Source organism: Myotis nattereri (assembly GCF_964212035.1).
Source record: "Myotis nattereri genome assembly, chromosome: 5".
Classification (NCBI taxonomy): Eukaryota; Metazoa; Chordata; class Mammalia; order Chiroptera; family Vespertilionidae; genus Myotis; species Myotis nattereri.
In genome coordinates, this window is record NC_138080.1 from 5,093,713 (window position 1) to 5,165,801 (window position 72,089).

The 72,089-nt window shown below is 41.7% G+C and overlaps 1 protein-coding gene and 1 pseudogene across 2 annotated transcripts; one reads left to right on the plus strand and one right to left on the minus strand.

The window, feature by feature from the left end:
• Window positions 1-4,009: 4,009 nt before the first annotated feature.
• CNOT6 (CCR4-NOT transcription complex subunit 6) lies at window positions 4,010-42,092 on the minus strand (the record flags this gene model as incomplete). Its single annotated transcript, XM_081091926.1, has 11 exons — window positions 4,010-6,725; window positions 10,599-10,801; window positions 18,325-18,564; window positions 19,672-19,826; window positions 20,404-20,558; window positions 21,134-21,291; window positions 22,512-22,580; window positions 22,662-22,766; window positions 33,176-33,261; window positions 34,817-35,003; window positions 41,981-42,092. The coding sequence occupies 11 exons, from the start codon at window positions 42,090-42,092 to the stop codon at window positions 6,513-6,515; spliced, it is 1,683 nt and encodes a 560-aa protein (XP_080948052.1). The 3' UTR covers window positions 4,010-6,512.
• A 23,461-nt stretch (window positions 42,093-65,553) lies between these two features.
• On the plus strand, window positions 65,554-66,602 carry LOC308520463 (mitochondrial glutathione transporter SLC25A39-like; annotated as a pseudogene). Its single transcript has one exon. The product of its transcript is annotated as a mitochondrial glutathione transporter SLC25A39-like (transcript).
• The last annotated feature ends 5,487 nt before the right edge of the window (window positions 66,603-72,089 follow it).

The following is a 72,089-nucleotide window of genomic DNA, read 5'->3' on the forward strand; positions in this document are numbered from 1 at the left end:
CTTTGTTAAAGTACCCTCTAATGCAGTCTTTTTACACTGAAACCATTATCAAGAATATGAGAGTCTAGAAGAAAAACAAGCTAGAACAATTATATTGGCATCAAATGTTATCTTTTATTATTTTCTGGATTTATTCAACTGTTAGTAGTGGCATACTGGATCTCCTTCGCAGAAAAATAATGGGAAATTAATGTAACCCGAGAAACAAAATTCTTCGATCAAATGTTTCAGTCAGCTCCGTTAAGGAAAAACTAAAGCCTTGCTGGTAAAGACATGAGAGATAAAAAAAAAAAAAAAAAAAAAAAAAAAAAAGACATGAGAGATGTTGAGTCAGGGTCTGCCTAATGGAGACAATGAGTGACTGAACAAAACTCACTCGTCTTTTCTCACACAATGAATGAGGCAGGAATAAAGGTTCTTATTGATTCTACTAGAGGCCCGGTGCACAAAATTCATGCACTGGAGGGTGGGGGGAGCCCTTGGGGGATGTCCAACTGATGGCTTAGGTGCCGTCACTCAGGCATCCTTAGTGCTGCTGCGAGGGTGGGAAAGTCTCCTGCCACCACTGCTGCGCGCGCCAGCTGTGTGTGAGCCCGGCTTCTGGCCGAGTGGCCCTCCCCCTGTGGGAGCACACCGTCCACTAGGGGCAACTCCTGCACTGAGCATCTGCCCCCTGGTGGCCAGTGCACATCATAGCAACTGGTCGTTCTGCCGTTCAGTCTATTTGCACATTAGCCTTTTATTATATAGGATTTCCTAAACATTTCAGCTTACTGCCGTGGAAGCGGTCCTCAGTTTATCTTCTGTCAACTGAAGCATGTCAGGAACCAGTTAAATAGTCTTATTCTTTTACTCCATCTTCCACAGTGCTGTTAGTGACCTTTCTAAAATACAAACCTGGTAGTGTGACTTGCATTTAAAACCCTGTATGGCTCTTTACCACCACCTACAGGATGAAGTTCCAACCTCAGTATATGGTTCAAGGTTCAAAAGGCACCACTCACTGTGTCCCAGCCACTCTACTGCACTCCCCACCAGAAATCCACTCCATTCCCAGCTGCACACATTTCCTATACCCCTCACTTGTACCGCTGCCTGAGATATAGCCATCTGCCTTAGTGTGAAGAATAAACAGAAAATAAGTCCAGTATTTTGTAGATTTCTCTTAACTGACTTTGGTCACACCATCAGTTCACGGACCAGGTCTGAAGAATCACATCACCTTTGGTAACAAACAGCATTAGCAGGATTGGCATGAAGGGGGACCACTGAAACCAGCAGGGCTGCAGGGTTGGCCGTGAGAAACCGTTACCTAATGAAGCCGCGGTGCTAAGTCAGCGCCTCAGGGCCTGCAGCTCAGACTCACATGCTAGGAAGGCTGAAGTTTGGACATTAAGAGCTCGAGGCCACCTCCAGTCACACTGGTGTAGAGAGCAAAGTTTCTCCTGACAGGCTCAACGTAATTTAATATGCTTTCAAGTAGATTAGTGTCTTGCAGTTCGCAGTTCAAAGAAAACGAGCAAACTGACATCTTACTCATTTGATTAAACATGTTCATGTTGCTAAGGAAACTGTAGAAACTGGTTTTCAAGACACCTTGCAATTCAGCAGTTTTCCCAATTCCTAGCTTTAGGCTAGTTTGTTAGACTCATTTGGGGAATGATCTACATAGCACATTTTGTATTTTATTATTTAGAGGAAATGAACTTCCAGAAATATTCTTAACATTCTTGTAAAATTCTAGTAAAAACTATCTTTAAGATTCTCCTAATATATAACCTTATACTAAAATTGTCTTTACAGTATTTGTGAAAGCTTATTTTTAAAATTAATTTAGATTTGAGTATCTAAATACTACAAGGAAATTCTCAGTATATATAACATCATTACCTAAAACCTGAAAACTTTATTTAAATGTATTCCAGTTCATGTTTCCTCATGTACTTGTTCCTCTAAAGAACATTAACTAGAATTTATAAAGTAATATGAACATACGTCAGTAGTTTTACACATTTTTACAGTTATAAGAAGGAATATGACTTCTGTTATAGATAGAAGTAAAATTATATATTAAAGTATTGGTAGAAAACACCTACTTTAAAAACTGGACATCTCAGCTAAACATTGTTTTTATCTAAATTGTTTCCTGATTTTAAATGATTTTTCCAGTATCTACATAAAAATTTACATTTATTTGTTATAGAAGTAGTTTCTAAAAAGCAAATGTAGTTAATGTCCTGAAGACTTGGGAAGTCACACATTTTAAAAGTTTATATACAACAAAACATACATGTAACAAGTAAAACATTTAATGAATTAGTACAACCCCACCAACACAACGTTTGTGGCTATATTTAAAAATATTTATTTAAAATATGTCAATCTCCTTCCAAAAGATGGAAGACATACGAAGTCATTATGAGGTATATGGTAACGACAATAATCCTCAATGCAAAGGATCGTTAGTTGCCTAAAACTGAACTTTGGCAAAGATATGAATTTTAACAGAATAATACAGCCATTAAAGAAATCCTTAAGTTTATACCATTTCTACAGAATCATGGTCTGTCCCCCAATCACTCTTCCCTTTCAAAGGGTGAGTTGTAACCCTGTCCCAGATTACTCAGAATTTTAAATATGTGGTCTGCTGATTAACATTTATTTTCTCAAACCTCAGTACTACAGCTATACAAATTACACTTTTAAAATATTTGAAACAAATACTGAATTTATTGGTCGGCTATAAGTAGGAAAATACATCGGTAAAGAAAAGAGACCCTGTATATAAATATAATACTAGCTAGTTACAATTTGACCACGAAGGTTCCACTGAAAAGAACAGTAAAAGCCCTTGTTACCTCTGGTCCATAGGTACATATTCAGTTTCCCATTACCCTTATCAAAGAGCTGCCTAGGCAAACATTCTTTGAGCTTAGTGCAGATAATGTGCTGGGTTCTGTTACATGAATGGTAAATAAACCAAAGTTAGCCCAGTGCATCACACAATAGAATGTACTGTGAATAAAAACTAGATACTCTATTTCAGATACGACTTCAACACACCAGCTATTAAAACACATGTAACCAAAGAGCAGAGCAAAGTGAACATCCTGAAAACCTGTTCTGAGCGGGAGAGAAGCGCTTGCTGAGTGTTCTTTGATGATCCGCAGCGTCTGCTCTGCGCACTCAGGCTGGCTCATTAAAGAACAAGCGGCTGCCATTCTCTTGCCCAGATTGGCTTTGTTCTTCTGTCATGACCCCAAAACCTTAGAAATCACCATGGAAACAAATCCTACGACGTCCAATAGTAAAAAGTGGAATACTAAAACTGGGATTTATTATTGAAAACCTGTATATTGGAAGAGCTTTGAAATTTTAATTTCAACATTTAGAAGTGCATTCCACCCTATTAATAATGTCCTTAGATTTCAAAGTGCTAACTCAAATAAGCTTTCCTGGCTGTCATTAAATCAGGTAAAAATAAAAACACATTTCTTGGGAGATGTTCCTTGACTATCTTCTAGGGTGATTAAAGTTGTAATCAACATTTCATATCTACAACTTTAGTTTAAATTATGCCATAAATTAATTTTAATGAACATAATTTAAATTCTCAAAGCATAAATAATTACCACTAATATGGTTAACTGTACTTCAGGAGATTTACAACAAGGAATTGAATGCCTCCAACTTTCTGATCATTAAAACAGAAAACATAGTCCAAGTTTTCTGTAAAACATTCATAACATGAATTTATCCAGCAAGAACAATGAAATTACATTATGGCAACACCACATTAAATGTATTTGTTACAGAATTTCTGGAAAAAAAATCTATACTGTGAAAACATACTAGTTTTTATTGCATTTTAGAGAGTATAGACTGAAAATTACTCAGGACACAGAAATATTTAAAACACAAAACCTTGCTTAACAGAAGTATCACAGTCTATTTTGGTGTGACTGTTGATTCCCTACAGATCCAAAATATTTCTTTTTCTTTTGAAGGTTATAGTTGTAAATCTACACTCTTGGATCAATTCATCACTATCTCGATAAGGTGGAGAAGCTGTTCAAACTGACCCCACAGAATGCAGTATGCCTAGAAGAGGCAAGGACAAATATTTTCAAGACATAACAGGCCATTGAATCAACAATGTTAATACTATCCTGCCCCCCCTCAATTCAAATATATTATAACAATAACAAATACAGATGAAGACATTTTCTGTAAAGCTCAAACCTTTAGCTTCTAACAAGTGCACTCTAGTTCCAGCATCTATGAAAAGAATACATCCTCCATTAACAAACACAAAATGAGTAAGTGCCGCTCCCCTCCCCCTTCCATAAAGCTCTCTGGACCTGTTATTACATAATGCAGGTCAGAGGAAAAGAAGTTTTCATCAGTCCAACCAGCTCCAGATCCCTTCTCTGGAAACTGTCATGATGCACATTCCCAACACAGTGTTTAGGAAAAATGAGTAAACACACCTTTATTCACACTTTACAAAAAAATAAAACAAAACCCCCATAAAAAGTTATGCATTGGTTCTACATCAATAATACCAACTTCTCAATGTATTGATTATAAACTGAATGTGTTTGGTGTCAGCACAACTTAAACAAAAAATAAAAATAAAAAAATCCATCACAACAAAATCTTTAAAAAACCTCAAAGAAGAAACTAGGTCCCAGACAAAAATTCAAGATCAACCAACAGCTTTTGGAGAATTTTTTTAAAAGAAAAAAAATTTATTTAAGCAGTGTGTAAATTTTATTTTCTCTTAAAAACAGAATAAGCATATTTATGTGTTGAACATTTTTTCATAAAATTTTAAGCCATCATCCAAAATGACTCATTCTCTGTGTAAAAATTATCACTGAACAATTTTTCACCCTACTGCTCACATGGTGTTCTTTTCCTCCCTTGCCTGCAGTTGAAACAGAAGCAGTTGGACCAAGTTCCCTCTGAATTAATTTTAGTTTTGAGATGATAATAAATGAATGAGACCAGAATACATATGAGTTAACTTTGCAAAGTTAAAGCTGGCTTTAATCTCTTATCTACTAACGGCACTATGGGCAAATACACAGGGTACAATATAATTTTTATCTTGGTTGACATATTAAAATAGCTTAGTCACTTCAAAAATGATCTGAAGAATTGTCTTAAGGACCAGTTTTGAAAATACATCTCATTTATACTGTTTCATAAACGGAAAATTACTTAAAAAAAAAAAAGGAATGATTTTTTAAAAGAAAAACATGGAGACTAAGGAATACACGGAAAACAAAAAGACTTCACATGATAGTAGTGTCCTGGGTGGCGGCACTGTGCAATGACACCAAGGAGGAGTGCTTGGGTCTGGTGAGCGAAGACCCAGGGATTCACCCTATGTCCAAAATGTGATACTCAATGCTTTACAATGGGAAAAAGTCACAGCTCATACAAAAGCATGTCCATAAAACCCTCACAAGTGTTCAACAGTATTTAAAACTATAAAAGAAGACGCACAGATTTTCTCTGCGTGCACGGGCAGTGTTTGGTGAGAACAACTGAGGCAGGCACAGTGGAGATAGACAGGAGGCGTCTCAAAAAGGAGTTAAAAAGCTGTACCTAAGCAGCTGTAATTTTTTAACTTAAAAAAAGTTAAAGATTTAAAAATATCAGAATGTACATATATCATTACATTCAGTCCATAAATGCCTACAGATCACCACTGCTCAGCTTATCTGTCCTGGTAGATAGATAGTTTTGTAAAAACCTAGAATTCATGAAAAAATGTCCTAAGCATTAAATAGGTTTAAAGAGTAAGGTTCTCCATTTAATAACAAAGTAGCACAAAATAGCCAAGAAAACCCTAACAGCGCAACTCCTCTGCAGAGAAAGTCTGTTGCAGCTTCTTTTACAAGCTGGCCTTTATAACACATGAAACCGGTGTAAAAAACACACACAAAAACAAAAATTCAGCCTTAATTTACAATACAATCATTTCCAAATCTGATTTTTTTTAGTACAAAATTTCATAAATCAGGTCTTCTGTGGATCATATACAATCATAAAGGCTAAATTCAAATTCTGTATTTTACAAATATGTCTGAAAAAGAAGGGAGTCAAGTATGGAAGAATGTCCTCTGGATGTTATTACTGGCCTCAAAAAAGTAGTACTACTGATTTCTGTGCAAAGAGAATATGCTGTTCAAACATTTTCCTATTTCAAGGCATGAAAATATTATATTGGATAGAAGAAACAGGAAAATTACTGGTAACAAATTAAAAGATAGGTGCAAACACACCAATCCCTGTCCAACAGTGTATAAAGCATATTGGGCTCAGAATTTGTCTGTTGCTAGCACCTGGCTTTCACACTATATCCTTATCAAATAATCAGACTGAAAACTCAAATCATCATTAAGAAAAAAAATCCCTAATGGCCATATCTCACTCCCCGATATTCAGATTTTCTTATAAGTTTACAAGTGAAATTGAGGTCGTCTTCTGAAGGTACTCGACTACCTCCTGCCAGGAAGGTGAATGCCGTTAACTTGGGGCAGGAAAGGCAGTAAGAGCTCCAGTTGTGCAAAAAGTGAGAAGTGGTCGGAGGGGATGAGTGGGTGTGGGCAGCCGCTGATATTATTCTCAACTAGCCAATGGTGGTCCAGAGGTCCCAGAATGCCTAATGTGTTCAGCTGAGGCTTAGAGTAGAAGATGTAGTCAATTATACCCTGAAAAATCAGAAGGAAATAAAAAAAAATAAGATAACACTGAAATACCGAAAGATCTCAAGACATACCCTTTCAGGCATGTTTTGTAAAAACTTCATTAGCATGTGGGAAGAGGCAGTACCACCTGAGCCAAATGGTCCCCCAAATGTCAAACCTTGCAGAATGAAGACTTTAGCATGGCAACCATTCATTTTCCTACCTGGATCCTTTCAAAATTTTTAATAAGACATAAAGCATCTTTCGTGATATGGCTTCTGCTTCTCTTTCCTCACTACCCCTTCGCCAGACTAGCTCTTTTTTTTGAGGGGGGGCGGGGGATAAACATTCTTTGCACGTGCCCGTCTCTTCCCAGCCCCACAGCTTTCACACAGGCTGCACTCCCTGCCCGAACACTTTCTTCTACTTGTCATCTGGGTAATCCTTCTCAGCCTTCAAGTGTGGACCTCAATCACTTTCTAAAGATCTTCATAGCTCACTGGTACCTCCCACCACCTCCGCTTCTCTTCCCTTGCTGATGTGTGCCCTACTACATACCTACTCATGTGGCTGAGACCAGGCTGTCCAGCCCTGCACGTCCTGCAGCACCAGGCACACAGCTAAGCACCTTTACATGTTCTTGGCCCAAAATATTTAAATATATTCAAAGGTCTCCTTCCTATCTCTACATCACTAGCACGAACGAAGAAAAAAAAATCCCTAATCTCGCCCACCTTTGAGTTATTACCCGCACTTCTTCAATCAAGCTTCTGAAATAAGAATCTCCAAGTTAGCTTTTACTGCCTCACCACTCCGGGAAGCACCCCTCACCAGCATCTTTCTGAAGGTCACCCACCACTACCCTTTCCTAGAAAGGCCTGATTTCCTTGGCAGGTAAGCTCCCAGAGTCCTCGTTTCCCCCTCTATGGTTTTTGTCATTTACGTGTCAGTTTTCCTAGAGTCTACTCTAATCTCTCTTCAACTGGACACACGCATCTGTTACCAGGACTAAATAATAATTACCTACAGTACTGGGGATCCCCCAAAGTCAAATAAAAAACTACCATGGTTTTCAACAGTTTCTTTTAAAGAGTCTAAAGAGCCCTCCCCACCAAAATTAGGAACCAGTTAACACTAGTATTTGCACTCTAATAATCTAACCTGAACGATTCATGTTCCATCAGGTTAGAAGTGGAAAACTAGGATACAAGAAAGCAGAAATGCAAAAGGAACACAAACCCTAAATAACCGCTGATACTAAAAATAAAGAGACTCACTAAGGAAAGTATCCACACTGTAAGCTGTCAACATTAAGGCATATATATATATTTTAGCAACTTAAAAATGGCCAACAATAAACCACATTTTAGCACTCAAGAGTAGGTTTCAGTTTGTTTAACATGAGGTGGAACGCCTCACCCCAACTGACACCAAATTAGATACAGTAAGTCCTTACTTAATGACTAGATAGTTCTGCAACTTTAAGCGAAACAACAGAGAATGAAATTAATTTTACCAGAGGCTGTTGATATATACAAGAGTTACGTTCCCATGGCATCTCATCAACATTATAATGAAATGATGTTGAAAAAAATGATTGAAAAGAATCTGTAGGGGGAGAAACCAAGATGGCGGCATAGGTAAACACCGGAGTTTGCTGCCTCGAACAACCACTTCAAAAATACAACTAAAAGACGGAACAGACATCACCCAGAACCACAGGAAGGCTGGCTGAGTGGAAATTCCACAACTAGAAGGAAGAGAAAAGCATACCGAGACTCAGAGGAGGCGCAGTGCTGAAGTCAAATACTAAGGTGTGGAGGTGCGCGCGGAGTGGGCTGACGGCTGAGGGCGCGGTTATCTGTTTCAATCGGGAGGGAGTCTCAGGCTCTGAGCTCCAGTTCCAGGTTAGTCTCTAGGGACCCAGACTCAAACGGGAGAAGCGGGACTGTCTGGCATCGGTCGGAACCCGAGGGCAGCTTTCTCTCTGAGGTTTGCAGGGTTGCTGGGACACCGAGAGGCAGAGCCTCTGGGGACGGGACTGAGAGCAGCCATAACTGCTCCCTCTGACTGCCCTGCCCTGTTGATCCCTTGGGACCCGCCCCGCCCAAGCCCTGCACAGAGGCATTTGCCAGATAGCCTCAGGCAAAGGCTAGATTAGCACCTCCCTAGAGGACAGAAGTTCTCCCACTGCAGACACAGCTGATTCTCACAGCCAGTTGGCCTGGAGGTCAAATCCCTCCCAGTGATACCTACAACAATCAAGGCTTGGCTACAACAAGACTGTGCACAAAGACCACAAGGGGGTGCACCAAGAGTGTCTACCTCAGGTAACTGGGACACTTAGCACAGAAAGCCACTCTATCGACACAGCGAAGCATAAAATATGCCGAGACAAAGAAACAGGACACAAATGACAGAACTGGAGGAAAGCAGGCTGCTGGATATAGAATTCAAAACCACACTTTTGAGGTCTCTCAAGCGTCTTCTAGAGACTGCCGATAAACTTAATGAGATGTACAAGAAATCTAATGAGACCCTCGAGGTTGTGATAAAGGACCAATTAGAAATTAAGCATACACTGACTGAAATAAAGAATATTATACAGAATCCCAACAGCAGACCAGAGGAGCGCAAGAATCAAGTCAAAGATTTGAAATACGAAGAAGCAAAAAACACCCAACTGGAGAAGCAAAATGAAAAAAGAATCCGAAAATACGAAGATAGTGTAAGGAGCCTCTGGGACAGCTTCAAGCGTACCAACATCCGAATTATAGGGGTGCCAGGAGATGAGAGAGAGCAAGATATTGAAAACCTATCTGAAGAAATAATGACAGAAAACTTCCCCTACCTGGTGAAAGAAATAGACTTACAACTCCAGGAAGCGCAGAGAACCCCAAACAAAAGGAATCCAAAGAGGACCACACCAAGACACATCATAATTAAAATGCCAAGAGCAAAGACAAAGAGAGAATCTTAAAAGCAGCAAAAGAAAGAAACTCAGTTACCTACAAGGAAATACCCATATCACTGTCAACTGATTTCTCAACAGAAACTTTGCAGGCCAGAAGGGAGTGGCAAGAAATATTCAAAGTGATGAATGCCAAGAACCTACAACCAAGATTACTTTATCCAGCAAAGCTATCATTCAGAATTGAAGGTCAGATAAAGAGCTTCACAGATAAAGAAAAGCTAAAGGAGTTCATCACCACCAAACCAGTATTATATGAAATGCTGAAAGGTATCCTTTAAGAAGAGGAAGAAGAAAAAAAAGGTAAAGATACAAATTATGAACAACAAATATGCATCTATCAACAAGTGAATCTAAGAATCAAGTGAATAAATAATCTGATGAACAGAATGAACTGGTGATTATAATAGAATCAGAAACATAGAAAGGGAATGGACTGACTATTCTTGGAGGGGTAAGGGGTGTGGGGGATGCGGGAAGAGATTGGACAAAAATCGTGCACCTATGGATGAGAACAGTGGGTGGGGAGTGAGGGCGGAGTGTGGGGTGGGAACTGGGAGGAGGCGAGTTATGGGGGGAAAATAGAGGAACAAATGTAATAATCTGAACAATAAAGATTTAATAATAAAAAAAAAAATGACGTGACATTATATGAGGGCCTGTGGTATGGCAAATCCAGCTTTGCAATGTCTATAAGAAACATAATTGGCCCCAAAGGATGAGACAGTTAACTCAGGATTTACTATTATTATTATTTCATCTGATTTCTTACACCAGAAATAATTCTAAGTTATCTAGAATATTTCTGTAAACCAACTCAAGATGGCCTAAACTGAACAAATATTCACATTTTAAAGACTTGACAAAGTAATAAGACTCTCCTTTAAAAATAAAGTTTTTACAAGTTTACTAATTTCAAAACTCACCTTGAAATCAAACGTGTAATTGGTGTAAGGCATCAGGCCACTCTCATAGGCACTCTTTAACTTGAAACCATGAGTGATCCTTCCATTGGTTGTCCCATTTTTGCCATTACAGCTAAAGTTCATAAGACTTTCGTTATATCTCAGTTCCTTAAAGTCTTTATGATTTGTTTCTACTCCACCAGTGCTCAAATATTCTACAACACCTAGAATGAAAATAAATGGACTTTTTACAAGGTCAAGTATAACGTATGCTATATAAAACATAACTATTGGGGGTTAATGGGGGGGATGAGGACACATTTGTAATACCTTAACTAATAATAATAATAAAAAAAATAACTAAAAAGATAATTCAATTGTAAGTAGTTTTATATTATACTTTCTAAAATCTTCCCACTTTTTAAAATGGGTATTGAATCCCTGGCAATGAGACACCTGATTGGTGGCGTTGCTCTTATATCAATCAGGGGCAAAGGAGATGTATAGTCCTTAGTTCATCCTAGTTTGATGCCTATGTCAGTGGCCAGAGCTGTTTCATGTCTGAGGCACATAAAAAAATAAAATTAAAATAAAATGGGTTTTTACATTTGCCAGAACTTGTCTAAATCCATTTGTACATGCCCAGACGGCATGGCTCAGTGCTTGAGCGTCAACCTATGAACCAGGAGATCACGGTTCAATTCTTAGTGCACATGCCCGGGGTGTGGGCTAGGTCCCCAGTGTGGGGCCTGAAGGAGGCAGCTGATGGATGATTCTCTTTCATTGATGTTTCTATCTCTCCCTTCCTCTCTGAAATGAATAAAAATATTTTTAAATCATTTGTACATGGTTTTAATCATAGTATACTGAATATTTTATTCTTCGCTTTACTGTTTCACATGAACTATGTGTAGTCTCAACTACCTTTAAAAATATATATTTATTTATTTCAGAGAGGAAGGGAGAGGGAAAGAAACATCAATGACGGGAGAGAATCACTGATCTGTTGCCTCCTGCCCGCCCCATAATGGGGATCAATTCCACAACCCGGGCATATGTCTTAACTAGGAATTGAACCATGACCTCCTGGTTCATAGGTCGACACTCAACCACTGAGCTACACTGAATTACCTTTTTCATTATTTTTATTTATTTTTAAAATATATTTTTATTAATCTCACAGAGAAAGGGAGAGGAATAGAGAGAGAGAAAGATCAATGATGAGAGGGAATCACTGATTGGCTGCCTCTTGCATTTTGGACCAAGCCCACAACCCAGGCATGTGCCCTTGACTGGAATTGAACCTGGGGCCCTTTGGTCTGCAGGCCGACACTCTATCCACTGAGCCAAACTGGCTAGGACTACCTTTTTTAAATGGTTATACAATACAACAGGCAGAGCTGGAGCATAACTTTTATTAAAACTAGTTTCCTTTCCTTTTTTTTTTTTCATTATATATTTTTTATTGATTTTTTACAGAGAGGAAGGGAGAGAGATAGAGAGTTAGAAACATCGATGAGAGAGAAACATCGATCAGCTGCCTCCTGCACACCCCCCACTGGGGATGTGCCCGTAACCCAGGTACATGCCTGGGAATCGAACCTGGGACCCTTCAGTCCCCAGGCCGATGCTCTATCCACTGAGCCAAACCGGTTTCGGCTCCTTTCCTTTTTTAAGAAGTCGGCCTGTTTCTACTTTTTAAAAAGAATTAACACCATAATCAACATCTTAGACTGTAGATTTCTACTTAGGCTAAATTATTTACTTGGCATAAAATACCAAGGCTAGGATTCATTGTCCTATTACATACTAGAGGCCTGTTGCACGAAAAGATTCGTGCAATAGGCCTTCCCTCCCCCTGGCTGCTGGCACCGGTCTTCCTCTGGCACCCGGCAGCGAAGGCGCCTCCAGTCTTCACTCTGCCGCTTCGCGCCTACGTATGAAAATTAACCGCATCTTTGTTGGTTAATTTGCATATCTCACTGATTAGCGAATGGGAGGAGTAGCAAAGGTACGGTCAATTTCAATCTTTGTCTATTATTAGATAGGATAGTGGCAACTATGAAAGAGAATACCACCAGTTAGTTACAAAGCAAGTTCACCATCCCTGAACACTATTTCCCCAATTTCCTAAGCACAAGATGAGCTCAACAAACATTTTAGTTTCCATTTAATTAGCAAGGCTGGCCCAACCAGAGTGGCTCAGTGGTTGAGCATCTATCTACCTATGAACCAAGAGGTCATGGTTTGATTCCAGGTTAGGGCAAATGCCCAGGTTATAGGCTCAATTCCCAGTATGGGGCGTCCAAGAGGCAGCTAATCAATGATTCTCATCACTGATATTTCTCTCTCCTTCCTCTCTCTCTCTCTCTCTCTCTCTCTCTCTCTCTCTCCCATTTCCTCTGAAATAAATATACACTTTTAAAAAGAAATAGGGTAGTATTCATGTTGCCTTATTTATTTATTTACTAAATATATTTTTATTGATTTCAGAGAGGAAGGGAGAGGGAAACATCAATGATGAGAATCATTGATCAGCTGCCTCTTGGATGCTCACAACCTGGGCATGTGCCCTTGACAGGAATCAAACCTGGGACCCTTCACTCTGCAGCTGACGCTCTACCCACTGAGCTAAACTAGCTAGGGATAAAAAATATATTTTAAAAAATTTAGCAAGGTTGGAGATTTTCCCTGTGTTTGCTATTAAAATACTGTTGGTTTTTTAAAATTGTTGACACTATTACAGGTGTCCCCGTTTCCCCCCATCTTTGTCTGTCTCCCCTTTTTGCCCACCTCCCATCAGCCTTCATCACATTGCTGTCTGTGTCAATGGGCTAAGTATATATGTTCTTAGGTTAATTTCTTCCAGTCCCCACCCCACCCTCAACTTTGAGATCTGCCAGTCTATTCCATGTACCCATGCCTATGGTCCTATTTTGTTCAACAGCTTATTTTGTTCATTAGATTCCACATATAAGTGAGATCATATGGCATTTGTCTTTCTCTGACTGGCTTATTTCACTTAGAATAATACTCTCCAGTTTCAATCATGCTGTCACAACCGTTATGAGTTTCTTCTTTTTTTTACAGCCACATGTCATTCCGTAGTGTAAATCTACCGCAGCTTTTTTTTAAAAATTAAATCTTTATTGTTCAGATTATTACATTTGTTCCTCTTTTTTCCCCCCATAACTCCCCTCTTCCCAGTTCCCGCCCCACTCTCCGCCCTCACTCCCCACCCACTGTCCTCATCCATAGGTGCACGATTTTTGTCCAGTCTCTTCCCGCATCTCCCATACCCCTTTCCCCCCCAAGAATAGTCAGTCCATTCCCTTTCTATGTCCCTGATTCTATTAAAATCACCAGTTCATTCTGTTCATCAGATTATTTATTCACTTGATTCTTAGATTCACTTGTTGATAGATGTGTATTTGTTGTTTATAATTTGTATCTTTACCTTTTTCTTCTTCTTCCTCTTCTTAAAGGATACCTTTCAGCATTTCATATAATACTGGTTTGGTGGTGATGAACTCCTTTAGCTTTTCTTTATCTGTGAAGCTCTTTATCTGACCTTCAATTCTGAATGATAGCTTTGCTGGATAAAGTAATCTTGGTTGTAGGTTCTTGGCATTCATCACTTTGAATATTTCTTGCCACTCCCTTCTGGCCTGCAAAGTTTCTGTTGAGAAATCAGCTGACAGTCGTCTATGGGTATTCCCTTGTAGGTAACTGACTGTCTTTCTCTTGCTGCTTTTTAGATTCTCTCTTTGTCTTTTGCTCTTAGCATTTTAATTATGATGTGTCTTGGTGTGGTCCTCTTTGGATTCCTTTTGTTTGGGGTTCTCTGCGCTTCCTGGAGTTGTAAGTCTATTTCTTTCACCAGGTAGGGGAAGTTTTCTGTCATTATTTCTTTAAATAGGTTTTCAATATCTTGCTCTCTCTCATCTCCTGGCACCCCTATAATTTGGATGTTGGTACGCTTGAAGCTGTTCCAGAGGCTCCTTACACTATCTTCGTATTTTCGGATTCTTTTTTCATTTTGCTTCTCCAGTTGGGTGTTTTTTGCTTCTTCGCATTTCAAATCTTTGACTTGATTCTTGCGCTCCTCTGGTCTGCTGTTGGGATTCTGTATAATATTCTTTATTTCAGTCAGTGTATGCTTAATTTCTAATTGGTCCTTTATCACAACCTCGAGGGTCTCATTAGATTTCTTGTACATCTCATTAAGTTTATCGGCAGTCTCTAGAAGACGCTTGAGAGACCTCAAAAGTGTGGTTTTGAATTCTATATCCAGCAGCCTGCTTTCCTCCAGTTCTGTCATTTGTGTCCTGTTTCTTTGTCTCGGCATATTTTATGCTTCGCTGTGTCGATAGAGTGGCTTTCTGTGCTAAGTGTCCCAGTTACCTGAGGTAGACACTCTTGGTGCACCCCCTTGTGGTCTTTGTGCACAGTCTTGTTGTAGCTAAGCCTTGATTGTTGTAGGTATCACTGGGAGGGATTTGACCTCCAGGCCAACTGGCTGTGAGAATCAGCTGTGTCTGCAGTGGGAGAACTTCTGTCCTCTAGGGAGGTGCTAATCTAGCCTTTGCCTGAGGCTATCTGGCAAATGCCTCTGTGCAGGGCTTGGGCGGGGCGGGTCCCAAGGGATCAACAGGGCAGGGCAGTCAGAGGGAGCAGTTATGGCTGCTCTCAGTCCCGTCCCCAGAGGCTCTGCCTCTCGGTGTCCCAGCAACCCTGCAAACCTCAGAGAGAAAGCTGCCCTCGGGTTCCGACCGATGCCAGACAGTCCCGCTTCTCCCGTTTGAGTCTGGGTCCCTAGAGACTAACCTGGAACTGGAGCTCAGAGCCTGAGACTCCCTCCCGATTGAAACAGATAACCGCGCCCTCAGCCGTCAGCCCACTCCGCGCGCACCTCCACACCTTAGTATTTGACTTCAGCACTGCGCCTCCTCTGAGTCTCGGTATGCTATTCTCTTTCCTCCTAGTTGTAGAACTTCCACTCAGCCAGCCTTCCTGTGGTTCTGGATGATGTCTGTTCTGCCTTTTAGTTGTATTTTTGAAGTGGTTGTTCGAGGCAGCAAACTCCGGCGTTAACCTATGCCGCCATCTTGGTTTTCAACACAGCTTTTTATCCATTCATCCACTGATGGGAACTTGGGTTGTTTCCAGATCTTGGCTATTATAAAGAACACTGCTATAAACATAGGGGTGAATATATTTCAGGTTGGTGTTTTGGGTTTCTTAGGATATATTCCTAGAAGTGGGATGGCTAGGTCAAAAGGCAGCTCCATTTTTAATTTTCTGAGGAACTGCAGACTTTTGTCACAGTGGCTGCACCAGTCTGCATTCCCACGAGCAGTGTACTTGGGTTCCCTTTTCTCCACATGCTCACCAACACTTGCTGTTTGTTGATTTCTTGATGGGAGCCATTCTGGCAGGTGTGAGGCAATGCCGCATTGTAGTTTTAATTTCCATCTTTCTGATGATTAGTGACCTTGAACATTTTTTCATATGTCTATTGGCCATTTGTATATCCTTTTTGGAGAAGTGTCTATTTGGGTCCTTTGCCCATTTTTCAATTGGAAAAATATTGTTTTTTAACACTGAAATGGATTTTTAAATCTGTATGATTTTGCAAGTCTCTCTTTGCCCCTAGGATACTTTGTAGCTGAACAGGGTGGTAGGCATGTTAGAGAAATTGCCAAGGGATAATCCTCAACTGCTTCAGTCCTAGTAATCCCCAGATAGCTTGATGAGATAGACTAAAGAATTATGAATCTTAGATAGAAGGAGTTGAAATACAAAATAAGGAAATACATTGGTTCTCGAACTTACTTCGTTCCAAAAGGCTGTTCGAGAAGTGATTTGCTCGAAAACGGAATCACTTTTTCTCATTAGAAATAATGTAAATTGAACGAACCTATTCCAGACTCCCAAATGATTCCATTTTAACCTTTCTTATATAAAGTACATGTCTAATCTATAAACAAACTTTTTTTCTTAAATTTATCAAACCACCCACCACTAGCCTTAAAGGAATCACTCTCAGCACTTGTTCCAGGGGTGTCTTCTGATAGGTCAGCACGAAGCATCTCTGCTTGTTCACAGAGCACTGCCTGCAGAAGGCTGTCACTCACTCACTGCTTTTGTTTATCCAAATCAACAACAGGATTTCGATCCCGTCAGTGGCCTGTGATCATTGCTTCTTTCACACCCTTAGCAACATTAGCACTTCTGATGCCGTTTTTATGTTTTAAAGCATTCTCTCCTTTTTGTCATGCTGGAGAGAATGCTTTTAACCATTAACCCATTCAGCATGAAAGGGTTGTCAGGTCTATAAAACCCGACAATGGAGACATTTTTTCTGTGAACAATTTGGTGGAGATGGGGAGATGTTCAAGAAATGAGGTTTGAGTGTAGTTAGATTTGATATTATAAGGGTTACTAGAGGCCCGGTGCATGAAATTTGTGAGTTGGGGGTGGGAGAGTGGGGTCCCTTAGCCCGGCCTGCACCCTCTCGCAGTTTGGGACCCCTTGGGGGATGTCCGCCTAAGCGGTGGGAGCGGGCCTAAGCTGGCAGTTGGACATCTTTAGCACTGCCGCGGAGGCAAGAGAGGCTCCTCACTGCTGTGCTCGCCAGCTGTAAGCCTGGCTTGGCTTCTAGCTGAGCAGCACTCCCCCTGTGGGAGCGCACTAACCACCAGGAGACAGCTCCTGCTTTGAGCATCTGCCCCCTGGTGGACAGTCCGCATCATAGCGACCGGTTGTTCTGTTGTTTGGTCTATTTGCATATTAGCCTTTTATTATATAGGATGGTTTATTCACTGTACCATCTATGGAAAAGTTTTCAAGAATATGGCTTTCTGTATTCTTCTACTTTGTGATAAAAATAAAAATCCCTATTCTTTTTTGTTAAAATCACTTGCCTGATCTATGTAAATGAAGAATTTCAATTTCCACCCCAAGTCGATTTTTCTAATCAAGCCTACCAAAATTTGAGATCCTGTAATATATGGTCAAATTTAAACTGCATCATATTACATGTTGGAATTCCAAAGAGGCTGTCTTACAACCCTTTCAGTCTGGATTATATACAGGGGTAGGCAAAAGTAGGCTTACAATTGTGAGTACACAAAACAGAGCTTGCCGAAACCGGTTTGGCTCAGTGGATAGAGCGTCAGCCTGCGGACTGAGAGGTCCCGGGTTCGATTCCGGTCAAGGGCATGTACCTGGGTTGCGGGCACATCCCCGGTGGGGGATGTGCAAGAGGCAGCTGATCGATGTTTCTCTCTCATCGATGTTTCTAACTCTCTCTATCTCTCTCCCTTCCTCTCTGTGAAAAATCAATAAAATATATATAAAAAAAAACAACAACAAAAAAAACCAGAGCTTATTCTTGTATTACTTATTGTACTATTTTCCATACGAACAACTGTAAACCCACTTTTGCCAACAACACCTGTATATCCTGGGGATAATAAAACAAAATGACATGTTCTTTAATGAGTTATTCCAAGTTATTACCTATGTGTTTCTCAAAGATGATTAATGTCCTTCCTCCTGAGGTTTCATAATACTATTTCATTTTCAAAATGGTCCCCCTACTCCAAAAAAATTTTTAAACTTGATTCACAGCTGCCATTACAAACTGAATTTGTTTTCACTAAATATGGAATATCAGAAACAATACGTTACAAAAACATTGAAGTCAAAAAGCATTCTACATAGACGAACATTCTTTTCTTACCAGAGTCTGGCAAAGAATTAAGATCTGCACACAACACCAGTGGAATATTTCCCAATTCTCCCAATGCGCTCGAGTGGAGGCTTCGTGAGGCTTCATCAATAATGTTCTTCACTTCTGAGAGAAACATCATCGTTTGAACTAACTTCACATCAGAGTACTCAGGGTCCCAATGCATATGAGCATTAGCCACGAGAATAAGTTGTTTTTCTGTCCCAAGATGTGGCTTTCCTGCTGTATTAGCTAAAAAGAAAACAGACAGAACCCCTCTATCAACCCACATATTCTTACAGAGCCTAAAAGCAAAAATATCTCAGAGTCTTAGGAATAAAAAAGGACTCTAAAACTGACCTAATAGCCCTGACCGGTTTGGCTCAGTGGATAGAGCGTCGGCCTGCGGACTGAAAGGTCCCAAGTTCGATTCTGGTCAAGGGGATGTACGTTGGTTGCCGGCACATCCCCAGTAGGAGGCAGCTGATTGATGTTTCTCTCTCATTGATGTTTCTAACTCTCTATCCCTCTCCCTTCCTCTCTCTCTCTCTAAAAAAAAAAATCAATAAAATATATTAAAAAAATAAATAAATAAAACTGACCTAATAATCTCTCACATAATGACTTAATCTAGCCTACAACAAACCTGAGAAATAGTCATTTAAACCTCAGGTTGTGTACTTGTAACTTAGGGCATTCATTACTTGATCAAAAACAGCCCATTTTATTTGGATCAGCTTGGTTTTTAAATAGTTGTGTCTCCTTGAAACTTCTGGTCTTAATTCAGATGTACTAAATCAAGCTTCACAAAATTAAATCTACTCTTTTCCTTAGCTGTATTTATGATGGTCACTAAGTTCCATCTTCCTATCCTTCAGGTTAAATAACCCCAGTTCCAACTGTTCCTATGACAGAAATTTCAGTTCTCAGCATGAATGCCACTCTTATTTAACTTGAAATAAGTGGTTGATTTCTCCAAAACTTGAGACCTTTAAAATTATGATTACAAGTGGGTCAGGAAGAGAAGTTTGCTTACAGAATATCCTTGCTGCCAAGAAATTACAGAAGTGCACGGAGTTCTCTCTGAACAGTTATTTTAACTAATTATTACTTCAACCTTTCTTTTATGTGAAAAATTCTTGGGAGCTTTATGCATTTCAAGGTTTGAAATGCTTTGCTTGGCAATGCTCGCTCACCTTAAGTTTTCTGGTAGAGAAAATGAGATATGATAGTTTAGAAATGATTTAAATTCTTACTGAGTTTCTTCAGGTGTTAAACAAGACTATTATTACATAATGAATTCTTTTTTCCTATTAAATTTTGGAGGTCAATTTTACAGGAAGTGAAGAGATCACTCACATGACTTTTCAATCAATTCCTTTCGAAGTTCTAGTAGTACTGCAACTCCAATGTTATCTTTTGTCATAACTCTGTTCAGCATAGCTTCAGACCCTTCTGAATTTGCCATTGCTAGCTGATTAAATTCAACAGTGTGTTTCTGAACCAAAGTAAATCTAAAACAAAAACAAACACACAAACACACATAAAATTGGGAATATAAGGATATTAGCTTTGTGGGAAATGCTGTTTTTTTCAAACTTCCTTAGATATAATGGCATGTGAATCACATTATGGAAAATCCTCCACATTTAACACCATGCTTCCCACACCCATTTAAAGTTGTTCTCAGTCTGTTACTGATAACATCTTGATTTTAACCTTTACAACTTAGGATAATGTAGTCATCTTCTGTTTAGGTTTTGTGTTGGAATATTTCATCTTGTAATTTTTAAATATTGTTTTCCAAATTATGGGTTTAAGAATCCTGCAGGGAATATTAAATGCAAGGTGTTTCAATGAACAATTGGAGTTAAACCCTACTAAACACCTGAAGAAACAGCAGCACTTTCAACATGTCTCCAAAATAGATTATTTCTAATGATTCAAAATAAAACCCTCTAAAGTAAAAAGTACTGTTTTCGTAAGTAATAATAGAATGCCTCATTCTCTCATTTGCCAAATGATTTCCATCCTCTTGGTCCCCACCCTGCAAAGAGAGAACATTTCTTTTTTTAAAAGACGATGACTTACTTCTCTGTCTTGAAGAATATCGCACAGCCATCAACATGCTTTCTTTCTTGTTCTGACATTGTCCGAGCTCTCGATTTAGGGCTAAAGAATCCATTATAGCCACGTCCTTTCAGTTCTACCAGAAAGAAACTGTAGTACTGTTCTGTTTCAACCTCCTGAGAAATGGTCAACAGCAAAGTTATTCATGAGACAAAATCAGTCACATACAGTAACTTTACATACACATATATATGTCGTTTGAGAGCTTAAAATCACCTCAAAAGGCTGATTTGCAGAAAGTGACGCCCAGGGTCATGTATCTTATGAGAGATGGACTGAGAACTTGAAGTTACTGTGCACCCAAGTTTAATGCTCTTTCCACTATGCGCTAATCTATTATCACTGGTGGTAAAACAAAATCATACCTTGACAATACCACAATTTCAGAAACATTGCCACCCAATTAAAAAATAGCGTGCAGGGGCATTACGAAGGGAAAGGTGAGTATTTAAGCTGTCATAGCAAATGCTGAAAACCCAGCTTAACCCATTTGCTTAATTTGGCAGCACAGTGCTACAGAACAAAGCAGGCAGTGAATTCTTCCAGGATTCACTAAAAACAGAAAAAGCCACTATTTTAAGAATGGCTAAAGGTGTGACTTCAAATGTGGAATGCATTCCCAGGTTGCACCTTGCTTTATCAATGCTGGGGCATTTGTGCAATTTAAACAAATACACTTCTGATGACTTACCTGAAGACTTATGATATCAGCATTGCAGCTCAGGATTTCTTGAATAATGGCCTTTTTCCTGTAATCCCAATTTAGTGCCCATGATGGACAGTAGCCATACAACTGCCGGGTCGCATATTTATCACAAAGAACATTATAGCACATGACAGAAAACAAGGCTGTAGGAAAGATAACTTTACTTATTCAACACGTGGCAGAAATAAAGCACAGTTATTTTCAATAGTCTTCACTTAAATGCTGTTTGACTTTATTGATTCCATATATTCAATAAAGTCGAATATAAATACAGTCAAATGATGAGGAAGGACATATACATGAACAAACTATGAAATGATATACTACTTGCCACAGAGGTATGAACAAAAGGTTCCTAAGGTAAGACTAAGATCTTGAGCTCTCAGCCTCTAAGACCAGGGCTCCTCATTTTTGTGCTCCTTCTGTTAATGCAGAATGTGGAAATCTGACAGTTATTTTTCTTAATAGACATGTCTAGTTTTCTTCTATAGAGCAATGATTATTAATCCACAAAGAGGAAAGGGGTATCACAGACCAAATCTTATTACAAGTTCCCAAATTATTTTATTTTTAAAAAATGTTTTTATTGAATTTTGGAGAGAGAGGAAGGGAGAGTGATAGACAGAAACATCAATGAGAGAGAGACATCATCAACTGGCTGCCTCCTGCACACCCCCCACTGGGGATCAAGCCTGCAACCCAGGCATGTGCCCTGACAGGGAATCAAACCAGCAACCTCTTAGTTCATGGGCTGACGCTCAACCACTGAGCACACTGGCTGAGCTCAAATTATTTTCATTCAATTTAAGTTAAAAGAAAATCAGAATTCATTAATTCAATTTCACTCTCAAGTAAGTTTTGGCTATCTTTCAATTTTGAATTATCAATTACATCTGGAACATACTAGGGTTTAGAAACTTCCAATATAAAAAGATTTTTGTATATTCATTATAACTGAATTTGATCAATACTTTATCAGAAAGGTTCTTAACAGTAGCACTACTGATCCTGTGAATAAACTCTGCACTGTGGGGGCTGTGCACTGCAGGGTACTTAGTAGCATCTCGGAGATGCCAGGAGCACTTCCCCAGTGTGACAACCAAGAGATACTTCCAGATAATTGCCAAGTGGACGCTGGGGAATAAAATCACCTCTGGCCGAGGAGCACTGCTGTATAGCATACTTTTTATAGGGTGACAGAGAGGCCAGGTGAGCAAGAATTAAGTCTTTATTATTAATTCCCAGACCAGATTAAGTATAAGCACTCTACTGTTACACTGCCTATAATCTAAAGCACGGCAACAATATTGTTAGGTTTATAAATATCAAAAAAAAATAAGCGTTAAAAAATAAGGCTACCAACCAGTTGGTCTTGTTCTGTCTGGTTCTTGTAACATAATCCAAGATCTTGGAGGTGGTTGTTCTGTTGAAACTAGTAGAATATTAAACACAAAATTAAGCAATATTCTTACATGTCTTCCTAAAAAAATGGTTTAAATAAATGACCACTTACTTCTTTTTGCAGTACCTGCCAAATTATCAAGCAAGTAGTTAAGTAGCCTTTTTGTTCCATCTGGTTCCTGATAGAGGTTCAATATATCCAGGGTAAGTGGATTTCCTGGAAATATTTTTAAAATGGATAAAATAAAACCAAGTCAAGTACTAAAATATTTTAAAATGGTAAAACATACCTAAGTTATCCGGTCATCTATAACAATGCATATAGTCACTAGTAACATACCAAACCAGAAAAAAATATATATATATATTTTTTTTATGTGAAGAGTAGAATTTACACCATCTTCTACAGAGGTATCCAAAACTTATTATTAATGGATGATGCCAATGTAGAAGATACCTCATAGTGCCCTGCCTTATCAATACTTTCATAATGATCTGAAGCAAGTGAAAGTGGATTGGGAAAGAGTGTGGAGAAGGACTGGGCAAGGGAAAATAATAGCCAATATAATAACAAGAAATTTCCTAAAAAACATATGTAGTCTGGCCCCTAGATTTAAAAAAAATTCTACTGAATAAAGTAACAAGATAAGGCAGACAAGATTGTCACTAAAGAAGGGGAAAAAACCCAGGGCTGTGATCCATCTGTAAATTCAACAACTATTTCTTAAGTGACACAAATGAAAACAAAAGCAAGAGCCTCAATCCTCTCAGAGGGACTTCTTATGCACATAGGAGGTTGGTAAACATTAAAACTATTTAAGATGAAATGCCCTGCTCTTGAGATAGTCGAGTATCCTTCATAACAGCTGAGTTACCCCTGTTATAGAAGTTCCCAAATTATTTTTGACATTAATTAACATATAAGATCTCTTTAATTTTAATATTCTAGGATTCTAAGAATTATAACAGTAAAAATGTGCTCCTATAAGTGTAGAGTATGTCTTTGCAGGAGGACAAGTTACAGCAGTATCACATGTGTACAGTCCTTGATAGTGACCAAAGCTCTGAAATTTTTAGTCACAATCCTCAGGTATAGTCATAACCTGAGAGTTGCTGTAACCACTTGTTAAAGAAAGCTTGAGAAAATGAAGTCAACTAAAAACGTCTCAGTACCATGTAAGCAGCTCATTATAACTACACCAAGAATAACATTATCTTTTTACTACTTTCTAGTGCAAAATATTTAGAGGCAACTACTACTTATAACTATGTGATTCTCCCTTCTAAAATCTTTCTTAATAAACTAAAAACCACCCCCACACAGCATCTATATGTGACTCTAATAAATGCAGATGAAGCCAAATGGTGTGTTTCCCCCAATGAATGCTTGCTTTTTGGAATTCATTTAAATGTCAAATTAATCTGCTCTTCATTGCCTGAAAAAGTAATACAGGGTGTTCCCTCCCTCCCACATGTATATACAATGTCTGTAGATTCTATTACATTTTGAAAAAGAAATGTATGTTACTAAACACTGCCTTTATAGTTATTCAAAGTGTGTATACATTTTTGGGGGACACCCTATATATAAGGGTTGGCAAAAGTAGGTGTACAGTTATAATACAAAAATTAATAAATAATACAAGAATAAACTATTTTGCATACTCACAACTGTAAACCTACTTTTGCCCACCCATGTACACAGGGTCAAGTTAAGAACAACACAATTCTGAAATTAAAACATGTTCTTGACGTGAATAAAAGAAGTCGCTTCTGGAAAGTAGCCATACTTTCCCCTATTCTTCCTGTTAAGCACAAATAAAATGCCTGTGTCTTATGTATAAACAAACATAAGACTGAAATGTGGTGAGAAGGCAGAACGGTAGAGAACCCGGACCTAAGAAACATTTAGTGGTGAACTCCATGGGCTTAATTTTTGTCCCATATATCCCAAATGCGGAACTGAGGAAGCCAGCAACACAGAAACACCATCATGTGCAGAAAAAAAAAAAAAAATCCCAACAAAAGCCAAAGGACCAGGAAAGCACAGCCTAACAAGACAAAACCTTTGGATAATAACAGCTCTGCTTCTGCTAGACACCAAAGAAACTTGTGAGAAAGTAAAGAGGAGCCCCAAGTAGGTAGCTGGGACTTTTATCCCCTCTGGGTACTAAGACTTCCTCCTCCATCCTGTGGTGTCAGCTCAACCCACAGTAAAGGGGCGGCTCTCCACATCCCTTCTGGGGATGTTAGAGGAGGCCAAGGAGAGGCAAGATTTTTATAATTGCCCAGCAGTAATGAGGTCACCTCAATGCAGTAACTATGGAGACCACACAGAAAGCCAAACTGCCACCTCCATGCATGTGACCCTCAACAGAGGCTAGGGGGAATCTGAACTCCTACCTCCTTTGGCAGTAAGGAGATAGTGTCCCTAACTTTCCCTGCCAGTGCAGTGTTAGAGAAAGCCAGCAAAACCAGAAGATTTAAATTAACACAACATACTATGAATATGTCCAGTTTCAAGTGAAAAATTACTCATTATACCAAGAAGCAGGAAGATTTCAAATTGAATGAAAAAAGACAGATGTAAGATTCCAATCGTTATTAGAACGATCTGATAAAAACACAGCAAGCATGAAAAACATGCCTGAGATAAATGAAAAAATACTCAGTAAAGAAAAAGAAAATTTTGACAAAACACACACAAAAGAAATGAAAATATTAAAATAAAAAATAAAATAAAAACCTCAGAGTCATGAAAGCAGAGAACAAAGAGCACACAGCTGAAAAGTACTCAAGAAAATGATGGCTGAAAACTCCTCAATACACCAAAAACTAAAGGAATCCATACCAAACCACATGATAATTAAACTATGGACAAATAAAAATTTTTGAAGATAAGAGAAAAAAAGACACTTACCTGGAGGGGGAAAACAATTTGAATAAGAGCTGATTTATTGTCACAAACTACAGTGCCCAGAAGAAAGTGGCACAATATTTTTCAAGTGCTAAAGAAAAAAAAGAGCCGAACTGGTTTGGCTCAGTGGATAGAGTGTCGGCCTGCGGACTCAAGGGTCCCGGGTTCGATTCCGGTCAAGGGGATGTACCCTGGTTGCGGGCACAGCCCCAGTGGGGGGTGTGCAGGAGGCAGCTGATCGATCTCTCTCATCGATGTTTCTAACTCTCTATCCCTCTCCCTTCTTCTCTGTAAAAAATCAATAAAATATATTAAAAAAAAAAAAAGAAACAAAAGAAAAAAAAGAACTATCAATCTAGAATCCTATACTGTGAAAATATCCTTTAGGAATGAAGAAAAAGAATAAAGACATTCTCAGAAACTAAGAGAACCTGTTGTCAATAAATCTACCCTAAAGAACCACTAACGGAAATTCTCTAAATAGAAAGGAAATGATAAAAGATGGAACCTTAAAACATTAGGAAGGGGCTGGGGGTGGGGAGCTTTCCTTACTTTAAATTTTCTAAATCATCTTTGGTGGTTAAAACATTTCTTATAACACTGATTTGTTTCTAAATGTATGTAGAGAAAACATGTAAGACAATTATATCATAAATAGGGGTAAAACTGAAGGTCATAAAAAAGTTAAGGTTTCTATACTTCATTCAAACTAGTAAAATGATAATACCAGCAGACTATAATGACTTGTCCTATATAATAAAAGGCTAATATGCAAATAGACCGAATGGTGGAACAACTGAACAACCAGTCACTATGATGTGCGCTGACCACCAGACCAAGGTGGGATGCTGGGTGCTGTCACTGGGACGAGCCTCTGGTGGTTATGGAAAATTCATTGCTCCCATGCACCGCGGTCCCGCCTGATGCTTGCACCTGCTTCCAGTGCCCCTCAGGGCTCCTCCACCTCCCCTGGTCCTGAAGGGCAATTGGGGTCAGCAGCTGCCTCTCACACCCACTGCTGGCCGCGATCGCTTGGCACCGTCAGGAGGGGTGAGCAGTGGCTGTCAGCCCTGATTGCCCGAGGGCTCACCACCTCCCCCTGCTCCTGAGGAGCGACTGGGCAGCTGGCAGGAAGGGGACTGAGGCCACGGCGGGGGCATGGGGGAGGGGCCAAGACCCACCCTGTGCCCACTGCAGCCTCGCAGCACACAGTTCCTTTCAAGGTGCACAAATTCGTGCACTGGGACCCTGGTATATATTTAAAACAATATCTACAGCAACCACTAAAAAGATATACAAATAGATAACTCAGACACACTACATACAAAACAAAATGGAGATGTAAAAAGATGTTCAAGTAATCCACAGGAAACATGACGCAAGTAGATACTGTCCATGAGATACTTACTTCAAATACAACAATATAAGTGAGTTGAATGGCAAAAGATATAAATCATACAAATATTAATTAAAGAAGCAGAAGTGGCTACATTAACATAAAATAAAAGGGATTTCAGAGGAAGTAAAATCACCAGAGTGCCATTATGTAATGTTAAAAGGTCAATCCCCAAGAAGACATAGCAATTCTGGAAGTGTAGTCACCAAGCAGCAGAGCTGAAAAATATTAGGCAAAAACTAATAGAAGTGAAAGGACAATAGAGAAATCTATAATTATAATCGGAGATTTCATTAATCCTCTCTCAACAATTGATAGAACTAGACAAAAAAGTCCACAGTGTCATCAATCTAATAGACTCTAGGTTAATATATAGGATCAAATAGAGATTTATAGACTATTCTACCCAATAAAAGACAAATACATATTCTTGTCCAGTGCCCAAGGGACAAACACTAGGGTAGATCATATTGTGGGCCATAAAACAAATCTTGACAAATTTAAAAGAAGCGAAATCATACAGAATGTATTCTTTAGCCACAATAGAATCATATTAAAAATCAATTACTGAAAGACAATAGGAGAATCTGCAAACACTTTGAAATTCTGAATAAGCCATGAATCAAAGAGAAAGTCTCATGGGAAATTTTAAAATGCATTGAGCTGGAGAACCAAGATGGCAGCATAAGGTACACACCTGTGCATGCTGCCTCCCACAACAACATTGAAAATAACAACTATAAGACAAAACAGCTGTCATTCAGAGCCATGGGAAAGCTGGCCCAGTGGAAGTTCTACATCTGGAAGGAAAGAAAGAAGAGCACTGAGACTGAGTAGGATATGCAGAGGCGCCAAGAACAGAGGTACGGAGTCATGCGCCAGGCGAGCTGCAACTGGATGTGCGGTTTTTTTCAATCGAAAGGGGTTACAAACTCTCGAATCCACTGAGTTTGTTTGGGGCGGGATTCTGAGGTCCCAGACCCCTATGGGGAGAGGTGGGACGGCCTGGCAGTGGGTCAGAAAGCGAGAGTGGCTTTCTCACCGAGCTGCTCGCTGGCACTCGGGGATGCAGAGACGGAGAGGTGAGGAGTCGCCATTGCTGTTTGCTCCGCCCTGGTGATGCCCTGAGACCCAGCCCTACTCAATTTACATCCCCACCCAAGCTGTGCCAGTGGCACAAAAGGAACCACCTGCGCTTTTGCAGCTTAACCCAACAAACTGCAGATTTCAACTCCTCACACCCATAAGGGACACACTCAAGAAGCAGAATCAGGTTCGGAGGAAGCCGGAACCGGACCTGGCTGGGCTGGCAACATGGAACCGCTGTACCAGCAAACGCACAAACAGGTACACCAGATCCAGTCTCACATGGGACGCTGGGAGATGGCAGACAAGCAGTCTGTGCACTTAGTAGAAAACGAAATCCAAGCAAGCATACCAGATATTCAGCCAGCAAGAATGCCTGGAGATTTTGTCCAGCAAGGAGACGCCCAACAAATGACAGAATGCCAAACTTCGTGTTGACCAGTTAAAGTATGATGTCCAGCACCTGCAGACTGCTCTCAGAAACTTCCAACATCGGCGATACGCAAGGGAGCAACAGGAGAGACAGCGAGAGGAGCTTGTCTCACACCTTCACCCCCAACGTGGGATGTGGTGCCCCCTGCGAGGCTGAGACGGTCCCTGTGAGGCCGAACACAGGTACACGTTGAGGATGGAAATAGCTACATTTTCCATGTGTATGACTTGGGAACAAAAAGCGTACACCTATGGATGAGGGCAGTTGGGGGGGTGGGGGTAAGGGCAGAGGGTGGGGTGGGAACTGGGTGGAGGGGAGCTATGGGGGGAAAAAAGGGGAACAACTGTAATAATCTGAACAATAAAGATTTACTTAAAAAATGCATTGAGCTAGTGAAAATAAAAATACAGCATATCAAAATTTGTGGCTGGATACAGCTAAAGCTGTGCCAAGAGGGAACTTTACAGCACTAAAAACACATATAGTACAAGAGAAAAAGTTCCAATTCATTAAATCCAAATTCTCATCCTAAGAACCTAGAGAAAAATAACACAATAAGCCCAAAGTAAAAAGAATGAAAATACTAAAGAGCAGAAATCAATGACATTGAAAACAAGAGAAAAATAAATTTAAAGCCATTTCTTTGAAAAGATCAATAAAACTGACAAACCTCTATCAAAACTGACAAAGAAAAAAAGAGAGAAGACAAAATTTACCAATGTTAAAAATAAAAGAGGACATCCAGAAATCGAACAGAATAAAGAAATACTATGAACAACTCAACATAAATTTATCAACACAGAGAAAATGAACTACTTCCCTGAAAAACACAAACTATCAAAACCCAACAGACAATTTGAATAGCTGTATACCTATTAAAAAAATAAATTCATAATTTAAAAATGACCAGGAAAGAAATCTCCAGGCCCAGATTGTTAAATTGGAAAACTCCACCAAACATTTAACTTCAATTCCACAGAATCTTTTGCAGTAAAGAGATGAGGGACACTTTCAAATTCATTTCATAAAGCTAATATTGCATACAAAAGTCAGCAAAGTATAAAAAATTTGTACACCATGACCAAGTCGGACTTATCCAGGAATTCAAGTCTGGTTCTCAATATGTGAAAACAATTACCAGGCTAAAGAAGAAAAATTACATGAGCCCTCACCTGATGCATATTAATAAGCATTTGACAAAGGAACAATCATTCATGATTAAAAACTCCCAGAAAAAGAGGAATAGAGAGACTTCCTTAAGTTGAGAAAGAGGACCTACAAAATACCTACTGCTAACATTATACTTAGTAGTGAACACAACACTTTCTTCCAAGTTGGGGAAAAAGAAGGGATATCTGCTCTCACAACTCTCATTCAACAAACAGAGTGCTAGAAGTTCAAATCAATGCAATAAGGCAAGAAAAGAAATATAAATATAAATATATAAATACACACACACACACACACACACACACACACACACACACGCACAATTCCCTGGCTAGGTGACTCATTTGGTTGAAGCATTATCCCATACACAAAAAGACTGCAGTTGGGGTGCATATGGGAGGCAACCTATCCATGCTCTATTTCGAAGCTTCTTTCTCTCTCCCTTCCTCTTTCTCTAAAATCAGTTAAAAAGTGAACATATTCTCGACTGAAGATTAAAACAAAAAGTATACATATTGTAAAGGAAGAAATAAAGTTGTTCCTACCTGCAGATGAAAATTTTTTACATAGAAAAATCCCCCCAGACCGGCGACCTATGAACCAGGTGGTCATGCTCTGGTTGCGGGCTGTCCCCAGTGTGGAGCATGCAGGAGGCAGCCGATCAATGATTCTCTTTCATCATTGATGTTTCCATCTCTCTCTCCCTCTCCCTTCCTCTCTGAAATCAATTAAAACATATATAAAAAAAGAAAATCTCCCCCAATTAAAACAAACTAACAAAAGCTCTACAAAAATATTAAAAAGCAACTCCTACTAAAATACAACATGAAAATATAAAACATCATTGCATTTCTGAGGAGTGAACACATGGACAATAAAACTTTAAGTTTTGTATCATCAACAAATACTCAAAAAACAAAACAAAACCAAACCCACAGAAAACCTCAGGTATAAATATAACGAAACATTTACAGGGCTTTTATATACAAACTAGAGTCTCGGTGCACGAAATTCGTGTGTGTGTGTGTGTGTGTGTATGGAGGGTGTCCCTCAGCCCAGCCTGCGCCCTTTTGTAATCCGGGACCCCTTGGGTAGGGTCCCTAGGCCTGGCCGGTGATCAGGGCTTTCCCTCCTGCGCCGCCCCGCCCCACCACCACTGCTTGTCATCTGTGCAGTGCTGTCCCCCTCCCCTCCCACGGCCGCCTCCCTCTGTGGGCGGCAGGTGTGGGGTACAATCATTTGACTGGCTTGGGCCTCCCTCTGTGGGCGATCGTTGGCCGGCCCCGCACACCCACCACAGTGTTGCTGGCCAGTGGCCTGGGCCTCTCTGTATGGGGCAAGTGATTGCGGGGTCCCGAGATCGACTGCCCCAAGATCCACTGCCCAGCAGAGGGAGGCCCCGCCCATCTGGCTGGGGCTCCGAGATCAATCAAGGCTTAACTACAACAAGACTGTGCACACAGCCCACAAAGGGGTGCACCAAGAGTGTCCACCTCAGGTAATTGGGGAGGCTGAGCCACTGGGCCCTATAGGACACCTAGCACACAAAGCCACTCTATCAACACAGGAAAGCAACCAAAATGCGGAGACAAAGAAACATCACAAATGACAGAAATGGAGGAAAGCAAACTACTGGATATAGAGTTCAAAACCACACTTTTAAGGTTTTTCAAGAATTTTCTAGAAACCACCGATAAATTTAGTGAGACCCTTGAGGATATGAAAGAGGACTAACTAGAAATTAAGAATACACTGACTGAAATACAGAATAATATACAGAGATCCAACAGCAGACAAGAGGATCCCAAGAATCAAGTCAAAGATTTGAAATATGAAGAAGCAAAAAATACCCAACCGGAAAAGCAAAAAGAAAAAAGAATCCAAAAACATGAAGATAGTGTAAGGAGCCTCTGGGACAACTTCAAGCGTATCAACATCCAAATTATAGAGGTGCCAGAAGAAGAGAGAGAGCAAGATATTGAAAACCTATTTGAAGAAATAATGACAGCCCTGACCAGTTTGGCTCAGTGGATAGAGCGTCGGCCTATGGATTCAAGGGTCCCGGGTTCGATTCCGGTCAAGGGCATGTACCTTGGTTGCGGGCACATCCCCAGTGGGGGGTGTGCAAGAGGCAGCTCATCGATGTTTCTCTCTCATTGATGTTTCTAACTCTCTATCTCTCTCCCTTCCTCTCTGTAAAAAAAAACCAATAAAATATATTAAAAAAAAAAGAAAAGAAATAATGACAGAAAACTTCCCCTACCTGGTAAAGAAATAGACTTATAAGTCCTGGAAGCGCAGAGAACCCCAAACAAAAGGAATCCAAAGAGGACCACATCAAGACACATCATAATTAAAATGCTAAGAGCAAAAGACAAAGAGAGAATCTTAAAAGCAGCAAGAGAAAAACAGTTAGTTACCTACAAGGGAGTACCCATATGATTGTCAGCTGATTTCTCAACAGAAACTATGCAGGCCAGAAGGGAGTGGCAAGAAATATTCAAAGTGATGAATGCCAAGAACCTACAACCAAGATTACTTTATCCAGCAAAGCTATCATTCAGAATTGAAGGTCAGATAAAGAGCTTCACTAATAAGAAAAAGCTAAAAGAGTTCATCACCACCAAACCAGGATTATATGAAATGCTGAAAGGTATCCTTTAAGAAGAGGAAGAAGAAGAAAAAGGTAAAGATACAAATTATAAACAACAAATACACATCTATCAACAAGTGAATCTAAAAAATCAAGTGAATAAAAATCTGATGAACAGAGTAAACTGGTGAATATAATAGAATAAGGGGCATAGAAAGGGAGTGGACTGACTATTCTTGGGGGGGAAAGGGGTATGGGGGATGCGGGAAGAGACTGGACAATAATCGTGCACATATGGATGAGGACATGGGGAGGGTGGTTGAAGGCGGAGGGTGGGGTGGGAACCGGGTGGAGGGAGCTATGGGGGGAAAAAAGAGGAACAAATGTAATAATCTGAACAATAAAGATTTAATTAAAAAAAAAAAAAGAAGTATAACCTCAGCAATGTATCACCAGAACAGAGGCGTTTGAAACAAAGGCTAGAAAAGCAATGCTGGACTAGGAGTAAAAATAATACAAAGACTAGTAGACAGTTTATAGGTGGACAAGAGAGAAAACTACTCCATGTGCTTAAGAAATTGATGAAGTCTGGGCAAGACTTAGCCTATAAATCCCCAGGCAAAAGGATTCCCTCTTACGGCTTCATTAGACTCAAAGACACACACACACACACACACACACACACACACACACACACACACACATACAGTGGGTCCTTGACTTACGAGTGTCCCAACTAACGAGTTTTTCGAGATATGAGCCGTCTCTTCGCTGATTTTTTGCTTTGAGTTGCGAGCTAAAATTAGGGTTATAAGCCAGCTTCAGATACCCCACCGCTAGTTGGTGCAGCGAACATCACAGTGAACGCCACAACATCAGCCCAGCATCACATGTCTCACTCGTTCGTTCACTTTTGATTTGACATACGAGTAATTTGAGTTACGAGCTCCATCATGGAACGAATTAAACTCGTAAGTCAAGGCCCCACTGTATACACAAACCAAAATAAGCACAAATATGGGAAGTCATACCTTTTAGGCCTAAAGTCTGCAACTGAAACAGTTTCCCCATCTCAAAAGGTAGAACTCGTAACAGGTTGTTATTTAAATGGAGTTCCCTGTTGATGTAAAATTTCCAGGTAGTCAGCAGACATATTAACCTTTAACTAACAGCTAAAATCAACAATATGATTTCTAGAAATATAAGCTCCTAAAATTGACAAAATTTCATATTATATTCCAATGTCTAGTACAGTGCTTCTCAAATCCTATGTAGTAAAACACAAAAACCCAAACTTCTACAAACCAATACATTTGTAAAATACAGGGAAACAATGAGTTGCTAAATAAATGAAATGGGTGGTGGGTGGAGAGACCAAAAAAAATAGAACCCCCAATTTTTTAAGGGTATTAGATTCAAAAGATATAAAATCTCTCTCACATGTTGTATTAGTTTGCAAACTGGCAGTCTAAACAATCATCCTGAGAGCAGCACTGGTCTAGCTCATGTAGAGTCTACTACTATACATGTTTAAGAAAGTGAAAATTATAAAAATGATAAAGCAGTCTAATATGTGAATTATTAAAAGAGAATGAAGATGATCATGTAATATCAACTCAAAATAGCTACTGATAGAAAAAAGGTCCTTTAAGTAAATTTGGTTTAGGACAGTAATGGTGAACCTTTTGAGCTCAGCGTGTCAGCATTTTGAAAAACCCTAACTTAACTCTGGTGCCGTGTCACATATAGAAATTTTTTGATATTTGCAACCATAGTAAAACAAAGATGTATATTTTTGATATTTATTTTATATATTTAAATGTCACTTAACAAAGAAAAATCAACCAAAAAAAATGAGTTCGCGTGTCACCTCTGACATGCGTGTCACAGGTTCGCCATCACCGGTTTAGGAGAAAGGATCATAGTATATACTCAATAATTAAACCTAAAAAAATGTAAAAAGGCTGGACTGAAGACAGCAATAGAGTAAGATACAGTATGTACCAGTTAGGCTGAGTTGTTTTTTAGTTATTATTTCAAATATCTCTAATCTCAGTCTTGGCAGGTAGGTTTTACAGCAACTTTACAGATGAGGAAACACTCAGTGAGGTTAAGAAACTTGTCCCAAATCACACAAGTCAGGATTCCTAACTGAACTCTGTGCAACTCCATATCCCATCCAATCCTACACTCCAAACTATAGTCCCCCAATTCAATGCCTAATTCTAGCTTTTCTCAAGTCCAGGCTTTATTACTATCATGCATACATGCCCTGAAATAACCAAAAAGGTTTCACTAACTGGCAATGGTTTCCTGAGCCCTGTATGAAGTGCCCATAATGTAGTGGGGGGAAAGCACCAGAACTGTCATAGGTGACTGCATATGTGAGATTAACACAGTGCCTTCTATTTGTTTACCCCCATTTGTTAAGAAATTTTGACTCAAGAATAAAGTATATTATAAAAAACAGCAATAAAACAAATTTTAGACCATGGATTTCTTGATTTATTATTTATTAGCTGACATTCAATTTTCTAAGAAAACCTTATATAAAGGATAGTTATATTTACTTTTGGTCAAATACCATCAAACTGAGTATTGTTTCTACTAAGGTAAACACTCTCTTTTGTTTTAAGGGGTATACAGTTAGGTACCAAGTTGAATCTGCATACCTGAGTGATACCATGTTTCCGAGTTCTGCTGGTAAACTCCGGATTTTGTTTGAGGACAGGTCCAGATACACCAGATTGTGAAGCTTGGCAATGTCTGAAGGAATACGGGACAGGAAATTGTCACTCAGATGCAAAGCTGTCAGGTGAGTTAGTGACCACAAAGATGAGCTTAAGCTTCTTACTCTTCCTGTAAAAACAACAACAAAAATAGGGGAAAGATTATAGTATTCTCTATAATCTCATAAGCATACAGAATTAAAATAGCAATAAATAAGTACCTATCAATAATAACCTTAAATATGAATGGATTGAATGTTCTAATCTAAAGATATAGGGTAGCTGGATGGATACAAAACCACGACCCAATTATGTGCTATCTACAAAAGACAAACCTCAGAACATCAAAGACACACAGGAGGAGAATGAAGGGATGGGGAAAAAAATTTCCATACAAATGGAAATGAAAAAAAAAAAAAAAAAAAAAAGGCTGGGTAGCAATACTTGTATCCGACAAAATAGACTTCAAAAATGAAGGCCACCACAAGAGACAACAATGGTCAGTCACTACATAATACTAAAGAGATCAATTGAACAAGAGGATATAACCCTGATAAACATATATGCACCCACTATAGGAGCACCTAATATATAAAAAACTTCCAGAGGACTTTAAGGGAGAGATGGGCAACAATACAGTCATAGCAGGGGACTTTAACACCCGCTGACTTCACTGGATAGATCTTCCAGACAAAAACTTAACAAGGAAACACTGAATCAGATCGATTCAATACACATTTATAGAACACTAGAGGCCCAGTGCACAAATTCACGCACATTGAAAGGAAATTAATTAGAAGAAATATTTTAGAGGCTGGGGAGAAACCACGGGAGGGCTCCAGGGCATGGCTGTGCCAGTCTTGCCCAGTCCTGATCAGCTGGACCCCAGCAGCAAGCTAACCTACTGGTCGGAGCGTCTGCCCTAAATGGTCAGTGCACATGATAGCAATTGGTCTAGCGGTCGACTGCATGGTTGACCCATTGGTCAGACACTTGGTATATTAAGCTTTTATATATATACTAGAGGCCCGGTGCACAAAAATTTGTGCACTGGGGGGGGGGGGGTCCCTCAGTCTGGCCTATGCTCTCTTGCAGTGTGGGACCCCTCGGAGGATGTTCACCTGCTGGCTTAGGGCGGGCCTAAGGTGGCAGTCAGACATCCCTCTGGCAGTCCAGAAGCCCTAGGGGAATGTCCACTTGCCAGCGGGGAGCAGGCCTAAGCTGCAGTCAGACATTCTTAGCGCTGCTGAGGAGGCGTGAGAGGCCCCCACCATCACTGCTGTGCTGGCAGCCATCAGCCTGGCTTGTGGCTGAGCAGAGCTCCCCCTGTAGGAGTGCACTGACCATGAGGGGGCAGCTCCTGCATTGAGCATCTGCCCCGTGGTGGTGTGTGTCATAGTGACCAGTCATTCCCAGTCGTTCTGCTGTTAGGGTCAATTTGCATATTACCCTTTTATTATATAGGATAGATTTCACATTCCAGAGATGGAAATTCATAGTACTATAGGCCTACCTCAAAAAAACCAAGAAAAATCAACAATACATTATTTAAGCCTACAACGTAAAGAATTAGAACGAGAACATCATGAAAAACCTAGAACAGTGATGGCAAACCTTTTGAGCTCAGTGTGTCAGCATTTTGAAAAACCCTAACTTAACTCTGATGCTGTGTCACATATAGAAATTTTTTGATATTTGCAACCATAGTAAAACAAAGACTTATATTTTTGATATTTATTTTATATATTTAAATGCCATTAACAAAGAAAAATAAAAAAAATGAGTTCGCGTGTCACCTCTGACACGCGTGTCATAGGTTCACCATCACTGACCTAGAATAAGTAGAAGGAAGGAAATAAAGGTTAGAGTAGAAATAAATGACAGAAATTAAAAAAACAATACCCCCCCCCCCCCCAAATCAATGAAACCAAGAGCTGGTTCTTTGCAAGGATAAACAAAATTGATGAACTGTTAGCCAGACTCATCAAGAAACAAAAGAGAAGACCCAAATAAATAAAAAATCATAAACAAAAGCGGAGAAGTAACCACTGACGCCATGGAAATACAAAGGATTGTAAGGAAATACTATATGCCAAACAGATGGACAATGTGGATGAAATGGACAAGTTCCTAGAAAAATACAATTTCCCAAATCCAAATCAGGAAGAATCAGAAAACCTGAATAGGCCAATAACAACTGATGAAATAGAAGTAGTAATCAAAAAACTCTCAGCAAACAAAATCCCAGGTCTGGATAGCTTCACGGGAGTTTTACCAAACATTCAAAGAAGAACTAACACCTATACTCCTCAAACAATTCCAAAAAAATCCGAAAGGAGGGAACACTTCCAAACTCTTTTTATGAGGCCAGCATTACCTTAATTCCAAAACCAGATAAAGACACTACAAAGAAAGAGAATTACAGGCCAATATCCCTGATGAACATAGATGCTAAAATCCTCAATAAAATTCTAGCAAATCAGATCTAGCATTACATTAGAAAGATCATACACCATGACCAAGTGGGATTTACTCCAGGAATGTCGGGCTGATACAACATTTGCAAATCAATAAACGTGGTACATCACATAAACAAATTGAAAGACAAAAAACACATGATCATATCAACAGACACAGGAAAAGCATTCAATAAAATCCAACAGCCATTTTTCATAAAAACGCTCAGCAAAGTGGGAATAGAGGGAGCATATCCCAACACAATAAAGGCCATATATGACAAACTTACAGCCAACATCAAACTCAATGGGCAAAAACTAAAATCATTTCCCTTAAGAACAGGAACATGACAGGGCTGTCTGCTTTCACCACTCTTATTTAACATAGCACTGAAAGTCTAAGCCATAGAGATCAGACAAGAAGAAATAAAAGGCATCCAAATTGGGATGGAGGAAGTAAAACTCTCATTTTTCCAGATGACATGATATTGTACATAGAAAACTCTAAAAACTCCACCAAAATACTATTAGATTTAATAAATGAATTTGTCAATGTAGCAGGATACAAAATCAACACCCAAAAATCGATGGCTGTTTTATATACCACTAATGATTTTCAGAAAGAGAAATAGAACAAGCAATCTGATTTACCATTGCAACAAAAATATTAAAATACTTAGGAATAAACTTAACCCTGTATTTGGAAAACCACAGGACGTTGAAAAAAGAGATAGAAGATATAAACAAGTGGAAGAATATACCATGTTCATTGATTGGTAGAAGCAACATCATTAAAATGTCCATACTAACCAAGGCAATCTATAGATTCAATGTAATGCCTATTAAAATAGCAATAGCATAGTTCACAGAGCTAGAACAAATACTTCAAAAATTTATATGGAACCAAAAAAGACCCCGAATAGCCACAGGAATCATAAGAAAGAAGAACAAAGTTGGAAGAATCACAGTATCAGATTTCAAGTTATACTACAAAGCCACTGTAATGAAAGCAGCCTGGTACTGGCACAAGAACAGGCATACAAATCAACAGAACAGAACAGAGAACCCAGAAATCAACCCAAGCCATTACGTTTAATTAATATTTGACAACAGAGGCAAGAGCATATAATGGAGTTAAGACAGTCTTTTCAATAAATGGTGTGGGGGAAAATTGGACAGATACAAACAAATCAAACTTGACTACCAACTTACAACATACACAAGAATAAACTAAAAATGGATAAAAGACTTAAATGTAAGTTGTGAAATCATAAAAACCCTAGAAGAAACAATAGGCACCAAAATCTCAGACATCCCTCATAGCAATATGTTTATTGATACAGCTCCTAGGGCAGTGATGGCGAAACTTTTGAGCTCGGCATGTCAGCATTTTGAAAAACCCTAACTTAACTCTGGAGCCGTGTCACATATAGAAATTTTTTGATATTTGCAACCATAATAAAACAAAGATTTATATTTTTGATATTTATTTTATATATTTAAATGCCATTTAACAAAGAAAAATCAACCAAAAAAATGAGTTTGCGTGTCACCTCTGACACGCGTGTCATAGGTTCACCATCACTGTCCTAGGGCAATGGAAACTAATAAGAAAATAAACAAATGGGACTACATCAAAATAAAAGGCTTCTGCACAGCAAAAGGAACCATCAACAAAGTAAAAAGGGAGTCCACTGTATGGGAGAACATATTTGGCAATGATACATCTGATAAATGGTTAATATGCAAAATACATAAGGAAGTCATACAACTTAATAGAAAAGGCAAACAATCCAATTAAAAAATGGGCAAAGGACCTAGCTAGACACTTCTTCAAAGTGGACATACAGATGGCCAAGAGACATATGAAAAAATACTCAGTCACTCATCATCAGGGAGCTGCAAATTAAAATGACCATGAGATATCATGGTCAGAAGGACTACCATCAACAAATCAACAAATGACAAGTGCTGGCAAAAAGGGAACCCTAGTACACTGCTGGTGGGAATGCAAACTGGTACAGCCATTATGGAAAACAGTATAGCGTTTCCTCAAAAAATTAAATATGGAACTGCTATTTCACCCAGTGATCCCACTTCTAGGAATATATACTAAGAAATCTGAAAGACCAATAAAAAAGAATGTATGCACCCCTATGTTCATAGAGCACAATTTACAATAGCTAACATCTGGAAACAACCCAAGTGCCCATCAGTTGATGAATGGATAAAAAAGTTCTGATATATTTTTATCATGGAATACTATGCAGCAGTAAAAAGGAAGAATCTCTTACCCTTTAAGATAGCATGGAGGGACCTGGATAATATTATGCTAAATGATATAAGTCAGTCAGAAAAAGACAAGTATCACATGATTTCACTCATATGTGGAATCTAAATAACAAAATAAACTAATGAATGGAGTGGATCCAGAGACATGGAAGCATGGAACAGAGTGCAGAACCTCAGAGTGAAGGCAGGGGAGGGTGGGTAGGAGGGAGGTAATCAATCAAGGACCTTGTATGCATGTATGCATGGCCCATGGACCAAGACAACGGGGTGGTGAAGGCCTGGGACAGAGGTGGGTTGGAGAGAGTCAATGGGGGAAATAGGGGACATATGTAATATTTTCAACAATAAAGAATTATTTATAAAATAATAAGAAATAAAAATAAAGATCAGGAGAGGTAAACCAATCTCTATGGCTACAGAAGAGGGAGTTTGAGTTTACTCACTCATTAGGCTAACAAGGGAAGATTATTATCACTAGAGGCCCAGTGCACAAAATTTGTTCACAGGGGGCCGGTGGGGGGGGGGGGGTAAGTCCCCTCAGCCTGGCCTGCACCCTCTCCAATCCAGGACATCCCTCTCACAATCCGGGGCTGCCGGCTCCTAATGGCTCGCCTGCCTGCCAGCCGGCCTGATCACCCCTAACCGCCTCAGCCTGTGGGCCTGATTGTCCCCTAACTGCTCCCCCCATGCCAGCCTGATCACCCCCTACCTGCTCCCCCTGCTGGCCTGATCGCCCCCTAACTGCTCCCTGCTGCCGGCCTGATCGTCCCCTAACTGCTCCCCCCTGCCGGCCTGATCGCTCCCTAACTGCCCTCCCCTGCCAGCCTGATCGCCCCTAACTGTCCTCCCCTGCAGGCCTGATCGCCCCCAACCACCTCTGCCTTGGCCCCCGCTGCTGTGGCTTTGTCCGGAAGATGTCCGGTCTAATTAGCATATTACCCTTTTATTAGTATAGATTATTTTCAATTTCATTCCAATATAACATTTTTCTACCTAGACCTGGCAGTTATAGTTTGTGTATTAGTTATTTATACTGGTAAACTCCTTTCTTCTCACTCACTAATATGCTGTAAGCTCCAGTGTGAGAGGGACTGTGAGTTTTCATTTATATATCTCCATATGCCTAGTGCAGCACCTGGCAAAATATTGTACACATAGCACATGAATGTTTGCTGCATTACATTAAAAAAAATAATCAAGGACAGAAAGAAGAGGAAACTTCCTCTGTATTATTTCTGGAAAGTATGGGGAGGCACATTAGGACAACATTGAAAGAAAACTTCTTTAGCACTGGTTGCTTCAGAAGTAATGTCCCTTCACCTTTGAAGAATTAAAAAAAAAAAAATGCTGCATGTCCATTGGCAAGGATGCTGGGGATATCCTCTATGGATCTGGGAGCTCAAATTTTCTCGGAAAATGTCTACGAAGCACTAAAGGTAGAAAGGAACTTTGAGATCTACTTCAAATTTTTAAGATTCTGTTTCTGAACAGGACTGTCCTCAGAGACTCAGATTTAAAAAAGCAAGTGAAGAAAGTGAGGAGAAACAAATCTATCCTAGAACTTATACTAGAACAACCAGGTCCAACCCCACTGGAAATCTGTAATTTGATAATGCAAAAGCTCAATCCTACTCTATCAGAGAATTAAGTACCAGAACAAACCTTTGCACATGAGGCATTTCACATGTGTTATTTTCATTTCATCCTTGATATTATTCCAATTTTATAAAAGGACACTGGTACTGAGAGCATAAAGTATGAATGGGCCCTAGCCGATTGGCTTGGTGGATAGAGCGTCAGCCTGCAAGACTGAAGGGTCCCAGTCTTGATTCTGGCCAAGAGCGCAAGCCTGGGTTGCAGGCTTGATCCCCAGTAGGGGGCGTGCAGGAGGTACCCAATCGATGATTCTCTCTCATCATTGATGTTTCTATCTCTCTCTCTCTTTCCCTTCCTCTCTGAAATCAATAAATATATTAAACACACACACACACTGAATGAATTTTGAACTTTGACTCAAACCATGTTCTTCCCACTGGACCTTCCTGCTTCCAAGATAAATTAGTGCTGGTAAAATACAACACTGCTACTTTTATAAACTGGCATAAAAAACTTAATTTTCGTGGGGGATGCGGGAAGAGACTGGACAAAAATCGTACACCTATGGATGAGGACAGTGGGGGGGGGGGGGGAGAGGGTGGGGGGGGAACCAGGTGGAGGGGAGCTATTGGGGGGAAAAAGAGGAACAACTGTAATAATCTGAACAATAAAGATTTAATTAAAAAACAAAACAAAAAAACCCCTTAATTTTCTACTGACTTAATTTCCATACCATAAATTTATGCTTGCATGTCTGTCTTACCACTTATTTCAAGTTCTGCCCAATGTGATTTCTTTCCATTTGCTGCTTCCTCAGTGGACATAATTGTGTACATCTTCCGAGGGTCAGGGGGCTCGTATTTTTCTTTGGGCATGCCTGTTGAATTAAGAAAAGAAACCAATCAGTACTATGAAGAATCAAATAACCGAAAAGAACATCTTTTTAAAAAAATAGACACCCATATTATAACCTCTAAATAACATTTCCCATTAGGAGCTCCTTGAAGAAATGGAGGATTGAACAAGTTAACTGTAAAAAAACATTTCTGAGAACCAGACAAATTTGAAAAACTAAATAAGTTGATATCAAAGGACTATTGTTCATTTTGCTTGTGGGTGTTTTTTTTTTAAATCCTTACCTGTTATAGACACATTCTGAAATATTTAAGTGGAATGAAATTTCACTCTTGTGCATATTCCCTCAAACTTCCCGCCCAGTTTTACTTCACTTTCTTCATTTGGATGAACCATAACCCACTTTAACCAACTCTCTGCCTGCACAGCTAAACATAGCTAGAGAAAAACTTACCATTATGTTAATTTATAGTAGAGAGCCAGTCAGCAATCATTTCCCTCAAATAAACTCATTACATGGACCAGAATTTACACTGTAAATTCCTAGCCCCTTCTTCTATTTGACTTCTCCAAATCTCCAACACTCATCCTCTATCTTCCTGCTCTTTTATTTTCTCATTAAAACAGAAAACCAGAAGAGGCCTTTGTATGAACTCTGACCTATGCCCATCTACTCTCTTTAACTAGGGACAAAGTGCCTGCCCTCCTGGCACTTTATTCTACCCCATCACCTTGCCTATAAGGACATTTCTTGGCAATTTGCTCCAATGTCAAATTTTCCCTCCACATCAGAACTTTATCTTCTATACATATACATGGCACATTTTCCTCTATTAAAAAAAAAGTCTTAACCTTATCTCTCCCTCCAGTTTTCACACTTTTTTCTCTCATCCTCTTTACAAGCAAAAATCCTCAAGAATGTGTATGCTATCAGTCTCCTAGTCGTCTCCCAGTTAAACCCATCCAAATCAGTACATGCTTTTAATATTCCATCAAAAACTGCCAAGAAAACCAGGGACCTCATATGGTTATATCCAAAGTTCGTTTCTCAGACCTTTTATTTATTCTCTGATCAATACATGATGTAGATAATCACTCCCTCCTAGAAACATGCCTTTCACTTGGTTTCGAGGATATCTTTTCTCTTGGTTTTGCTCTTAATCTCTCTAGATTTAGTCTTTTGTTAGTTTTTTCTACAGAATTGGAATTAACTCCACTTTATCAACAGAAACCTGAAGCTCAAAAAGGTTTAAGCAATTTAACCAGTGCTACAAGACTGGGAAGGTAACAGAATCAGGCTTTGAATATATCCAACTAAAAATTAAAGCTACTGTTTAAGTGAAATAACGCAATCACAAAAATTTCACTTAGATGAGGTACTCAGTCAAAATCAGAGGCAAAAAGTAGAATGGAAGTTGCCAGGGACTGGGGAAAGAATGGGAAATAATTGTTGATTGGGAGACTTTCAGTTTTACAAGAAGAGTTATGGAGATGGCAATGGTTACACAATATTATGAATGTGATAACACTGAACACCACACTTAAAAATGTACTTAAAATGGTAAATTTTTAAAAATATGTTTTTATTGATTTTAGAGAAAGAGAAAAGGGGTGGGAAAGAAACATCAATGTGAGAAACATCAAGGGGTTGCCTCCTATATGCACCCTGACAGGGGACCAAACTTGCAACCTGAGCATGTGCCCTGACCAGGAATTGAACTGGTGACCTTTCAGTATACGGGATGTCACTCAACCACCTGAACCACACTGGCCAGGACTAAAATGGTAAATCTTATGTTAAGTATATTTTCCCACAATAAAAATACTGGAAAGAAGTTAAAGTTACTTTCTTTATGCTGTGCTACCTCCCTACTGATGGGACGTAGTGCTATTTTTCAAACACAGAAATGGCTTTGACTGTGTAGTGAAAACACAGAAAAAAGAAAGTTATCCCAAAAAGCTGTTTGAACAAAGAATATGAATGGCCAGAAGAATCATCTGTGTAAGAAACAGCACATCTACTTCTTTGTTTTGTTAAATATTGATTTAAAAACTATCTTCGTATATTTTAATTTCTTCATGATAGAAAAACTGACTTTATAGCCTGATACAAAATACTTAACACTGAACTATACTGTTAAGAACTGTTCCCATTCTGTCTAGAGGACATTCTGGCAAAGCAAGTGCCCTTTCTGAATGATATGGATATACCAGCAATAACCTAGAAAACATAAAATGTTGTGTAAGACTACCAGAATTGGTAACATCCTTTAAGATCATCCAAATGCCATTATTCTGATCAGAGTCTATTTAAAAAACAATCATTTGATCTTTATGGGCTTATCCAAATAGAATTTAATAATGAAGAAATTACTCTGTAGAGCTGAGGTTAGTATTTCGGTCCTATAATTAACCACTCTTACTTCTTAGTGAAAGTTCAGAAGTCTGATTTACCAATCTCATATAAGCTTAATGTAAACCAATATTCAGAGTTTGATCACACCTCTAAGAATCAATAAAAGTGTATTGAACTAAGATATCTGAAAACCAGGCTTGGGGCTTGGGGGTCATTCCATCATAATCATGCTTTCTGCCGTGGCAGCCAACTACTCCCTTTCTTTGTTTTCATAACTTGACATGAGTTGTCTTAAAATTTAAGAGACGGGCCATTACTCTAAACTTGAAAGCAGTAAGGTCTTCTATATTTCCCAAAACCCAGAGTGAGGAAAAAAGAATACATTAGAATAAAAGAAATGGTAACAGACCATAGACAGTCAAGCTCTTTCAAGGAGCAGCAAGAGAAGCACAACCTCACCCATTTTTCTGGGAGTCCAATAAAACTCAGCATTGGAGACTAGGTAGAGAAAAGGATGTAAGAATACATATAATTTAAGATTTTCCCCATGACTTTGAAATCAACAAAGCAGATCTTACTTTCTAAAAAATACAGTACATCACTGTATTTAAAAAAAAAAGACTGAAAGGTTTCTAAAATAGACTTGAAAACTGTTGAGGTGAATGACAAGAGACTCTTAAAAAAATAGCTAGGCCAAGGGAATCAAGATGGCTGCCGCCAGGAGAGCAGGCTGCAAGATAGTGTGTGAGCGAGAGAACGAAAGGAGAGTGCATGGACGTGCGGGGAGTGTCTGTATTTGTGAGTGAGGGACAGCTATAGTCCAAGGGACTGTTGGGAACTGGTGGACCGGGCTCCCCTGGCCGGGCAGCCTCTACTGCTGCTGAAATCTCTCCCGGAGCACCGGCTATGCCACGGAGACCGTGCCATCTTGAAGGCGAGACTGGCTGTGATCGGAATCCCACAGATACCTATCAGGACCATACAACCACAACACCCAGGGACCAGCTGCCTCAGCTGCGAACACACGAACATCGGGACTCCAGACTCCCTGACTGCGGGCACGTGGCAACGAATGTGAGGACGGGCCCTGCGCCTTTTCACAGAGCAGATAGAAGGAACAGCTGAGCCCTAACCGGTTTGGCTCATCGGATAGAGCGCCGGCCTGCGGACTGAAGGGTCCTGGGTTTGATTCCGGTCAAGGGCATGTACCTTGGTTGCAGGCACATCCCCAGTAGAGGGTGTGCAGGAGGCAGCTGATCGATGTTTCTTTCTCATCGATGTTTCTAACTCTCTCTCTCTCCCCCTCTCCCTTCTTCTCTGTAAAAAATCAATAAAATGTATTTTTTTTTAAAAAAGAAAAAGAAAAAAAAAAGAAGGAAGAGCTGAATCGAACAACACCCACCCGGAATTGGCAAATTAAACACAGCTGGTGAGGCAATCCGTGGATGGAAAGGACAGATATCACCTAGAGCAGTGGTTCTCAACCTTGGCTGCACATTAGAATCACCTGGGAATCTTTTTAAAATCCTGATTTCTGGGCCTCATCCTCTGGAAATTCTGTTTCTTTGTTATGAGGTGAGGCCACAACATTAGTAACGTGAAAAGAAACAACATCCGCACAATAGGGGTGCCAGAAGGAGAGGAAACTGAGCAAGGAATAGAAAACCTGTCTGAAGAAATAACAACAGAAAACTTGCCTGATATAGGGAAGAGAAACTCACACAAGTCCAAGAAACTCACAGAGTCTGAAATAAGATGAACCCCCAAAGACTGACACCAAGACATATTATAATTAAACTAGAGGCCTGGTGCATGAAAATTCATGCACTAGAGGGGGGGGGGGTCCCTCAGCCCTGCCTGCCCCCTCTCTCACAGTCCAGGAGCTCTCAGGGGAAGGCAACGCCCCCATCACACCTCTGCTGCTGCCACTGCTGGGAGTGCAAGCCTCGAGTGGCCCTGGGAAGCTGGGCAGCCGCCATCCGAGGCTTGCCTGCACTTCAGGCCGGCCCTAGGCGGCTGGGGGGCTGAGGGCACTGGGGGACTCTGGTACTGTTACTGTCACAAGAAAAGACATATAGATCAATGGAGCCAAACAGATAACCCAGAAATCAACCCAAGCCATTATGCTCAATTAATATTTGACAAAGGAGGCAAGAGCATACAATGGAGTCAAAACAGTCTCTTTAATAAATGGTGCTGGGAAATTTGGTCAGATACATGCAAAAAAATTAAACTAGATCACCAGCTTACACCATACACAAAAACAAATTCAAAATGGCTAAAGGACTTGAATGTAAGACGGGAAACCATAAAAATCCTACAAGACTCCATAGGCAGCAAAACAAAAGACATATGTCATAGCAATATCTTTACAGACATAGCTCCTAGGGCAGGGGTGGGCAACCTTTTTGTGAGTGCGTGCCAAAACCAGCAAAATCTGACTCAAAATTCTTTTGTGTGCCAACACTAATTTTTTGAGAACATGTTATGACTCCTTGATATCTCTTAAGTTGTACGTATGTGAAGAACCTTGAAGAAATAATAAAATTCATTCGAGCGACAAAAACACATGATATGATGATGAAAAGTACATTTATTTTTTAATGTATACATGTACACCGATAGTCCGACAGAAAACTTTATGACTCTGTTTGATATTATCAGTGGGACTTTTGCTGCTGCATCACTGATGACAGAGATTTTACATCAGGTTGATATTTCGTGACCTTCAGGGATATGCACGAGCTACTACTTTCATCCGTCAGGCTACTCCTATTAGGAGACTTAACAAAATTCATCACTGAGAACAAAGATTCACAAGCGTATGTGGATGAAACCAAAACACTAGTCGGATCTAGGAAGGCAGAGAGAGTTAAGGCAGAGGCATAGAAATTGCTCTTCCCCTCTCTCGTCAATCAATGTCTATGGTCTTTAAGATAACTTGTTATGTAAAATTATTTATCTAAGATGCACCTACACTGAATTTATCTGAAAAATAAAAAAAGTCGATATTAAGAAAAAAAATAATAAATGGAAGATTATAAGAGAGGGTTTCGCGTGCCAGCAAAAGTTACTGGCGTGCCATGTTTGGCATGCGTGCCATGTTTGGCATGCGTGCCAGGGGTTGCCCACCCCTGTCCTAGGGCAATGGAGACTACAGAGAAAATAAACAAATGGGACTATATCAAAATAAAAAGCTTCTTCACAGCAAAAGAAACCATCAACAAAACAACAAGAAAGCCCACTGTATGGGACAACATCTTTGACAATGATATTTCCGATAGGGGTTTAATCTCCAAAATTTACAGAGAACTCATACAACTTAACAAAAGGAAGATAAATCATCCAATCAAAATATGGGCAAAGAATCTAAATAGACACTTTTCAAAAGAGGACATACAGAAGGCCCAGAGATGTATGAAAACATGCTCAAAGTCACTAATCATCCGAGAAATGCAAATCAAAACAACAATAAGATACCATCTCACACCTGTCAAAATGGCTATCATCAACAAATGGCAAGTGCTGGCGAGGATGTGGAGAAAAAGGAACTCTCCTGCACAGACTGATGCAGCCACTGTGGAAGACAGTACAGTGGGGCCTTGACTTACGAGTTTAATTCATTCCGTGACGGAGCTCATAACTCAAATTACTCGTATGTCAAATCAAAAAGTGAACGAGTGAGACACGTGATGCTGGGCTGATGTTGTGGCGTTCACTTTGACATTCACTGTGCCAACTAGCGGTGGGGTATCTGAAGCTGGCTTGTAACCCGAATTTTAGCTCGCAACTCAAAGCAAAAAATCCGCCGAGAGACGGCTTGTATCTCGAAAAACTTGTTAGTTGGGACACTCGTAAGTCAAGGCCCCACTGTATGGAGTTTCCTCAAAAAGTTAAAAATGAAACTCCCATTTGACCCAGTAATCCCACTTCTAGGACTATATCCCAAGAAACCAGAATCGCCAATCAGAAAGGATATATGCACCTCTATGTGCATATATAGCAGCACAATTTTCAATAGCTAAGATCTGGAAACAGCCTAAGTGCCCATCAGCAGATTAAAAAACTGTGGTACATCTACAGAATGGAATACTATGCCACTATAAAAAAGAAGGAACTCTTACCATTTGCAACAGCATGGATTGATCTGGAGAGCATTATGCTAAGCGAAATAAGCCAGTCGCAGAAAGATAAATATCACGTGAGCTCACTCATATGTGGGCTATAATGATCAACATAATTTCATGAACAAGAATAGGTTCAGAGACAAATGGTAGGGGAGAGGGGAGTTAGAGAGCAACCAAAGGACTTGTATGCATGCATATTAGCATAACCAATGGACACAGGCGGTGGGGGCTTGCCCGGGGTAGGAATGGCTGGGGAGTGGGGTCAACTGGGGAAAAAGGATACATATATAAAACATTAAGACAATTTAAAAAAAAAGAAGCTAGGCCAGAGTCAGCAGGTATATAGCACTTGCCTAGTCACTCTCCTACTCCTCCAATCCAGTGCCAGGCATCGCTAGTGATCCTGGCAGCATAAATATCCATCCCCTTCTAGATCTCAGAGAAACAGTTTGTCATTACCTTAGAATAATTATTTACCTTGAAGAAACACAGGACACTACTCAGCAGTATACTTTCATTATTAAACACTGGGGAGAGGTGGGGGGGGGGGGGGGGGAACTGTCCTTCGCCTAGCCAGCACACTCTCCAATCTGGGATCCCTCTCACAATCTGGGACTGCTGGCTCCTAACCACTCGCCTGCCTGCCAGCCTGATCACCCCCTAACCAGTGATGGCCGGCGTGTCAGCATTTTGAAAAACCCTAACTAAACTGGCACTGTGTCACATATAGAAATTTTCTGATATTTGCAACCATAGTAAAACAAAGACTTATATTTTTGATATTTATTTTATATATTTAAATGCCATTTAACAAGAAAAATCAACCAAAAAAATGAGTTCGCATGTCACCTCTGACACGCGTGTCATCGGTTCGCCATCACTGCCCTAACCGCTCCCCTGCCGGCCTGGTCACCCCCAACTGCCCTCCACTGCAGGCCTGATCTCGCCACCAACTGCCCTCCTCTGCTGGCCAATTTGGTCCTGATTGGTTGGTTTCTATGCCAGTCAGTGTCAAAAGCTCCGCCTCCTAGGCAGCCACTGGCTCCTCACAATTCACCCAGTTTTGGTGCTGATTGGTCGGTTTTTATGCCAGTCAGCGTCTCTGCGCCTATCAACAGGGCCTGATCAGAAAGGCGGGGCTGATTAGCAGCCCCAGTGGAGGCCTGGAGAGAAACGGAGGCACAGCTGCCACAGAGGCTACAGATCAGACCCTGCTTCTCTCTTCAGGCTCTCTGGGCCTGATTCACAGCCCCCTCGGCAGTCAGTGCTGGGTCGCCTTGGCAACCCAGCGCTGACTGCAGGAATGACTCCTGGTTGGTCGAGCTTCCATTCGTGACGGATCAAGGGTTTTTATATATTAGGGTTTTATGAAATGGTTTAAAAACACAGAACTATGACCACTCTGAGAAAGTTAGTGTTGCAAATCAGAACTGCAAACAATCACACAACAAATAAAAAACTATCCTGGAGCATTTAAATGAAGGGCGGCCTAACTGCATACCATAAATTTAGAAAAGCTACCATCTACAACAGGGAAAAACATCAGGAATCCATAGTCTTTACCCCACAATTCCAGAAATGCTGTGTATATATATGTATATGTACATGGGTATAGTGCAGTGAAGGAGCTGGGACAGGACTCATAGGGAGGAGTTATAAGGAATTTATCAGAATCTAAAGTAAAGAGAAAAGAAATAAGACAAAAACAATTAAGGAAGCAGGCTGGAATGGAGCCATCCATAAAGCCCAGTGTAAAAAGTCACCCCCACCCCCACCTATAGCCCCAAACAGATGAATAGTTCCCTAGTTACAGCCCTTAAATCTATTTTAACCATCCTCTGGCTAGTAGTAAGTGGGAAGAAACAGCTGCTAGAGACAGGATCATATGGAAAGGGCATAGCAACTTCTTGGTCTATTTTTATGTCAGGAACCAAATTTAAGTTCAATTGAAATTGGGGACAAATATTTGAATGTTCCCCATGGGAAAAGGAATGCCTATCTAATAGAGGGAATATGTAAATGACTGTCACACTGCCACAAAGATGGCGGCTCCCACAGCGGAGGCGGGGTTTCAGTAACACAAGATGGCTGCACCCACAGCAGAGGCTAAGTTCCCGTAAAGAATCTTAACGAGCAATTAGCAAGGATCTGAGGCTGAGTGGCACTGGGCTGGGGCAGGGGACCTGAGGCTGCGCCCCCCGCACAATAAGGCTTGACGGGGGACTTCAGGCCGCACCCCCCACCCTGGCACTGCTTGACGGGAGACCTCAGGCCACGTCCCCCACCTGGTGGGGCTTGACGGGGGACCTCAAGGCGTGCCCCCCGCCACAGGCTGGGAGACATCAGGCCGCGCCCCTTACCCCATCGTCGGGCCAGGGGACCTGAGGCTGTGCCCCTTGCCTGGTGGGGCTTGACAAGGGTGGGGCCAGCTGGGTCTGGGTCCCGCTCGATTTGAGATGCTGCAGGTGGGCGGGGTCTTGACTCTGGGTCCCACGGCCCGCCCAAGACTCTGACAGGAGGAAGATTTTCACATACACTTTACTAATTTTCTTTCATCTCTGACAGTTCTATTTAGAAAAAGGCCAAATAGCAATATGAAAATATTTCCTCTAATTAATCCCCTTTTAATGTGAATGAATTTCGTGCACTGGGCCACTAGTGTAATTAAAAAAACCAAAGCTAAAAAATCACCAGTCATAACTGCCCATAGCCAACTAGTATGCCACAGCCTGCCTCTCCCCAACCCCATCTGTACTTAACCTTTAAAATGAGTCCCTAAGGGGAAACCAACAGAGGTGCCTAAGAACCCATCCACACCATCTATACTTATAAGCTATACTTATAATAGGGTAATATGCAAATTGGTCTGGAATACTATCACCTTAACGACTGATCAGCAGGCTGCAAGCGCTTCAGGAGCGAGTGGGCGGGGACTTGCAGTCAGGGATAGGGGTGGGGATTTGCGCCAGCCGGGACATGAGGCCAACTCCCGGCCCGGCGACCGACTGGGACGGCTGGGGACGTGAGACTGCCTCATTGGCTCCTCATGTGAAAGGTGCGCTCGGATACTCATTCTTATTCAGTGTAGTGGAGTGTGGGAATTGGTTTATAGGATCCAGTCCCACTTGGGGAAATGTTACTAGAGTCTGAGAGTAGATGTAAAATGGGGATCATATTTATTTGCTCACAGGCTTGCTGTAGAACAGACAGAGTCACCATTCTCACAGAATTCAGGATGCCCCATGTGCAAATCTAGAATGAAAAGTCAGCAACACCCCACATGGCCAAGAACTAGGAACTGCCCTTTGAAAGGAGCGGATGCAAAAGGACTGTGAGTCCCGGGAAGGAGAAGAGGAATGCTGTCCTTGCGGTTAAGAGTTTAAGGTAAAACTGGCATCAGAAAGTAGTGGCATAACACTGATGCCATGCAGTCATGTGGCAACACTGAGACGTGGGACCCTTGGGACCAGCGGTTTCCAATGCCGTGGGAACCCCCTGCCCCCACCCTGGCTTCTGGGTGCCAGTTACAGACGACCACGTACGGCGCAGGGATGAGGGCTCCGGGCCTGCGGTGGCAGGGTTAGAGGACCTCAACAGGCTGTGAGGCGTGCGCCCACTGATGGCGTAAACAGGTGACGTCACCTAGAGGGGCCGATCAGGCGGTTTCCCTGAAGAGGGTCTCGTGCCCAGCTCAGAGGCGAGGAGGTACAGGCTTGGGGGCCACACGACTCCCCGCAGCCCCTGCAGCGTGGCCAGGTCTGTCTGGTTGTCGCGGGGCCTGGACAGTGCGGTGGCCACAGCGCTGGCGGCGAGAGCTGGGCGCCTGAATCCAGGGATCTGCCCAGACCCACAGGCCTTCCCAGCTAGACCACTCCCTTCCTGCATCCCTCACCAAACCCGGGTCTGACCCTCATCCTCCCCACCAGACCCCAGGGACCCAACCTCCCAAATGGTGACCTTTGACTGCATGCCCTCATCCTAACATTTCAGTCTCAGAACCTAACACCTCCCTTAACCCCCTTACCTCTGATCTAACCTTTAACAGGAGCCACTGCCAACCACATCTGCAAATCTACCCTTTGGTATTTAGCCAAAAGAAGTAAAAATGTATGTCCACAAGAAGACATTATATAAAATGTCATCCATAACAGCTTTATTCATAATTGCCAAAACCGGAAAATAACCCAATGCCCATCAACAGTGAAAGGACAATCAAAATAAACAAAATAAATAAATAAAACTGCCCCACCCTCCTGCAGCACCACTCTCCCCCGCCAGGCCCCCCACCTTTCTCCGTGGAAGCTGCTATTGCTTCCCATGAACTCAAACGAAATAGATTAATCAAAGAAGAATATGTCCGAGCAAAGACCTTGAACTAAAGAAGAAATAAAGTAACTAATATACATGAGAAAAGTTAACTTCAAAGGTAATCAAGTAATTGCAAAGGAAAGATACCTGGAACATTTAAAAAATCACAGTATTCAGTACTGGAGAGGGTGTGATGAAACAGACACCTGATAGCACTGCTCTGGAGTATAGGGACAGCATTTCTGGAGACGGTTTGACAGGATGTAGCAAATATTTAGGCTTCTGGGCTGGATGATTACATTTCCAGGAATTTATCACACATAATAATCAGAAAGTTGGGCCACATATCATCATCATAATAGTAAAAGGCTAATATGCAAATGGTCATCACGCCATGACACTGTAACGACTGAACAGCAGGAGGCTGCATGCGAGGCAGGTGTGGATGGGCAGGGACTTGCAGTGTCAGTGGGTGGGGACTTGTGCCGGCCCAGGATGTGAGGCTGCCTCCAGCCTGGCGCTTGGCTGGGGGACGTGAATTGCAATATTAAAATATTTCCTCTAATTAATTCCCTTTTAATGTGCCATTAGTTAGAAATAACATCAATTGAATTAATCCGTTCCAGACCCCCAAATGATCCCGTTTTAAGTTTTCTTATACACAGTACATGTCTAATGTACTGTTTAGTCTATAAACACTTTAAAAACAAAAATGACATGAAATATAAATGAAAACTTAACAAAAAGGAATGTGATGTACAGTAAAAAATGAACATTTACATACACTAGAACTTACCTTTAATGTTGAGAGCTACTGATGACTGAATTTGGAGAGGAGAGGAGGAGGAATGTTATTATTTGGAAGGGGAGTCCCATAAAATGTCAGGCAGCTCTTCTTGTAGGTTTCTGTCTCTCTGCTCCACTACAATTTGCTTCAGGCTCAGTGGGCCTCTGTCTCACTAAAAACCTATCCAATGATGTTTGTTTTCGCCTGCTTTATTTTAACACCTGCCTACAGTGAAACAGTGCAGTCGGTGAAGAAGTTTATCGCAGGGTTTGCTACTTGTCAGGGTGATATTTCTCAATAAAACTTTGCATTTTTCCCCATTTCTCAAGCATTTCCTTGATTAATGAAGTAGGAATATCTCCCTTCCCTCTTCCTCCTCTGAAGAGAGCTCCTCGGCTGCCATCTGTTGCTGCTCCCTCTGAAGGTCTTGGGAGGACCTGGGTGGTCAGCTCAGTGTTGTGGTCCTCCACCAACTCCTCCACATCATCACATCCACTTTCAAGCCCATGGACTTGTCCAGAGACAATATCCTCCACAACAGACGCAGGCTCATCCTCAAAGTCCTCACGTCTCGTTCAGCAACAATCTTGGGCCACAATTGCTTCCAGGCCGAATGCATGGTCCTGGAACACACTTCCCCCCATCCTTTGTCTATGAGCTTCAAGCAAGTGAGGATATTAAGATGTTCCTTCCAGAACTCCCTGAGGGTTAAATTCGTTTTAGAGGTCACCTCAAAACACCTCTGAAACAGGGCCTTTTTGTATTTTCTTAAAATTAGAAATGACCTGCTGATCCATGGGCTGGATGAGAGAGTTGTGTTTAGGTGGCAAGAATCTAACAGTGATGCAGTTGCAGTCCTCCAACAACTCAGCTCCAAGGCTGGAGGGTGGGCGGGAGCACTACCCATTACAAGAAGTGCTCTGAGTGGCAACTGCTGTTCCCACAACAACTGGGGCAAACACTTCATGAATTCACTCAGTAAAAAAATTGCCTGGTTACCCAAGTTTTGCTATTAGCCCTCCACATCACACTGAACTTGTTTTTCATGACATTAATTTTCTTGAAAATTCGTAGGTTTTCAGAATGGTAGACAAGTAGGGGCTTCAATTGAAAGTTCCCACTTGCATTCCCACATAATAGTAACGTCAGCCTGTCCTTCACTGGCTTGTGTCCTGGCAATGACTTCTCCTCCTGTGTGATCTAAGTCCTCTTTGGAATTTTCTTCCAGAAGAGGCCTCTCATCACAACTGAACAAATCCCTTGGCCTCTACATATTGAAATTTGTCACAAAATTATCAGCAGCTACTTGGTTAGAACTGGCAAACTCCCCATGCCTCACTACACTACAATTACCACTTCTTTTCTTAAATTTATCAAACCACCTCTACTAGCCTTAAACAACTCACTTTAGCATTCATCCCAGGGGTGTCTTTCAGGAGGTCAGCATGCAGCATTCACCACTGCCTCCGAAATGCTGTCACTGGAGAACTGCTTTTCGTTTATCCTAATCAAGAATTTTTCTACCTCTTTCTGCCATGATCACTGTTTCGTGAGCAACACCCTTAGTAACATCGGCACCCTTTGTTTTAAAACTGTGCTCATCGTCAATTTCACTTGGTAGCCAGATCGGACACAAGAACACTTCTATCATACTTTGCAATTATTTCTTTTTTAAGCTCTATCATTATTCTCACAACTTTCCTTTTCACTTTGCTGCTATGACTAACCTTCTTAGGACCCATGGGTGACTTACTGTACATATTTAATAATAATTAGTAACAAAAGCAAAAAAAAAAGGGCCCACAAAAATATTCACAGCACAACCTCTTGAGATTCAGCAGCAAACTGATGCATACTCGCACATCCTCTCCTCTCTGTCGCCTGAGAGGCTTGTGACTGGTCATACACATATCAGCACAAAATGGTTGTCAGGTCAAGAACCAAAATTTTGTTTGTCAAGTGAGACATTTCTTTCCATGAACAACTTAGTGGAAAGCCGAATTGTTAGAGATGGGAGATATTCGAGAACTGAGATTTGACTGTAATTGAATACTGCTCAGCAATAATAATGAACTGATATATACACACATATATATGAATCTTAAATATACTGAATGAAAAAGATCCAAGAGATTCCATTTATATGAATTTGTAGTGATAACAGTGGTTGCCCTTATGGGAGGTGATGAAAATATTTGATATCTTACCTGAACTGTGGTTTATATTTGTCTATAAAGGCATCAAAACTCAAGCTGTACATCTGAGGTCTTATACATCTCATGTAAATTTTATCTCAACTTAAAATATTCTATACTCAAACACTTGGTCAAGTGTGAAGACAAACAAAAGGGCATTTTCAGACAAGCAATTACTAAGAAAACAAACAACCCATGTACTTTTTCTAATTAAGCATTGTTTATGACAAAAAATGCGAACATCCTAAATCACCATATTGAGAATATTTGGTTAAATCAAGTAGAGCCATACTATGAAAAATCATGCAGCTGTGACAGAATGATGTTAAGTAAACAATTGGTATTATATGAAATTACTTGATATTGTAGGAATAAGCAAATAAGTACTATGTTAATGACGTTAGGAACCACAATTTTCAGGGTAAGAAAACATAAATTGATAAAATTAGATAAAAACACTAATACTAAAACTAACTTCGATACTACCAACTTAAACTCGATTTTTGTTCTTAAGTAGTCACTGAAGTGTTCTAGAAGCAATATTATCTCTGGAATAATAGTACTCCTAATCCTTGATTTTGACCTCTAATACCAACAAAGCAAAGTTCCTTGAAAAATGGCCAATTACAAGCCTGGAGCAGGAATTTTATTAAAATGAAGCTGGGACACACTTTTATACCAAAAAAAAAGTCTAATGGGGTTATTATTATGTCTTGTCAACATGATACAGAAGCCAGCTAGAAGAGGCCATCACTGGCCAAAGTTGTGACAATCTGAGCAAAAAGAATCGTAATTATAACGGAATGAAATACACCAAATCAATAAAAATGTATGGATAACATGGCCACTATCTGTGCTGCCACAAACAGAGCTGGCAGTGATATAAAGATGGATTAGTAGCAAAGGCAGGAAGAAAGTAAAGGGGGGGCCAAGGGGAGTAAAGGGAAGGCCACAGGCACAAATCCGCCACCAAAATTGTGGCAGCTATTAAACTACGACAATTGATAACTTGGGAAAGATTTAAGTGTTTATCCTTTCAGCAGGTACTCCACTTCAGAGCTATCAAACAACCCCATTTAAAAGAAAAATCCTACTTTACAAAAGAATGACAGCTAATGAAGAAATAATTTAAAAAACAAAAGCAACATCATTTTGAAACTCCTAAGGAACCTTTTTAAAGCAAGGATCATAAACTGGGATAACACATTAAACAATCACTGGCAAAATGCTAAGGTAACACCACCACCCAGACTGTTTTCTGATCATAAGGCAGAAAATGTTCAGGGGAGAAATAAATTGTTACCTTCATCAATCTTTGCAACTGCTACTGGGGGAGATCCAGATACTGGATCTCTTGACATGAGAGAATATGAAGTACACATCAACAAACCCTGATTGTGAACTAGAAGAATTGGCCTGATGACACCAAAGAAGCGATCTGACAAAATGAAAATGCAGGACTTTCTACAGGTAACTGGTCTGGTGCCTTCAACAAGCTAGTGTCAGGACTATTCTAGTTAGATTTGAAGAAAATTGAGATAACATCAAATGCAATGAATGGTCCCTATATATAACCAACAAATCAGTAATTTTAAAAGACTTTGTGTGGAGAGTAACATTTCATACTTAGTTCCTAATTACAACATTAATGATTATGCAATCATGTTATTTTGGCCATGCACACACAAAAAAAGTGTTTCTTGTTAAATAATTTATTTTAATTATATTGGCTAGATTTTTTCAAGGGAAATGAGGCTGTTACAACCAATCTCAACTGACAAAATAAAATGCTAAATTTAACAGCTCTCTTTTCCTTTACATGCTCTTTATATTTTCTCCCCCATTCTTTGTGCTTTACTTCTTCCCTAAACATTAAGGAGACAAAAAGAGGGACAGAGGAAAGGGAGGCAAGCAAAACTCTGTGCAGAAGACCCTCTCAGAGCTGTAAGTAGGGTATATATAAAAAGGTAGTGACATTAACCTTGGTACCAATTTACTTCGCCCGATCAATTTTTTCTCCAGGTCTTATCCAATTTTTCACTAAAGCCGACTGACTTTTTATATCTTCAGGATGTTTAACCCATCTTCTTCATTTTCAAAGTTACTTAAGTTAATTTAGACCCTCCTCATTTCTCAGCTTCAACTATAGAATGACTTCTTCTACATCTATCTTCCTGATGGCTGGCTGCTCATGTCCTTTGCTGCTTAATAATCTACAATGCCCTGCCCTTCCTGTCTACCTACCTAACATCCCAATTTCAAAGTTCTTTACAATCTGGACTTAGTCAGCTCCAGCCATTTACACATACACCACCCTATGAAGTTTTTCAATACATGTTAATCCCTTCACCAAAAACAGCCTTCACTCTAAACTCTTATTCACTCTTCAAGACAACGCAGGTCACACGAGAGCCCTTCCCAACAAAGACACAACAGAAGCTCACTGCGGTGGGCTTTGCAGGAGCTGTTCATTTTCTCCTTAGTCTCCAGTGCCCTAGGACAGCGGTTCTCAACCTGTGGGTCGCGACCCCTTTGTCGGTAGAACGACCCTTTTACAGGAGTCGCCTAAGACCATCCTGCATATCAGATATTTATATTACGATTCATAACAGTAGCAACATTACAGTTATGAAGTAGCAACAAGAATAATTTTATGGTTGGGTCACAACATGAGGAACTGTATTTAAAGGGCCAGAAGGTTGAGAACCACTGCCCTAGGAGCTGTGTCTGTAAAGATATTGCTACAAGAAATGTCTGCGATTTTGCTGCCTATGGATTCTTCTAAGATTTTTATGGTTTCCTGTCTTACGTTTAAGTCCTTTATCCATTTTGAGTTTATTTTTGTACATGGTGTAAGTTGGTGATCTAGTTTCATTTTTTTGTATGTATCTGTCCAATTTACCCAACACCATTTACTGAAGGGACTATCTTGACTCCATTGTATGCTCTTACCTCCTTTGTCAAATATTAATTGAGCATAATGGTTTGAGTTGATTTCTGGGTTCTGTTTGGTTCCATTGGTCTATATGTCTGTTCTTGTACCAATACCAGGCAATTTTGAGAACAATGCCTATACCAGCTTTAAAACTATGATTCTATGACATCCTCTCTTCTCCACCCCACTTACTACTGCTTAGAAAAAAATTCAAACTTTTACTTTAGAATTCAAAATATTCTACCTTTCTAGACTATTGTCCAATACTTTTTTCTGTATCTTTTGATGCAATTGGCAGATAAACTCCATCCTTCAAATATACTCCATGCTTCCCTGTCTCCATGCCATTCTCACACCGAAATTCTAAACATATTTCAAAGCTAAGCGCAAACACTATCCCCTATCAGCACCCCACCAAGGCCTCACAAGCTGTTTTCCCATAGCACTAGAACCAGGAATGCCTTCCACAAAGTACGATTAAACAAAATAGTAATACAGTGGAACCTTGGTTCTCAAACTTAATTTGTTCTGGAAGGCTGTCTGAGAAGCAACTTGTTTGAAAACCGAAATGTTTTTACCAAATGACAATTTATTCACAGCTACCTATTTCTACCAAGACATGCAAGACATTTTAAATGTCATATAAACACAATAACTTATTTTTTTAAAGTGGAAATGTTCTGGATTTTACATTGATATTAATTATGGCTGAGATGGCAGGCCTACCACACTCTTAAATATTCACCTTCTGTTTTTGCCAAGTGTATTAGTTGAAGTCTACAAATGAAAAATATGTGATATTACACTACTATAAATAAAACCAGTTGGCTCCCTTGGTCTTTGTTGTTAATCCTCACCTGAGGACATATTTTCCATTGAATTTTTAGAGGGAATAGAAGGGAGTGGGGGGGGGGGGGAGGAGGGAGGGCGGGAGGGAGAGAGAGAGAGAGAGAGAGAGAGAGAGAGAGAGAGAGAGAGAAATCGATATGAGAGAGACACACTAATTGGTTGACTCTTGCACGGGGATCAACCTGCCACCTGTAGGAAGCATACCTCTATGATTCATCTTCATAGAAAAGAAACAGCATGTGGCCAGGTGGTCACTGAATTTCCCCAGAGCAAACAGATGTAGGGAGTGAGGAGAGGGTATGAGAGCTGTGCACCTGGCTGATAGCACATGTTCTAGGAAGATTCCCCTAGACCAGAGGTTCTCAATCTTCCTAATGCCACGACCCTTTAATACAGTTCCTCATGTTGTGGTGACCCCCAACCATAACATTATTTTCGTTGCTACTTCATAACTGTAATTTTGCTACTGTTATGAATCGTAATGTAAATATCTAATATGCAGGATGTATTTTCATTGTTACAAATTGAACATAATTAAAGCATAGTGATTAATCATAAAAACAATATGTAATTATATATGTGTTTTCCGATGGTCTTAGGCGACCCCTGTGAAAGGGTCGTTTGACCCCCAAAGGGGTCGCGACCCACAGGTTGAGAACCGCTGCCCTAGACAAAGGGAGGTGGAGGCAACTAGAAAAGGCCCCAGTCATCTTTTTAAATAACCCAATGGGAGACAGCAAGACCTAGGTGACTTATTAGGAAATAGGTGACCACAGTCCTCAGCCAATGAGGAACCAGAGGAGGAACTAAATAAATAGGCTATGTTCGTGCCCCATTTGTGTTCCTGTGCAATGGGCTCCAGCTCTCGGGAGTGTTATTAAAAGTCTCATTTTCGCCATGCTTCTGTTTCTCATTTGAAATTTGGACGAGTCATTTGTCACACCACCCAGGTACATGCCCTTGACCGGCAATCAAACCTGCAACCCTTTGGCCCACAGGCTGATGCTCTAACCATGGAACCAAACCAGTCAGGGTCCTAGGTCTTTTTTATAGCCTCAATGCAGTTAAGGTACTTCCACATCTCACTTTAAACCCAAATCATCCTGATTCTCAATGTCATCGCACTTGTTTTCTTGTCTTTCTACCCAGCTTTCCACTACAATAAATGTTTACACAGATGATAAACCTCATCCAGGAGCTGTCGTTAGAGGCAAAATGTCTATCACTAACACCCTTAATGGCAAAACAAAAATGTACTAAGAACCTCTCCAAAATATGATTACTCTTATCTAAAAAGCAAAACTTAAATCCTAACTGTGTATTTGTGGATTTCAAGGCTACTATTATAAATAATCAATGATACTATAGTGGGCATCTTACAACTCATGATAATCTCTCAAAGCAAGGTATCTGAATTGCATAGGAGGAATAGAATAAAAACCTAGTGAAAGAAACAAGGTATCAAAAAGATCTTACTAGCTCTGGCCAGTGTGGCAGAGTTGGTTGGAGCATTCTCCAGTACACTGAAATGTCGAGGGCTCGAATCCTAGTCAGGGCATGTACCTAGGTTGTGGGTTTGGTCCCTAGTTAGGATGCATACAAGGCAGTCAATCGATATCTCACTCTCAAATCAATAAACATATCCTCAGGTAAGAATTAAAAAAAAATCTTACTAAAAAGTGAAATTGTCATCTTGGTTTTCAAACCTGCCCCTCCTCCTATAATCCCCACCCAGTTTCCCAAGCCAGAAATATCAGTATTATCCTTTACTATTTCTCAGCTAACCAGTCTTCATATCCAGTCTCTAGTTCTAGCCCATTTTACCTCCTAAATCTTTCATCCACTTTGCCTTACTTCCCTGGGCTCCTACCTGAGTTATTCCACCAGTCTCAGACCCATGTTTGTTCTTATACTCTCCCCCACTTTAATGCATCCTAGGTACTGTCCAAAATGATCTAAAAGCACAGATACTTATCTCATGGTTCTAAAACAACATCTCCTTCATCTTTGTATTCTTGGACTCTAACAAAGCACCTGACACAAAAGAGGCTCAAATATGTGTTGAACTAACTAAATAAGAGGAAACCCAGACTCATTTATAAAACAAATAAGGTGTATGTATTTATAACCGGGTCCTTGTGTGCCTCTCCAGTCTCATCATCTGGGTTTCCTGCATTCCCAGTTACCTCTCACGAACCCCCATGGCCTTAGCATATGCTATTGCTTCTGCTCTCTCTCTCCCTCCCCGCAAAAAACTAGGAACTCTAGTCATCCTTCAAATGTCAACTCAAATAACTAACTTTTAAAAAGGTCTTTCTTCCCTATCCCTCCCAAACACAGGGGTTTATTATTCCCTGCTTATTCTGAATCTTGAAGATAATTTCTACTTTTCTATTCTTTAATCCCACCTTAACTTTTTTTTTAATATTTCACTTACCTACTCTAATGTAGGAGTCTTGCACTTAGTTATATTTTAAATATTTTTATATCATCAGAGCCTGGCATACATGAAGTACTCAGGGAAGACATAACAATTTGAGGGGAGAAGCTGTGATAGTAAAAAGAAAAAAAAAAGCAAACATTTTATCAGAGACAAGTGTGCTAACAGAAGCAATGTCCATCTTACCAAGTATAAAAACTAATATCTAGGCTTCTAATCTTGAAAGCGAAATGTAGAGAAATCAGGTAGGATTTTGGTGATCAAAGACTGAGAATATTGGTTCTATGATAGCCTGGGATAAGCAATAAGGGGACAAACTAAAAGGTTAAACTGTATAAAAGTAATCTGAGTAACATGCTATGGCAAAATAAGAGCAAACCTCAAACAGATAAGGGTAATGGCAAAACTGTGTTGAGTACTTATCTGCCACACTCTGCACTAGGCATGTAACTGCTAACATTTGAGCATTCGCCCTGGGCAGGTCTATCAGGCCCTCCGCATGCGTTATTTCATGTTAATCCTGAGGACGCCAGCAAGGAAATACACAAAGAAAGCGAGGTCCAGAGAATGAGTAACGTGCCTGAGGTCAGAGACAGTAGAGCCACAACTATGATTTTTAACCAAAGTCTGATCCAAAAGTCTGTGCTTTCAACCACTGTGCCATTTACCTGATTATCTCAATTGAATTCTCACAGCAATCCGTGAGGTAGGTGCTACCCCCATTTTCAGTGGAGGAAACTGAGTTAGGGTTAAAATAACTTGCTCAAGGTCACACACAAGCAGCAGAGCTGGGACCTGGAACATCTAGTTGCAAAGCTGTAGTCTATTACATCACTGCCTCAAACAACTCTAGTATTTTGTCCCTGATAAAAACCAAGATTTCATGTTCATTCTCCAATTATGTTGCTGAGACCAAGAGCCCTCGTTTCCTTTTCAGATGTATCATCTTTTCCAAGCTACTCTCCACCTGTAGTCTCCCAATTGTCAAACTCTCTATCTCAGGACCCTTATATATTCTTAAAGGTTAATGAGTACCTCAAAGAGTTTTTATTTATGTGGGTTATATCTATCAATATTTACCACAGTAGTAATTAGAACTAAGAAATTTTAAATTCTTTATTAACTCATTAAATATAATAAACCTATCACACATTAATAAACATTTTTATTATTTTGTTGTCAATCCTCACCCGAGGATATTTTTTCATTGATTTTTAGGGAGAGTTGAGGAGGGAAAAACAGAGAGAAACATTGATGTGAGAGAAACACATCGATTGGCTGCCTCCTGCAGGAGCCCTGACTAGGACTAGGGCTGGGGCCAGGGCCAGGGCGGAGCCTGCAACCAAGGTACATGCCCTAGACTGGAACTGAACCCAGGACCCTTCTGTCCGCAGGCCAATGCTCGATCCACTGAGCCAAACCAGCTAGGGCTAACAAAAAATTTTAAAAGTAACTATTTGCAAAACAAAATTTCCCGAGCAGAATGATAGTGTCTTACATTTTTGCAAATCGCTCTAATATGTGACAGACCAGAAGACAGGTGGATTCACATATCTGCTCTGAATTCAATCTGATCAGATATCACACATTTTTTTAGCCTCTGGAAAACCACCCATACACTCATAAGAGAATAAGGATTAAAAAGGCAAATAACATCTTAATGGGTTTTGATCCATAACCAAAAAAAAAAAAAAAATCACAAGCATTAGCACCCCCAAATCCCTCGCAACCCAACAATCTAATTTCAATTTCCTTAAATCCCTTTCTCAAGTAGTACAAAACTAAATTTCAGTCCAAATTAGTTTAAAATTTCCAACCAATAAGACCTCCGAGAAAACAGATTTATTTAGATTATGCTAAAATATCCCTCCAAACCCGGAGCTAAACAGCAGATGTATGTAGTAGTCAATACATAGCTCTAAAAGGAAAAGTTGGCACAGGCAGCTGTATCCACAATGCCCAACCCATAACAGTTTACTAGACTGCTGTTAAAATGCAATTCTAACTATGTCCATGTACCCCAAAACACATGAGTGAATATAAAATAGTCAGAGGAAGCCAGGGTGTATACTGCAACAACCACAATTTTGAGGATCAAAAATGGTCAAAACTAGCAATTTCATTCAACCCAGTAAATTAATTCAAAATACAACCATGAAGGCACACCAAGTACAGGTCATCCACAAATTCCAACTCTAAATAAATACAAATATATGCTAGCTTAGAGATGTTAATTTCTATATTTTAGGTCAAATATAAAGTATGGAGCAAGAAAACATTAAGACAAACAGGATTTGTTAACTAATTAGCAAAAGCTGACTGCTCACCAAAGCACAGGGTATTAAAGCCATGATTTGTGTGGTAAAACTTCACCAAGATCAGAAAGGTAAGGGAGGCCAACAATCCTAAATCTGTTCCTTAGCATGAGACAAGCAACACCATCTACATTACAGCTTCAGTACCAAATGATAGCTGCCAACAGAAATTTTTTCATTTCTCTTTCTTATCTTTTGCCAGATTTTCCATCATCTATTTGCTCCTCTCTTTCTTACAATGAATCATATTCTAGCTTCCACTATCTAGTGGGAATTTTGGCCTGTTTTTGGTTATTCCTCTCCCAAGGATATTTTCTCCATTGCTTTTCAGAGGGAGTGGAAGCGAAGGAGGGAGGAGAGAGAAACATGCGATCAACTGGTTGCCTCCTGCACTATCCCCACCAAGGGCAACCTAGGTACAGTGACCTTGACCGGGAATCGAACCGGCGCACCTGTGGGTCAACATGCTAACCACTGAGCAACACTAGGCTTTTTAAGGGAGTAAACATTTATTCTAGCTAATTATTCATGTATATAGTCATTTTACCAAACTAGTCCTTTTTCCTCTCTAGGAAAATTAAAACTAGGAAAATTATTCATGAAATGTTGACCTTACAAAAAAAATAAGCTTTTCATCACACTAGAATATTGCTCTAACCATAACGCCACTGAAGGATATTTCCCAAGACTTAGGAAAGAAATCTAAAGCAAATGTGTTCAGTGTTCAAATGGAGTTCTGTCATGCACTGCTTTTTGACAACAGATGTGTGACTGTCTTTCCCTAAAATAGTAAAATGCTTTAAATCTGGAATTTTGACCAGCAATAGTATTCTTACATGGATTCTCATGAGGTTTTTGATCATAACAAAAAAGAGAATCACAAGTATTAAGACTGCATGGTTCTGGAACACACTTCCCCCCGTCTTTGTCTACATGACCAGCTACTCACGTTAAGTGCTTATAAATGTGTAGCAGCAACCGGGCCTCCCTATGTTACATCTCTATCAAATGGCAGGAGGGAAGTGGGAGGGGCACAATACTATGTCATTAAGAACACAAGCTAGAGGCGCGCGGAGGGCCCGCACTGGTCGCGGACCGCCATGGGCCCGCCCGACCCCGCGCTCCGTGCCGCGCGAGTATCATCCTAAAGCCAGAATTGAAGCTACAAGATGGCTGATCAGGATCCTGGGGGTATTAGCCCCCTCCAACAGATGGTGGCCTCAGGTGCTGGGGCTGTGGTCACCTCCATCTTCACGACTCCCCAGGACGTGGTGAAGGTCCGCCTGCAGTCTCAGCGTCCCTCGGTGACCAGCGAACTGATGCCTCCCTCCAGACTCTGAAGCCTCTTACACCAAACTGCCCTCCTCTCTCCGACCCATAGCAAGTGCCTCCTCTACTGCAATGGTGTCCTGGAACCCCTGCACTGTGCCACCTGGTTTCAGGACCCCACTCGCTTCACTGGCACCATGGATGCCTTTGTGGAGATTGTGAGACACGAGGGCACCAGGGCCCTGTGGAGTGGCCTCCCAGCCACCCTGGTGATGACTGTGCCAGCAACCGCCACCTCCTTCACGGCCTATGACGAACTCAAGGCCTTCCTGTGTGGTCGAGCCCTGACCTCTGACTTCTATGCACCCATGGTGGCTGGTGCACTGGCCCGCGTGGGCACCGTGACTGTGATAAGCCCCCTAGAGCTGGTACGGACAAAGCTGCAGGCTCAGCATGTCATACCGGGAGTTGGGTGCCTACGTCCGAACCTCCGTAGCTCAGGGCAGCTGGCGCTCGCTGTGGCTGGGCTGGGGCCCCACTGCTCTTCGGGATGTGCCCTTTTCAGCCTGTATTGGTTCAACTATGAGCTGGCAAAGAGCTGGCTGAGTGAGCGCAGGCCAAAGGACCAGACATCGGTGGGCATCAGCTTTGTGGCTGGTGGCATCTCAGGAACGGTGGCTGCCATCCTGACTCTACCCTTCGATGTGGTGAAGACTCAACGCCAGGTTGCGCTGGGAACTGTGGAAGCTGTGAGTGTCACCTGTGGACGCCGACTCCACCTGGCTGCTGCCGCGGAGGATCCGGGCTGAGTCCAGCACCAGGGGACTCTGCAGGCTTCCTCCCAAGGATCATCAAGGCCGCCCACTCCTGTGCCATCATGATCAGCACATACAAGTTGGGCAAAAGCTTCTTTCAGAGGCTCAACCTGGAACAGCCTCTGAGCCAGTGAGAGGAGCGAGGGGATGAGGGCCCCATCTCTTCCATGGATGGTGTGAGGCAGGAGGAGTCTGAGCCAAGTGCCTTGACCTCAGGGGAGGGGGCCTCATTTTTTCCCCTCTCAGCTCAGCCCCAAAGGTACCAGCCCGTCCGCTGGGCCTGCCCAGGCCCCCATCAGACAGCTTTCTTCCTGCTGGTCCTCATCCCAAGCCCCAAGGATAATCACTTTTCCACCCAACCCCCCAAGTTCAAGACCAAATCTGTTAACTCTTTCCTCCCCCTGCCCTCGTGTCCATTTTCCTGTGTTTGTTATAGCTGGGCCTGCCCCCAAGGCCCACAGAACCCTGGACCTGGCCATTCTGAACCTACTGCTGTTAATTCATTGAGTGTAAAGATGAAAAAAAAAAAAAAGAACACCAACTAGAGTCAAACAGACCTGTGTGAAGTCCCAGCTCTGCAAGCATGTTTACATTCGTCTTTAAGGCTAAAACTTCCTCATTTATAAAATATCTACCTCACAATTTTGGTGTGAGGATTAAATGAAATAACACATGTAATGCACAGTGCCTATTACACCATTAGCATTCAACAAAGCTATTATTTTCTTTCTGTGACTACAAATCCCTAAATCTGAGTTTCTGTACATTTCTCTAAAATTAGAAACCAGTGATTTTTTAATGTCCCAAATAAACTATAGTTTCATTCTCAACTACTTTAGGTGAAAGTATATGAAGTTGTTGGTCTAAAACATGGCAGTTAGCTTCACCAGATATTGCTTTATGATGCTGTGGTATTTACATACAACTAGACACAATTTTACAGGAGAAAAAAATTTGCTCCTCAAAAAGCTAAGTGCAAATATTTTTTACTTAATAAACCTTCATTTCTGTGTGGCCTTTTCTTAGCAAAGGCTTGTAATATCCCCCACTCAAAATCTGCCTAGTTAAAAAAAATCTATATGCAACTTCTTGAGGTATCTAGAGAATCACCAGTAATTCTCTTTCTGGATACAAAAACCAAGCAGAAGTTAGTTGCTCTTTCCTCAGCATGCCCCAAATGTTTTGCATATTCCTCATCCTACATAATAAAAGGTTAATATGCAAAATGACCCAACAGTGGAACGACCCATCACTCTGATATGCACTGACCACCAGGGGGCAGACACTCAACACAGGAGCTGCTCCCTGGTGGTCAGTGTGCTCCCACAGGGGGAGTGCTGCTCAGCCAGAAGCCCTGAGCTGGGCTCATGGCTGGCGAGCGCAGAGGCGGTGGCCGGAGCCTCTCCCGCCTCCATGGCAGCACTAAGGATGTCTGACTGATGGCTTAGGACAGAGGTCCTCAAACTTTTTAAACGGGGGGCCAGTTCACAGTCCCTCAGACATTCCACACATGTGCACTGCGGGCCCGGGACGAGTCGGCTGCTAAGCAGGATAAGCAGCGGCGGCAAAAACACCCCGCGTGCCGGTTTTCGGCGGGCTGCGTGTGGCCCATGGGCTGTAGTTTGAGGACCCCTGGTTTACGCCCACAGGGAGCGGGCCTAAGCCGTCAGTCAGACATTCCCCAGAGGCTCCCATACTGCAAGAGGTCACAGGACAGGCTGAGGGACCCCCGAGTGCACCAATTTTGTGCACCAGGCCTATAGTTACCATACAACCTCATGAAGGCTTTACCCACTTGGGACAAAGCTCATAAGCCCATAAAGGTAGCAAATCTATACCACAGTGCCTGACATACAGGTGTTCAATTATTTTTTGAACCGAAAATTACAGTACTCTTTTAAAATGCTGTATTCGAGTATAATCCGGTCTGCTATATTGCTTGTTCTGAAAATGTGAATTTGTTCCAACATGATTGATAAGTTAGGGAATCTGAGCATAACGCACAATTCTCAATTGCTAGTCTGTGAAAAACACTAGAGGTAGAAAACGACACCTCAATGAACTGAGCTGCACAGAAATACACAAAACACACAGACCTCAAACACCTACGAACGACATCAGTTCATCACCGTACGTGTGTGCGTGTGTTCCGGGACACACCCACCCTCTGGTGTGGCTGTAAGGTTCTGAGTTCAGGTGAACTCCCGCCACTTCTCAGGAACTCGCACGCAGCCACCATTCTCAGGGCCAAATCCACACGCAAGGCCGGTCTTCTTCCGGGGCCGGCGCAGCCTTTACTGCGGTGTTTACATACTGCTTAACCGGGTAACATGCAAAACGGCGCTGCCATTTCTTCAGGCTCCCTTTTAAAAAATTAGTTACTGACAAAGTTCCCGAGGGTTGTGCCTCAACCCCATTTCCCCCCCATAAGGCCTGCAGTTCTTAACGGCACAATGTTGCAGACCGTAATGACCTTTAGGAACCTATGTTGCTTTATTTACCGCAGAACTGACTGGACAGCGTTCTCGGGCCTTAGGAAAGTCTCAGCATTATAATCCCAACACCGTCATTTGGGGGAACCATTACAGCGGGACACAGTTTGGTTCGCAGGCGCTTTGGGGAAGGTGAGGAGGGCAGGGAGCCAGAGAAAAGCAGCGGTGACTCCGGTGAGCGCAATAAACTGCCGTGAGTCCCTCGGGCTAGCGACGAGTCCTTAGCAACCCCACGAACCACCGCACTCGGCGCTCAGAGCCGCTTTAGCGGTGACATTCCCACCCTCCGCCCGCGAAAACCCGCCTCCAACTGAATTTTAAATACTTTGGGGGAGGGGTGAAGAGCGGGTTTCGCGCTTGGCTGTAACTCAGTGCCCACCGCGCAGCGCGCAGCCCACACGGCCGCTCCCCCGAAGGTGCCGCCATCCTGGCCACGGGTCCGGGGTCCGAGAGCCAGGGCGCCCCCCGCCCCCCGCCAATCAACTCCCCGCCGGGCCGCGTCGCGGGCCCCCAACAGCCGCCAGCTGCGGGCCCGCCACCCGCCCAGCGCCAGCTGCCCTCCCACGGCGAGCCCCGCGCGCCCGGCCCCGGGCAGGACCAGGGCGGGAGCAGCCCCGCGGGCCGCCTCGCTCACCTCTCGGGGGGCGCCGCCCTCCGCCGCTGCCGCCTCCTCCCGGTGAGTGCAGCGGCGTCCGCCCGGTGGAACCACCATACCAGTCCCGGCCGCTGCTGCAGCGCCGCCGCTCCGCCGTCGCCTCAGCCGCCGCTCTTTGTTTCCCCGCGGAGCGCCACCGCCTCCGCCGCCCGCCTCGGCCGGCCGCCGGGCGGCCACTACGCCCGCCCGCCCTCCCGGTCCCCGGCCTCGCCCTGCTCGCTGCGCCCGCCGCGGCCTTCGCCTCCGCGCCGCCGACGCCGCCGCCACCGACGCCGCCGCCTCCTCCTCCGCGCCCCCCTCGCTTTCATTGAAAGCAAACAAGCATCATGGCGGCGCCCCCGTCCCCAGCCAGCTAGCGCCCGACCGCCGCCGCCCTGCCAACATCCCGGCCGCCCATTGGCCGCCGCCGCCGGGCGCGACCATTCGGCGCCGGGGGGTCGTTCCCGCCCCGCCCCCCCGCGCCTGCGCAGTGAGCCGGCCCGGCGCCCCCCGCCCCCGCTCCTCTCCCCGCCCCGCAGCTCCGGTCCCGCCGTGCGCCTCCTCTCCCCTGCGCTGCGCTCCTCTGCTCTTCCCGCTCCTTCCCGTCCGTCTCTGTTCACTCTGCTCCTCTCTTCCCTCTTTTTCTCTGGTCTTCCTCCCCTGCGTGTTGCCTTTCATCCATGTGCCGTTCATCGCGGACCGGCTCTGACTTTTGACCTTAGCCAGCATCTTAATTTGCCGTAAAGAGGGGACATTCAGTTGTCAACTGTCGCATGATTCTTCCTGCCTCAAATGTGCAGGGGAAAAAAACCTACTTAATGGCCCGTTTCGGTCCATGGATGGTCGGTCATTCTGTCCAGTAAACGAGGGCACAGTTCTGGGCTGGGTCCCGGCCGGAGGAAGGGGCGCTGCGTTCCCACGCCCCGGCGCTCCTCTCGCGGGTGCCCGAGGGTCGGGGAAGGGCTGGCTGAGCCGGGTGAGCACCTCCGCCCACGCGTGGGCAAGGCCCTGTGCTGGGGCGAATCAAGCCCCAAGGTGCCCTGAGCAAACCCGAGGTTTAGGGGCAAGAGGAACACCCAACAGGCTCAAGATCCGTCTGAGAAACTTGAGGACAGGCATGGCCTGTTGCAGGAAAAGGAGTAGCTGGCTGCTTGCCCCAGGGCCAACCAGGACAGGCTCCTTTCTGAAACAACGCTAAAGAAATGAGAGTGAAGCCGGCTTGTGTCATTAGCAATAAAGTGAGACAACCCCTCACCTGAAGGCAGTCTTGGGCTAGAGCAGCGGTTCTCAATCTGTGGGTCGCGACACCTTTGGGGGGTCTAATGACCCTTTCACAGGGGTTGCCTAAGACCATCGGAAAACATATATCCTATATAATAAAAGGCTAACATGCAAATCAACCTACCGCAGAACAACCGGTCACATGAAATGCACTGACCACCAGGGGGCAGACACATAAGGCATGAACTTCCCCCTAGTGGTCAATGTGCTCCCACAGGGGGAACGACTCTCAGCCAGAAGCCAGGCTCAGGGCTGGCAAGCACAGCGGCAGTGGCAGCATTGGCGGGAACCTCTCTCCCCTTCGTAGCAGTGCTAAGGATGTCCGACTGCCGGCTTAGGCCTGCTTATCCCCCAAGGGCTCCCGGACCGAGAGAGGGCGCAGGCTGGGCTGAGGGACACCCCCCCCCTCCAGTGCATAAATTTCATGCACCAGTCCTCTAGTAATTACATATTGTTTTTGTGATTAATCACTATGCTTTAATTATGTTCAATTTGTAACAATGAAATTGGGGGTCACCACAACATGAGGAACTGTATGGAAGGGTCGCGGCATTAGGAAGGTTGAGAACCACTGGGCTAGAGTGAAAGGTGGAGGGACAAAAGCTCTTTGTGTTCTGTGCTTGCCTTCCCCCAGCATGGCCTTAGGATGGTCCTTGCCTGCCATTTGCCAAGAAATCAACATGACAGCCCAGGCCTCTAGTGCCAGAGGTCACTGGACACAGGCTTGGCAACATGGAAGCCCAGCAGGGTAAGGGGCTGATAAGAGAAAGTGCAGGCAGACCCACGTCCTTCAACCCCAGGCTGCTTGTGGGACAGCCAGCTCTGCCTCTCCCGAGTCAGTGCTGTGTCCTGGCAACCTCTGCTCCAGCCTGGAGTGAGGGGGGTCTTTTGGTATTTCATCTGCCCAGAAGGAGCTACTTTTTGTGATTGGCACAATGTACTAGTATATGGAGGAGGGGAAGTCCAGCTGCATAACAAAAGACTTAGTGGCGTAAAACAAGTTTATTATAGCTCATGATCGTGGTGCCCAGCAAGACAGTTCTGCTGGCCTAGCTTGGGGTCTCTCATGCCTCTAGCGAGATGGTGGTTGGGAGTTGGATATCCGGCACTGTGGTACCCCCAGTGTGATCTCTCTGTTTGTCACATCTCATCCTCCACTTTTACTGTAGTCAGTCTGGTGCTCCTGGATGCCTTGCATGGCAACCCAGGGCTCC